This window comes from Scyliorhinus torazame, chromosome 11, assembly GCF_047496885.1.
Source record: "Scyliorhinus torazame isolate Kashiwa2021f chromosome 11, sScyTor2.1, whole genome shotgun sequence".
NCBI lineage: Eukaryota > Metazoa > Chordata > Chondrichthyes > Carcharhiniformes > Scyliorhinidae > Scyliorhinus > Scyliorhinus torazame.
In genome coordinates, this window is record NC_092717.1 from 24,905,717 (window position 1) to 24,977,805 (window position 72,089).

Genomic DNA, 72,089 nt, shown 5'->3' on the forward strand with positions numbered 1-72,089 from the left:
ATTGGTGCTTATTGCCAGGGACATGGAATATCATATCATAGAATTTACAGTGCAGAAGGAGGCCATTCGGCCCATCGGGTCTGCACCGGCTCCCTGAAAGAGCACCCCAACCGCACACCTCCACCCTATCCCCATAACCCAGTAACCCCACCCAACACTAAGGGCAATTTTGGACACTAAGGGCAATTTAGCATGGCCAACCTACCTAACCTGCACATCTTTTGACTGTGGGAGGAAACCGGAGAACCCGGAGGAAACCCACGCACACACGGGGAGGATGTTCAGACTCCGCACAGGCAGTGACCCAAGCAGGAATCGAACTTGGGACCCTGGAGCTGTGAAGCAATTGTGCTAACCACCATGCTACCGACACTGCAGCTGTAAAGGGCCTTGGTGAGACCACAGCTGGAGAACTGTGTACAGTTTTGGTCTGCTTATTTGAAATGGTGATAACTGTATTAGAAGCAGTTCGGAGAAGGCTAACTCAACTCATTTCTGGGTTGAAGGGCTTATCTAATGAAGAAAGGTTGAGCAGTTTGGGCCTTCTACCCTTTGGAGTTTGGAAGAATGAGAGGTGATCGTGTTGAAATATTTAAGATCCCGAGGGAACTGAATAGGGTGGACACCAGGAGGTTATTTCCTCTTGCCGGGGAGACTAAAACTTAGGGACACATTTTAAAAGTAAGAAGCTTCCTTTGAAGGTGGAGATGGGAACATTTTCTCTCAGTGGAATTCTCTTCCCCAGGGACCAGTAGAGGCTGGGTCATTGAATTTATTCAGGGCTGAGTTAGATAGATTTTCGATAGACAAGGGAGTCTAAGGTTATGCGAGGGCAGTCAGGAAAATTGAGGTTTTTGGGGAAAATATTTTAATTACATTTTTATCATTTTAAACCCCAAAATACAAAAAGTACAAAAATTACAAACAGCTACATTAAGCCAATTAATAAGAACAATAGCCAAACAAGCCCACCCCTCACCCCTTACTCCCCCCACCCTCCAACAGCTAACAGTGACCAATTCCTTAAAGTACAATATGAACGGTTGCCATCTATGGTAGAACCCTTAATTGACCTCCTTACGGTATATTTGACCTTCTCCATTAAGTCACCTATTCACGCTGAGGCGCCAGGTGGCACCACCGGTCTCCAACTCAGGAGGATTTGCCTCCAAGCAACCAGCGAAGCAAATGCCAAGGCATCAGCCCCCGCAGATCCGGCAGGCCCGATGCTCTGAATATAGCCACTAAAGTGTAGGGCTGCAACTCAATGTTCAGGATTGCCAATATGATGCTGAAGAAAGAATCCTAGAAACACACAAGCTTGGGACAGGACCAGGACATGAGCGTGTGGTTCGCAGACCCGCTCGAACAGCGCTCGCACCAATCCTCAACCCACACAAGGAAACGACTCATTCCGGCCTTGGTGAGGTGCGCTCTAAACACTCCCCTTCAGCTGGATCAGGCTCAGCCTCGTTCACCCCACGGAGGGATTCACTCCACACCTCCGACTCCAGCGTGGGTCCCAGCTCCTCCTCCCATTTGGCCTTCACCCCCTCCACCGAGACCAACTCTTCACCCAAAATCCGACCATATATGCCGGACAAACTACCCTCTTCCCACCCCGAGCAGGAAAGAAGCCTGTTCACTACGGTTGAAGATGGTGCCACCGGAAATGTTGGGAACGTCCGCCGAACAAAATTTCAAACCTGGAAGTACCGAAACGTGTCCGAGCTCAAGAGCCCGACTTTCTCTTTCAGCTCCTCCAGGCTGAAAATCGCCCCTCAAAAAATAATCACTCAGCCTCTCCACCCCTTTCCCCTTCCACCCACCAATTGTGGCATCCAACTTTGCCGGTTCAAGCAGGTGATTCATACAAATAGAGGCCCGCCTTGATGCTGACCCCAGTTTGAAATACTGATGGAGTCGTCTCCATATTTTTAAAGTGGAGGGAGCCACTGGGCTTGAAGAGTACTTTGGCGGAACAAAAGGCAGAGATGCCGTCACCAACGCCCCCAAACTGGACCTTCTGCAAGACCCAGACTCCATCCGCATCCAGGGAGACCCCGGGTCTGCACACCACCCCAACACCTTCTCTACGTTGGCAACCCAGTAATAAACCATCAACTTTGGCAGTGCAGTGCCCCCCCCTCAACTGTCTATCCCTCTGTAGGATCCCCCTCCAAATCCTCTGGGTTGTACCTGCCTCCGTAAAACCTGATATAAGCTCCTCAATCCTTTGATAAAATGACTTGGGTAAAAACATCGGAAGGCACTGAAATTAGAATACGAACTTCGGTAAGATGCTCATTTTGATGGTTGAACCCGGCCAACCAATGGTTGTCCCACTTTTGCCGGGAAGCCTTAACCCCACCCGCTAGGCTGGTAAAATTTAATTTACATAGCCGCGCCCAAACCCTCGCCACCTGGACCCCTAAATACTGAAAGCTAGCCCCTGCCAGGCGGAAAGATAGCACCCCCCAGACCAGCTCCCCTCCCCGAGGTGCCAACCACAAAGTACTCACTCTACCCTAAATTTAACTCGTATCCCAAGAAGGAGCAAAAGTTCTTCAATTTATGCATTATGCCCCCAATCACTGGCCCCAGATCCCTCACGAATAGCAAAAGGTCATCCGCATACAATGTGCTCCAGCCCACCTCTAACAATTCCTCTCCACTTATTTGGGGCCCTTAGGGCAATAGCCAGTGGCTCAATCACCAGCACGAACAAGAGGGGAGACATAGGACACCCCTGCCTGGGCCCCCTATGTAGCCGAAATAACCCCGAGAAATACCCAAGAACTCTTTACCCTGGTGTTGGTACACACGCTGGTGGAAGGAGCCACATACAACAACCACACCCACAACACTGTTACATTGAATAAAGTTAGTTTGATTTTATACTTGTGTTGTCCTATGTTTGCGTCATCAATAAAGACATCTGAGTAAAACGTTTGATTAATACACTGATCGAAGTATCTGGGATTTTACAGGTACAACAACATAAACTCAAGGCCCAGTCCGAACTTCTCCAAGATCCCTTATTCTCTGCCCAGCGACACGATTATCTCCAGTTCAGGTCTGGCCGTTGGCGTGGGAACCACACTGAGCATGTTGGTTACATCTTTCAGCCCTTCACATATCCTTTCTGGTCCACTCCAACTACCTCCGGGAGACTGGGTGGAACCTCAGCACCATGATCTTTGCATCTACATTGTCTTTGCATCTACATTGAGCAGTGAAATCGAGTGATATGACCCAGACTCTTTTTTTTATTTGTTCACGGGATGTGGGTGTCGCAGGCTGGGCCAGCATTTATTGCCCATCCCTAATTGCCCTTGAGGCAGCTAAGAGTCAACCGCATTGCTGCGGGTCTGGAGTCACATGTAGGCCAGACCAGGTTAGGGTGGCAGATTTCCTTCCCTATAGGATATCAGTGAAGCAGGTGGGATTTGACAACAATGGGCAATGGTTTCATGGTCATCTTTTTAATTCCGGCTTTTTATTGAATTCAAATTTCACCATCTGCAGTATTCGAACCCGGGTCCCCAAAGCATTACCCTGGGTTTGGTTTATTAGTCCAGTCACAATCCCACCTCACCACCGCCTCTCTGTGGGATGCTTATCCTGTTTCAAGAGAAGGGAGACGGATGCCTGCCTCAATATCTCAGGGAGAGAACCCCACTCTGGGGAATCATTAAACATCCCAATAAATAACAGAACAAACTGACCTGCAAACTTTTGTAAAATTCTACCGGGAACCCATCCAGCCCTGGCATCCTGCCCGTCTGCAACTTTCCGAAGGCTTCTCCAGTCCCAAGACACCTCCAGCTCTTCCCGCAATTCCTCCCCCACCTTGGGAAACCCCAGGCCCTCTAAAACCTCTGCCATTCTCCACTCACCCCCTGGTGGCTCCGACCTCGAAAGCTCTCATAAAAGGCTTGAAATGCCCCACTCATCTTGTCTGGGGGCGAGATCACCCTGGCTCTCTGAATCCCTAACCTGAATGATCTCTCCAGCAGGCCCCTGTTGCCTTAGCTGGTGAGTCAAGAGGTGGCTGGCCTTCTTCCCATACTCATGCAGCACCCCCTTCAAATGCCTCTGCTAGCGCACCACCCTCTCCATAGACAGCAGGTCGAACTGCATTTGCAGCTGTATCCTGTGTGCTGATAGTTCCAGAGTTGGGTCGCTCGCATACCCATGGACCATTCCCAGGATTTCATCCACTAACGTCCGGCGCTTCTTCTTGTCCGACCAATCCAAGTGTACCTTGCCCGATATGGTCTCCCCTCTAATCACCCCCTTCAACGTCTCCCACAGAGTAGAGGGCGAGACCATCACATTCTCGTTAAACTCCACATATTCCCTTCTGGCCGCAGAAACCTTACTGCAGAACCCAATGTCTGATAAAAGCCCTACATCCAACCTCCAACCAATGCGCTGCGTCCGACCCGCCTCTAACATCAGATTCACCAAGTGCGGAGCATGATCAGAAATAACCATTGTTGAATATTCTGCCTTTTTCACCACGGGGACAAGTGACCTACCCATGACAAAAATATCTATCCTCGAGTGCACCTTGTGCACCAGGGGAAATACCCAAGAACTCTTTACCCTGCCTGAAAATGGGCACTTTTGTTGATTAGAATCGCCACGCCTCCAGGCCCTGAATTCAAAGACTGAACGAAACACCTGGCCAGCACCACCCAGGCCTTCCGCAGCCAGGTCTGGTCCCACACCCACATTGGCCCCCATACCCTTTAAATGGGAGAACATTCTTGCCCTTTTCACAGGCCTCCCCCAGGCCCTGCGCATTCCAGGTGGCTAACCTTCTCGGGGGTCTCTCACCCCGCTCCTCACCCTCGACTCAGCCATTACCACCGTGATAAATCATCCCCTCCTTACACATTTCGGGGTCCCAGGTCCCCTGAAGACAGCCACCGGCCCCATCCCAAGGACTGAGACAAAGAAAATCCTCTGTCACCGTTAGCTCTCCCCTTCCCCAACACCTCCCCCACCCAGTATATCCCCCCTCCCCCCAATCTTGCAGACTACCTGTCGCCTCAGACAACCCCTTCCACCCACCAAACAAACAACTTGACCCATTGTGCCTCACCAAAACTGGCCCAATGAATCGTAGTCCCTCTCCCCACTCCACTCCCAGTCACTAGCTGCTCCTGCTTGCTACTGAGGTAGCCCCACCCAGGGTCTCCATCCAAAAAGCCAACAAAAACAACAGCCGAATCCCTCCTAGCCCGCTCTCCCCACCCAAGTGCCCAAATCCTTGCTATGCTCCTCTTCTCCTACCCGTAGCCTATCAAACATCTCTTTTACAACCCCAACATCCAAGAAAAAATAGGAAGAAGAAATATTAACACATTGTAATTAAATATCATCAACCCCTCCGGCCCGTGTCTCATAGACAAAGTGCCCTTCGGCCCTCCTTAGACCGGTCCCAGGCCCTTCTCTCTAATGAAGGCCTCTGCCAGCTCCGGTGTTTCAAAGAAAAGATCTTTTGAGTCCATCGTGCCAGGTACACCACCTCGAATCGCGCTCCTTTGCTGTAGAATACCACCTTCACCTCGTTGAAGGCTGCACGCCTCTTCGCCAGCTCGGTCCCAATGTCCTGGTAGACCTGCACTGTGTACCCGTCCCAGTCAATGTTGCAGTTCTTCTTTGCTCATTCCAGGACCGGCACCTTCCTCGGGAAACAATGAAAGCGGCAGCCCCAGCATCCTGAGGTTCAACCGCCTTGACCTGTTCTCCAGATCATCCACTTTTGCCCTCAGGGTCTTGTTATCCTCCGCCAAGAGCAGCAACTCCACTTCCAATGAGGCAAACTTTCCATAGGCTGCAACAAGGCCTCCTCTATGTCTTACAAGGTCTTACCCAGCTGCTCTCGGATTCGGCCCAATGCCTCCCCAATAATGGCTTTAAAGGATTCCTTCAACTCTTTACCTTGCCACTCAAAATGCCTGTCCATCTGCTTCCCAAATCTTTCCAATTCCTGCGGCATCACCACAGCTAGCGTGTTTACTGTAATGGGCGTGACCACCTCCGCCATCTTCTCTCCTTCAGATTCCTTCATCGGACTACCAACCTGGGTTTTCTTCCCAGTAGGCTTTTTTGTTGAAACCTTTGACAAACCTCCATCGAGTAAATGTTCCCTAGATCAACCAACCGAGTCTGGACATAAAAATCCTCAGAAAGAATGGGTAAAAGGGATAAAAAGACAAAGACCCTGGCGGGAGCCACCTTTCGTGCGATTTGCTCTCACATGACATCATTGGACGTCCCCCAGGAAAATGGGGCTGAGGCCATAATCAGATGAGCCATGATCTTGTCGAATGGTGGAGCAGATTCGAAGGGCCAAATGGCCTACTCTTGCTCATAAGTCCTGTGTTCCTATGTCCGGTGTTCAGCAGAGAAGAAATTGTCTACCCGATTGACCTGGGGAGGTGAAGTTGGTTTTGATGATAGTCTGGATTGGGAAATAGCAAATTGTCCCCCTCTTTTACACAGCACTGATACTGATGTTTTTCCGTCATCCTCAATGGAAAATAAAATAGGATGCGGTTTAAAACAGATGGCCGATTTGCCATCTCCCATTTCACGAGGACTAATTTTTATCCCCCTTATTCTGAGTCGCCGGACAAAATGACGGGTGGCACGGTGGCACAGTGGTTAGCACTCACTGCGCCAGGGACCCAGGTCAGATTCCGACCTTGGGTGACTGCGTGTGAAGTTTGCGCATTCTCCCCGTATCTGCGTGGGTTTCCTCCGGGTGCTCCGATTTCCTCCCGCAGTCCAAAAATGTGCAGGTTAGCTGGATCGGCCAGCTAAATTGCCCCATAGTGTCCAAAGGTTAGGTGGGGTTATGGGGATGGGGCGGAGGGGGAAGGGTGGGCCTAGGCAGGGTGCTCTTTCGGAGGGTCAGTACTGACTCGATAGGCCGAATGGCCTCCATCTCCATTGCATGGATTCTAATTCTAGGGTCGGAATCACGCCAATTTGAGACACCCTGTTGGTAGACATTGCAAATTAAATTTCTGACCAATTCATCCTTGTTCATCTGGTTGCTTCCCCCTACCTGTCATCATTCCACCCCTCCATTACTGCCATCGATTTCTCCAATACAATCTGGGGTGGCGGCTCTGAAGTTATACACGCCGCCCATACACATTTTTATAACAGCAAACATGGAGCTGCACTGACTGCCGATGTCCATGCACCTGAGCAATTTCCAGTCTCGCCAACAACTATGCGAGTGTACTGGAGCTGCATAAAAACAGAGCAGCTCCACGTCAAATCAATACCAGGCCGGCCACTGAACCTAGTTCTGTGCCAGAGTCTTCTCAGTATCCTGGCTGTGGAGTTCTTCGTGATACTTGTTATCAGGATGGAGGTTGTTGTGTTCACAAGACCACAGAAGATCAGTTTATTAACAAAGCTAACATTTATTTACACTACTTATTAAAGCTCGACCACTTCTTATTAAACAATAGTCTAGTAATCTACAATCTACACACACTAGTCTTTACACTCGATCTATAACTGTATTCTGATCGCTCTCACTACTTCTATGCTCTTCCCTCCAGCCTTCTCCCAGAAGTCTGTGAGTCAGTGCGTCGTCTAGTTCTGCATCTAGCACCATCTAGTGGTTAATTATGATATGACATTAACCCTTTGAGTTCTGAACATTTCCCATAATGTCACACTGGCCGAGCGGCTTCCTTCATTCAGCACAACCAGAAATGCATTGGCGTGCTTAGTGCAAACTGCTTGCCGACAAAAAAAAAATGGTGACTGCACTTTAAAAGTAATTCATGGATGTGCACCACTCTGGGACGTCCTGAGGAAATGATACAATGCACTATGAATGAAAGATCTATCCTTCCTCCTTTCCCTTCCACATAAACAGATGAGCCCAGGCGTCCATCGAGGAGTAAGCAGAAAGTTACATTTTTCACCCAATGATTATGAATGGATGGTGAACCAAACACTACTGCTTTTTAACAGAAGTGTGTTGTGTCAGGTAATATTTGCTGAGCACTCGTTATTCATGCACATTGTACATGTGACTTTGTTGTTCTTTACACTTAGACTCCTGGCTCCACACACTATACTGAAAGTAATGCAAATGTTAACACCACAGCATTACAGATAACCAAGCACCAGGAATTATCAAGTATTACTGGAAGTTAATCAAATGGCTACACATTTAAAAGACAATTTTATGTAAAAACATGTAAACGCTTTATGCATATGCCTTCTCGAATGTTTTTTTCTCCTATTTTCTTTCCTTTTCTGTTTATATTCCTGCTTTAGTTTTGGTCGTTTATATTGACTACAATCGATTCTTTGTCTCTTTTAAAGAATTGAGACACTCAATGTGCTTCGACTTTGCTCCTTCCACTGTTCATTTGTAGATGAAAAGGGTGCAGAAATAATGTAAGGCGCATCCAAAAGCAGGTACCAGGTTGGCAGAGTAATTGCTTTGCATATCAACCTGGGGCCCAAGCCACGATTAACATTGTGTCCCATTTGAATGGAAATTGCGATCGCCCAGCAGGCAATCTTCTGCAGCTCGCTGATCGAACATGATCAGAGAATCATAGAATCATAGAATTTACAGTGCGGAAGGAGACCATTCGGCCCATCGAGTCTGCACCGGCCCTTGGAAAGAGCACCCTACCTAAGCCCACACCTCCACCCTGTCCCCGTAACCCAGTAACCCCACCCAACATTTTTGGACACTAAGGGCAATTTAGCATGGCCAATCCACCTAACCTGCACATCTTTGAACTGTGGGAGAGAATTGGAGCACCCAGAAGAAACCCACGCAGACACGGGGAGAACGTGCAGACTCCGCACAGAGAGTGACCCAAGCCGGGAATTGAACCTGGGACCCTGGAGCTGTTAAGCAACGGTACTAACCACTGTGCTACCGTGCCCCCATGCCTCCAGTTGGGAAGTGATCTAGGCTGTAGTAAGTGGGTTCAAGAGTATCTGCCAAGAAGGGAGCGAGAGGCTTGGTTTCCAACTTTATTGATGTGCTAATTGGGGTAAAGTGAGATTAACATTGTTGGTTCATGGGGTGTGGGCGTCGCTGGTTAGGTCAGCATTCATTGCCCATCCCTAATTGCCCTTGAGAAGGTGGTGGTGAGCTGCATTGTTGCACTGCTGCAGTCCACGTGGTGTAGATACACACACGGTGCTGTTAGGGAAGGAGTTCCAGCATTTTGACCCAGCGACAGTGGAGGAACGGCGAAATATTTCCAAGTCAGGATGGTGAGTGGCTTCTAATGATGATGACAATGATAAGCATAGTCCTCGAGGTGGATACCTTGGGGGGAAGCGATGAGTCCCACCTCCGACTGGAATGTGCCTTTGCATCACAGACCTGGGAAGAAGCACAATAGTTTTTGTCAGGGTTATCCCGAGCAGTTCCATAATGTAGGACTCTGTGCTCGATAGGCTGTTCCAAGGAACCAACTTCAAGATAAACACCAACTACTGCTGGAGGAGAATCAACTTGATGAAAGGCGCTCTTTGCTCTGTGAGGTACCCTCAATAACGACGCTTAGAGTGTAAACGGTAAAGAAGGCTTTAATAGACTAAGAACTATGCTAGAGCCGAGACATGTGCTAACTGCTGCACAGCCCACAAGGCAGCCCCTTTTATACGGCTCACAGATGGGCGGAGTCCCCAGGGTTCAAAGCCCGGTCTTAAAGGGGACATGACCTTACATGATGACAAGGCAGTAACCGTTCATCACATTCACCCCCTGTTTAAAAAAAGAGTCCGGCGGGGGTGAAATGCCATCATAGGTCCATCCATCTCGGTGGCCGGATCGTCCTCATCGACCTCCTCAGTTAGGGCGGTGGTGCGGCGGGCACGGACGTCCCGGTGGAGGGTACATCCGGGAGCACAGCGGTCGGAGCTTCGGTCCGGGTCGGGGCAGGGTAACTATGCAGGGCCGGGGGTAGCGGTGCCGGCGCCAGCGGGGTAGTAAAGGGGGGGCGTGCGGGAGGTGCTTACCAACGGGGGGTAGGGCCGGAAGGGGGTGTGCTGTAGGGGGCGCCGGGTCCTGCAGGGGAGCGGCGTGAGAAGGGGCGTCTGTAGTGGAGGATCCAGCGGGTGCCAGATCCCGAAGGGAAACCATATCTTGCCTGCCGTCGGGGTACTCAACGTAGGCATTAGTGGGGTTGGCGTGGAGCAGTCGGACCTTTTCAACCAGGGGGTCCGTTTTATGGCTCCTCGTGTGCCTCCGGAGAAGAACAGGACCAGGAGCCATCAGCCAAGGTGGAAGCAAGACCCCGGAGGTAGACTTCCTGGGGAAGATAAACAACCGGTTGTGAGGGGTCTCATTTGTGGCCGTGCAGAGGAGTGACCTAATGGAGTGTAGGGCATCGGGTAGGACCTCCTGCCAGCGGGTAGTTGGGAGACTTCTCGACCGCAGGGCCAGAAGGACAGCCTTCCACACTGTCGCGTTCTCCCTCTCCACTTGCCCGTTTCCCCGCGGGTTATAACTGGTCGTTCTGCTAGAGGCGATGCCTTTGCTGAGCAGATACTGACGTAATTCATCGCTCATAAACCAAACAGAGTGAAGATGCTGTGCAGTGCCTTAATCACGGTGGCTGAGGTCATGTCGGGGCAGGGAATGGGAAACGGGAGAACTCATCGATGACGGTGAGGAAATAGGCATAACGATTGGTGGACGGGAGGGGCCCCTTGAAGTCCACGCTCAGTCGCTCAAAGGGACCCGAGGCCTTCACGAGCCGAACCTTGTCTGGCCGGTAGAAGTGCGGTTTGCACTCCGCACAGACCTGGCAGGCCCTGACCATGGCCTTCACCTCCTTGGTCGAGTAAAGTAGGTTGCGGGACTTGGTAAAATGGACGAGCCGGGTAACTCCCAGGTGGCAGAGGTCATTGTGGATGGCTTGCAGGCGGTCGTCCTGCGCGTTGGCACATGTGCCGCGGGACAGGGCATCTGGGGGCTCGTTGAGGTCCCCTGGACGATACTTGATATTGTACGTGTAGGTGGAGAGTTCGATACTCCACCTCAAAATGTTATCATTTTTTATTTTGCCCCGTTGCGTGTTATCGAACATATAGGCGACTGACCGTTGGTATGTGACGAGGGTAAACCTCCTACCGGCGAGGTAATGTCTCCAGCGCCGCACAGCCTCCACAATGGCTTGTGCCTCCTTTTCGACTGCAGAGTGTCGAACCTCGGAGGCAGTGAGGGTTCGGGAGAAGAACGCTTCTGGTCTGCCTTCCTGATTGAGGGTAGCAGCCAGGGCGATGTCTGATGCATCGCTCTCTACCTGGAAAGGAATGGTTTCGTCCACCGCGTGCATAGCGGCCTTGATGATGTCGGCCTTGATGCGGTTGAAGGCCAATTGAGCCTCAGCCGAGAGGGGAAAAATGGTGGTCTTTATGAGTGGGCGGGCTTTGTCCGCATACTTGGGGACCCACTGGCGTAATAAGAGAAAAGCCCCAAGCACCGTTTGAGGGCCTTGAGGCTGCAGGGGAGAGGGAGTTCCTTAAGGGGGCGCATGCGGTCGGGGTCGGGACCTAGGACCCCGTCTTCCACGACATAGCCGAGGACGGCTAGCCGGGTGGTGGGGAAAATGCATTTTTCCTCGTTATAGGTCAGGTTAAGGGCTCGGGCGGTCTGGAGGAACTTTGAGGTTAGCGTCATGGTCCTACTGGTCACGGCCGCAGATGGTGACATTGTCCAAGTACGGGTATGTAGCCCGCAAACCGTACTGGTCCACCATTTGGTCCATCGCCCTTTGAAAGACGGAGACCCCATTTGTGACACTGAAGGGGACCCTGAGGAAGTGGAAGAGCCGGCCGGCTGCTTCGAAGGCAGTATAGGGGCGGTCTTTTGGTCGGATGGGGAGCTGGTGGTAGGCGGATTTGAGGTCGACCGTGGAAAAGACTCGGTATTGGGCGATCCGATTTACCATTTCCGCGATACGAGGAAGGGGTTACGCATCAAGCTGCGTGAATCGGTTTATGGTCTGGCTATAATCCACGACCATCCGTTTCTTCTCCCCGGACCGGACTACGACCACTTGCGCTCTCCAAGGGCTGTTGCTAGCCTCGGTGACCCCCTCTCCCAGTAAACGCTGGACCTCTGACTTGATAAAAGTCATATCTTGGGCACTGTAGCGCTGGTTCCTGGTGGCAACTGGCTTACAGTCGGGAGTGAGGTTCGCAAATAGAGAGGGGGGTGCGACTTTCAGTGTCGCAAGGCAGCATACCGTGAGGGGGGGGGCAAGGGTCCTCTGAACTTCAGTGTCAGGCTTCGGTGGCTGCACTGGAAATCCAGTCCGAGCAGCAGGGGGGCAATGAGGTGAGGGAGGATATAATATTTGAAATGGCTGTATTTGGCGCCCTGGATCGAGAGATCCGCAATACAGTACCCCTTGATCTGTACCGAGTGGGACCCAGATGCGAGGGCTATGGTTTGGGATGCGAGATGGGTGCGTAGGGAGCTGCGCCTTACCGTTTCAGGATGGATAAAGCTCTCCGTGCTCCCGGAGTCGAAGAGGCATGCAGTGTCGCGCCCGTTGACCTGGACCTGCATCATGGAGTTCTGCAGGTGTTTTGGCCGAGTTTGGTCGAGGTTGATCGCTCCCACTCACGGGTAGTCGGAGTCCTCAGCCGAGTCAGACTCGTAAAATGGCCGCTGCCGTCGGTTGCACGTGTCGGGTCGAGAAGATGGCCGCCGACAAGATGACCGCTCCCATGATTCGCACGAGGCTGATGATGCGTCAGAAGGGGGCGTGTCGGGTCGGTGCGCAGCCGCATTGTGAGGCCTGCGGGCCTGACAGCCTGATTTTCCGGCCGGCTGTTCTTTGTTTTTCTGGCCCCTGGGTCTGGCCAGGCAGACCCTCGCAAAATGCCCCTTCTTCCCGCAGTCGCTGCAGATCGCGGAGCGGGCTGGGCAGCGTGGGCGTGGATGTTGGCCCTGTTCGCAGAAGTAGCACGGTGTGCCCCCATGGTGAGCGGGTCACCGCGTGGCGCAGGCCTGTAATACGGCTGAGTCTGAGGAAGTCCGGGGGGGGCTCGCAGAGTCCGCGGGGTACGTACCCAAGTTATGTCGGGCCACCTCCAGCGAGGAGGCGAGCGTTAGCGTGTCCTGGAGGTTTTTTGCCCCGTTTTCGAGCAGCCGCTGCCGGATGTAGGTCGAGCGGATGCCGGACACGAAAGCGTCTCTGATGTGCAGGTTCATATGGACTTCCCCTGTCACATCCTGATGGTCACAGTCCCTAGCAACCGCGGAGAGTTTCTCGACGAATTCGTCTAGCGATTGCCCCGAGCGCTGCCGACAGGTAGAGAGCAGATGCCTGGCGTGTACCTCGTTGATGGGTTTGACAAACCGCTTGCGGAGTAACTCAACTGCCTCGTCATAAGTCGTCGCCTTTTCGAGCGTGGCATAGATTCTGTGACTCACTCGGGCATGGAGTAGGCTCAGCTTGTGTGGCCCCAGGATGGGAATCTCTGCGGAGTCCAGGTAGGCCTCGAAGCACTGCAGCCAGTATTGAAAAATTTCCCTTGCCTCTGGTGTCCGTGCTTCCAGGTTGAGCTTCTCTGGTTTTAGGCCTGCGTCCATCCTGATTCAGTTTAGTCTATTAAATTGAGGTACCCTCAATAACGACGCTTAGAGTGTAAACGGTAAAGAAGGCTTTAATAGACTAAGAACTATGCTAGAGCCGAGACATGTGCTAACTGCTGCACAGCCCACAAGGCAGCCCCTTATATACGGCTCACAGATGGGCGGAGCCAGAGGTGGAGTCCCCAGGGTTCCAAGCCCGGTCTTAAAGGGGACATCACCTTACATGATGACAAGGCAGTAACCGTTCATCACACTCTGTTTGAAAATTGCTGGTCTTCCAGTGCAATGTTGATGGCCGCGTGGTGCAGGCTGGCACATTCCAAGGTCTCGGACTATGCGCTTTTCAAACTTTTTCTACTTTCAGAAACAGGCCAACCTTTGGGACCCATGCCGGCTGACCGACCTTCGCGACACAAGCAAAATGACCTTCGCAACCTTTGTCACAATTGACAAAACCATACTGATGCACGATCAATGACCACTAAAGCGAGGTTGTAGTCCAACTGAACGCTTTAATAAGCTAGATGTTTCCCCCAGCAGCTCAGATACAGAATGAAGGCTGCTGGGGCGTCACAGGTTCTTATACCCCGCCTAGCAGGGCGGAGCTACCACACATCCTAACCAATAGAAAGCATACAGTTTCCACCAATTGTGCTTCAACCTATCAGGTACCGTAATACCTATAATACCACACATACCTCAAGAAATCATCTGTGTACTTCTTTGTCCCGAGTTAAGTTTCATTTTTCAGCCGTTAACCAGAGGCCCTGGAGCTCGAACACTAGCACTGCTCTGTCCTGCCCTGGACTCTCCTGAGCAGCTCTCCAGCATGTTCTGTTGTGGGAAACTGCCCATTTGAATCTCTGACCATCACTTACTTTTCAGAAAATCATTGCTCATTGCAGTTCACTTGCCTTGCTTGCCAGCAGCAACAAAATCGAAGCAAATCTGCTCCCTGCTTTGATGCCAAAAGCAGGCCTGGAGGGCACTTCACGTCAATTCTATGTGCAGGGTGTGTGAGCTGCTCTCTGCTGCTGCTTCTGGCTGGAAGACTCCACGCAGCCTAATGAATTTCCATTTAAAAGACGACAGCGGCCGCAATTCTCGATGTAAAAGCCGGTAACAGCTGTTGGGCGCTTCTCCTGGGATCGGGTAGTGACCCTGACTTTGAAAAACCCTGTGCTGAGGGATGCACTAAAGCTTGGGGCAGCCATCACTGAGACGCAATGGGGAATGGTTACTGTCTAAGGCTCTCCCTCCATATTAATTCACAGGACTGGTTCCAGGGGGGAGGAATTTCAGCTATGAAATTGGGTTGGAGAAGTTAAGACTGTTTCCCTTGGAGAAAAGAAGGCTGAGAGGAGGTCAAATCTAATTGGGATGTCCAAAACCTTGAGGGGACTGGAAGGAGAAACTGTTCCCACTCGTGAAAGGATCGCGAACGCGAGAGCACAGATTGAAAGTAACGACTAAAACAAGCAAAAGTGATATGAGGAGAGGCTTTTTCACGCAGCGAGTGGTTAGAATTTACAGTGCAGAAGGAGGCCATTCAGCCCATTAAGTCTTCACCGGCCCTTGGAAAGAACACCCTACCTAAGCCCACACCTCCTCCCTATCCCACACCTCCACCCGTAACCCCACCTAAGTTGTTTTGGACACTAGATGCAATTTAGCATGGCCAATCCACCTAACCTGCACATCTTTGGACTGTGGGAGGAAACCGGAGCACCCGGAGGAAACCCACGCACACACGGGGAGAACGTGCAGACTCCGCACAGACAGTGACCCAAGCCGGGAATTGAACCTGGGACCCTGGAGCTGTGAAGCAACTGTGCTGACCACTGTGCTACCGTGCCTGCCCGCACGGTTAGCGTCTGCAATGCACTGCCTGACAGTGCAGTGGAGGCAGGATCAACTTAAACGTTCAAAAGAGAATTAGACTGTTACCTGAACAGGAAGAATGTGCCGGGTTTAAGGGAGAAGGCAGGAAACAGAACGAGGTGAGTTGCTCATTCAGGGAAACAGTTGAGACATAATGTGCCATATGGTCTCCTTCTGGACTGTTACAATTCTGTGATTCTGCATACTGAAGGGGTGGAAACCGTGGAAAAACCCTTGGGCTGTATAGTTACCATGAATGAATACTACAAAAAGAAGCTGTAACTGTAATTGTAGTGCGGTATCTCAGAGTGCCACATACTGTATTGAGACAAACAGATCTGTTTGACACTTTTTGCAAAGTGAACTAGGATTGTCATACAATATACTTCAATAACATTTACCGACAATTCATTTTTGGAGGAAAAAAATGAATGATTTCTGTCTTTCAGGATGATGTTTCCTCTTGTCACGTTAGAGATAGCGAAACAATGTGAACTTATTTCTAAAATCCAATTGGACATTTTACAAGTCAGATATGGTGAGGTGGATGCAGTTGGCATTAATATTCTGGGATCCTTGCCAGCATGTGATCTACATGGAAAAGGAGTCTAACACTTGTATTAAGCCTGACAACAAAAAACAAAGGCTGAGGTAAAGTTCCTGTTTTTTTGGTTACCAGGTTAGCACGTCCAGGACTAATTTTCATATTCCCTGAATGTCAGTCAAATTCTAAACTGGCTCAATCTCATTTACATCCGAGTCCAGAATGCCTCGTGGGTGTGAAATATTATTGGTTCGCACAGAAATCAGAGATAACTTTGCAAACAGAAACATAAGTTAATGTTATTGGAAACAAAGGTTTGCCTGAAAGTAAATAGGGTTGTGGTGGCCATAGGGTTAAATGAAATATTCCATTTGTTTTCCTTTCTCAGATCGAATAATACAAGTGATAACTGGGCTCCGCTTTCGTATTGACCCCTTAAGCTCATTTGTCAAAGTGCATTAGTCTCCAGATTGTTCAAACCATTATCCTCACATTTAGAACAATAAAAACATAATTCTGGAAGCCTCATGGCTTTTTTCCTTGGAAGAAAGCAATGAAAACATAGGTGTAAGCTCTGGGTGTGGGAGAATGATAGTTCCAAGCCTCAGCAAATCTTTCTCCCCCTCCAAGATCCCTTGTTATCCAAAGCAGGGCCTTGTTCTTCCTGCAGCCCTTGTATATCTGCTCCATGCAAACTTTCCAATGAATAAACCGTATTATTTTCGGCGAGAGATAGATCACTTTGCACCACAAGAAATTAAGCCTAGAGGCACGTTGGCTCAGTGGTTGGCACTGCTGCCACTCAGCACCAGGGACCCGGGTTCCATTCCGGCCTTGGGTGATTGTGTGAAGTTTGCAGTTTCTCCTTGTGTCTGCGTGGGTTTCCTCCAGGTGCTCCGGTTTCCTCCCACCGTCCAAAGATGTGTAGGTTTGGTGGATAAATTGCCCCTTGGTATCCAATGGTTCGGTGGGGTTACACGGATAGGGCAGGGGAGTGGGCCTAGGTGAGGTGCGCTTTCGGAGGGTCGGTGCAGACTTGATGGGCCGAATGGGCAACTTTTGCACTGAGGCCCACCCCCCCACCCCCCCCCCCCCCTCCCACCCCCCCACCCCCAACCACCACCAACCCACCCCCCAGTAGCTTGTTTTCTGGCTGTGGAGGCTGCTGGCGGGATCTTCCAGTCCCCCCGACATCTATAGTGTTTTGCGTGGCTCGCCTGTTCCCCCCCATTGGGAAACCCGCTGTGTTGGTGTGGGGGGGGGGGGGGGGGCACCAACTGCGGGACTGGAAGATCCGACCGGCTGGAAGGGCTGGAAAATCCCACCCTTTGAAGCGATCCGATGGCTTATAAACGTGTCTCTTGAAACGGATACAAAAAACTTTGAGGAGGCAGCCTGGAATGCAACCGAATGACATGTGACAGAAAACGGTGGTGGGGGGGGGAGCTGGCCAAAAATGACTGATTGTGTTTGTTCTGCTTGGTGATAACCGTGGGTCAGCTAGTAGCAATTTAACTTCTGAGTCAGAGACCTGTCCGCTCTGTAGTGGTATTCAGATATCCACATACATGATCAATGTATGTAAATGTAGTAGTCATTTCAACACTTGATGTTTCACAGTCAGATACTATAAGAACTGGATTCCCGCTCTTTTTAGTAAGTTAGAGAGTGTGATCCAGAACAGTGAACAAGACATAGAATAGCTAGAGTGAGAGAAGTTAGAACTAGTTTATTATAATTGTGCATAGTTATATAGTTATCTATATTGTACTTTATTTATTTAGAGTTAGTTTAGTATTGAGTAAAAGGACTCACAGTTTATTATTTTATTACTCATTAAATAGTTAATCTTTCAACAGGAAGACTATTGGTCATTTTATCATCCTGATGGATTCAAGAGTATTATATATATTTCAGATAAGTCATTATTTAAAATATAACGCACTCAAGTTCTACCTAAGAGCAAAACTCAAAATTGACACTCCAGCGCAATCCTGAGGGAATGCTGCACTGTCAGAGCTGCCAAATTTGGCTTTAAAACGAGGCCTCGTCTGCCCACCCAGGTGTATATAAAAAAATCCTGTAACACTATTTCGGAGAAGAGCAATGGAGTTATCCCAGGTATCCTGCCCAACATTTATCTGTCAATCAACATCACAAAAACATTTGGGGCGGGATTTAGTGGGCCCAATTGCCACGGATGCAAATCCCGTCATGGCCACGAAATATCACGAGGGGCCAAAAGCAGGATTTGCGGCGGCGCGATTTCCAATCGCAATGTTCCCAGGCCCTCTCTGATGACGTGATCAGGTGTACGCCCACGAAGGGTGTTACGTGTTAAAAACTAATGGAGCGGCTGTTTAGGAGTCTTAAGTGTAAAGGCCTGACAGCAATGAGATCTCGGGATGACCCAGCCTGAGTAAGAAAGGTGTCTATTAGCCTAGCCTATCTCTGAGGCAGAAAGTAATTGTGTCCTCTCACATTCCTGAGACTCAAATTAATTGGCCGTCATGAGTTCAACCTTAACAATCGCAGCTGTTCACATTCTCAGTCAGGGAGAGGGGTGAGAACTCATGGTTCGAGGATAAACACTTGTGTGGGTGCTCGGGATCAAGAGGGGCGGTGCCCGTGTAAGGGCCGGACCCCAGTGACTGCCATTGAGGATCCAGTACCCCTCAAGGTGGACAGAATCGTCCAGTTGGCTCCGCCCATGAGAGATGGGCGACCATTGAAACCTCCTGTCAGAACCTCTAGAGTTTAGGGAGGAGGCAAACAGACAGGAGGCCAGAGGTGACCCTGAAGGGGTGAGGATATTGACCGGGGCCGGTCAAGCAGCAGAGATGGAAGGGCGCCTGGGATGTGAGTGAGTGGTAACCGCTGGATAAGCTGTCAGGCTGGCTGCTTCCAGGACCGGCTGCACATTGAGTGGCTGGAGGTACTGAGGGTAAACAGCTGCGATACCAACCTGGCTCTCTCTTTCTCTCTCTCTCTTTCTCTCTCTCTCTCTCTCTCTCATTTTACACAGCTTACAGATCAGAGGGGAGCCAGTAGAGTTGCAATTCTTCTAATTGCAGAGCTGGAGGAGCACAGACACCAGCAGCACCGAGTAACAGCGCCCAGGGAACACCCAGGGCCAGGAGACCAGGGAGGGCCACAGGGCAGGCCTCTCGCCAGAAAACTCTCATAACAAGTGCACTGGAAGAACCCTGTGGGCAGATGCTTAATGAACGAAACACTGGAAATAAAAACTGATAGGATTAAAGACCCTCCTATCCTGTGGAACTTTGCAACCCTAGTGTAAAGGTTTGAGTGAGCAACACAACATGAAAGCCTGCATCCGCACTTTCACAATTACTACAATATCTAAACACAAGCCCTTTGAACTATATGCTTCTTTTGTGGCTTCATTGGCGTAAAGCCAATAAAGGTATTACAGAATACCGTAGAGGCCTACAATTTAACGTGGAAGGGATGTTTCCACGAGTAGGAGAAATTAGAACCCAAGGGCACAGCCTCAGGCTGAAGGGACAATCCTTTAAAACTGAGATGAGGAGGAATTTCTCCAGCCAGAGGGTGGTGAATCTGTGGAATTCTTGCCGCAGAAGCCTGTGGAGGCCAAATCACTGAGTGTCTTTCAGATAGAGATAGGTAGGTTCTTGATTAATATAGGAATCGGGGGTTATGGGGAGAAGGCAGGAGAATGGGGATGACAAACATATCAGCCATGATCAAATGGCAGAGCAGACTCGATGGGCCGAATGGCCTAATTCTGTTCCTATGTCTTACGGTCTAAGCCTGGGACCTATGTATAAAGTAAGTATGTATAAAATAAGTAAAGGGACAATGTACACAAAACAGGTCAGCCCGCTTCTCATCAGAAAGAACCATCAGATTTAAAAATAAAAATGCCCTTTACTTGACTTGCGACTATTAATTATCAGGGCCATTGGTTTACGGTGACCAAGTAATTCAAATTCTATTTTTATTACAGGAGATTATGTGATTTTCACGAGTGCTTTGCAGATTGAATGCTGCAATTCTGTCCATTTTATTTCTGTGTAGGATGTAAACCGGTGGCCTTGTTAATTAGACGTTAGGTCGGGGCTCCTGGCTCCTGGAGTTGTTAGGTGTGTGGTTTATGACTCCCCTAAGCTCCCGGCTCAGCTCTGGGAGATCTCCCTTCCTGCCTTGTGAGACACTCCACTCTATCTTTCTCTGGGAGCCCGGTTCTATTCACAGGGTCTATTGAGAGCAGCTCGTGGATAGAGAGAATGCAGAACTCAATCACAAAGGACAGTGAAAGTTAAGGCAATAAATGTTGACATTAAACAGGGTCGAAGGAACATCTTTTCACCTGTTGCAATTTTCCACTTAGCTCGGTGAAGATTATTTTCTGCGGACGAGGACAACATCAGATATTGTTACGCCGCCCTGGGCGAGTGTAGTCAATTCCAGCCCCACTTGACCCGGAGTCACAACACAATTGAAGTAGCCAATAATTCTCATCAAAATACCCAAAGTCTTTGGCCTTTGGCTGTACAATAATTACAGTCACCAGGATTGTAAATGTAAACACAATATTATTTATTTAGAACAAGAGCTACAATGAAATATGCAGCAAATACAACTGGTTAACTATTGCTGAATTCCTAATCCCCCACTTTAACCGGCCCCCACCCTCTACATACATACACACAAGACAGACAAACACAGAGGTGTGGAAAAGAGTAAAAATCAGAAGTATAAGAAAAAAGTGTCTTTGGGCACAATCAAATCAAATGGGAACCATGTCCCACTGCGAGCACTTTTAACTGCGTGGTTCCCGGTGCTTGCAGCGCTGAGAACGACAATGCTATCTAATGTGGCTCCGATTAAAGACGGGGCCTCAGCGGGAAACGAGCAGCTAAGGTCGCACTTAGTCCCATTTCCTGGACTGAGGAGCCCTGCTCGCTGAGACTCCACACTGCAGGGAGAGATTGGGACGCCATTTTTAGATGCCGTCCCGATCTTTCAAGCCCCCGTGCTTCCCCCTGAACCTGCACTCCCCCCCCCCCCCCCCCAAGCCCTATCTCACTGATCCTCAGGCCCCCTCACCCCCCCCCCCAGACACACACATGGCATCCCTTGGTGGTGCCAGCCTGGCACCATGGCATTGCCCCTGCTGGCTCACAGTGCAACCTGGGCACCTTGGCAGTACCAGACTGGCACTCAGATGGCACTTTCAAGGTTGAAGTTCCAATTTTGGGGGTTTAACGTTGATGTCAAAGGCCTCCACCTCTTAGAAGATAAAGTTAAAGAAATCAGAGCGGTTCCTGCACCGAGAAATGTTGCAGAATTTAAATTATTTCTGGGAATGGTCAATTATTATGGACAATTTATACCAAATCTAGCAGTTACATTAATGCCCTTACACCATCTCCTTAGTAAATATCAGCGCTGGCACTGGAAAGATTTGCAACGACAGGCCTTCGAACAGGTCAAGCTCGCTTTACAATCGTCCAATTTACTAGTTCACTTTGACCCAGAAAAATGCATAACCTTAACGTGCGATGCTTTACCCTATGGGATGGGGGCCACCCTATCATGTAAGATGGCAGACAACAGCAAATGACCAATCGCGTTCGCTTCCCGGATGTTAACTGATGCAGAAAGAAGATGTTTGCAAATTGAGAAAGAGGGCTTGGCGGTGGTGTACGGGGTGAAAAAGATCCACCAATGTGTTTGTGGCCACCGTTTTACCAGCATCAATGATCACACGCCATTATTGGGGTCGCTCGGCGAAGATAAGCCAATTCCGCCCATTGCTTCAGCTGGGGTGCAGAGGTGGGCTCTACTTTTTGCTGCCGAGACTTACATTTTTCAAAGTTGCCCAGGGACTCAGATTTCCAGTGCTGATGCTCTGAGCCGACTCCCGCTCCCTCAGAATGTGGCTCCGCCCCTGCTTTCAATTTCTTGGATACCCTTCCCGTATCCTTGAATCACATGAGGAATTGGATTCAGAGGGACACGGTCCTGCCTAAAGTTAAGCAGATGGTTTTGGGCGGCTGGAATGATGATAACTCGGAGCAGTTCGGACCCCACCAACTGAGGAAAGACAAACTCAGTTACGCCGGCGGGGTTTTGCTTTGGGGGCCCCAGGTGATGGCACCAACCTCAACAAGAGAGCCGCTCTTATAAGAATTGCATAGAGCGCATCCTGGACAAAACCAAAATGAAGATGTTGGCCCAGAGCTATATCTGGTGGCCGGGCATTGTCAAGGACATTATAAACTTGGTATGCCATTGTGACTTTTGCCAATCACAACAGAGCCTGCCGCGCGCGGTGCAATTGCATTCCTGGTAATGGCCGGGCAGACCTTGGACAAGATTGTACATAGATTTTGCCCGTCCTTTCCTCGGGGATATTTTCTTAGTAATGGTGGATGCACGCCCATTCTAAAGTGGTTAGACGTGCAAGAAATTTGTACAACAACTTCGGCAGCCACCATCGAAAGATTGAGACAAATTTTCGTGATGCGTGGCCTCACAGAAGTGATCATTCCCGACACTAGCACCTCCATTATAGAGGAAGAATTCCAGCATTTTGTGTCGACCAACAGCATCCGGCACATCCGCACAGCTCCCTTTCATCCGGCCTCGAATGGCCCAGCAGAAAGAGCAGTGCACACCTTCAAATCAACAATGAATAAGCAGCTAGATAGGCCATTCCGACTCATGCTAGCCAATTTCCTCCTCTCCAACAATACTACCCCCCACATTACCACCGGGGTAACATCAGCGAAACTGTTGATGGGGTGACATCTCCGAACCTGCCTGGAGCTGGTATTCCCCAATTTCTGGGGGGGAGGGGGGTAGGCGAGGCAAGCTACGCAAAAGAAACTCCATGGCTCGACCAAAGGTAACAGATCTTTCAAAGCAGCTGATCTAGTTTGCGTCAGAAACTTCAGGGTTGGACCAACATAGTTCCCTGGGAGAATTGTGGCAAGGTCAGGGCCTGTAACTTACTTGGTGGACCTACAAGGGAGAGAAGTGAGAAAGATCGGGGACCACATAGGAAGGAGAAAGGCTCCCGCCCCTACTGCAGGACAAGCCGATCCAGTGGTTATTGCCAATGTTTCTTCATCAGAGCCAGAAATGAGGCAACTGGTGGTTTCAGAAGTGGTCCCTCTTGCTACTTCAGGAGGGAGATGGAGAGGGTGTCTGCACCAACGCACCCGCTGAGACCTTTAAACAATCATCTGTTGCTAACGACAACGCTACCTCAGTAGTGGAAGAACCTGTCAGAGAACTGAGGCGTTCCACCAGACTTCGGAAGTCGCCTGATAGACTGACCTTATGAAGGACTATACAAGTGCTTTTCAAAGTGGGGTCGCGACCGTGTGGGTGGGTCACAGGATGTTGGAAATGGGTCACCAAAAATGATCCTCAGCCTGTGTCACTGTTTAGATTCCCATTCCCACCTATTTGTGACTGCAGAACATGTTAAATATCTTCATTTCAGTGCATGCTGTACCAGGAAACAGTATTTAGAAGGTCAACATTTTTTCAAAATATCGTGTTCCATAATTATGAGTCACGAAGGCCGGCCATTTGGTAAAAGTGGGTGGCCAGGAAAGAAGCTTGAAAAACACTGGAATATGGCACCTCGCCCCCTCTTTTGTGTTGTTTCCCTCGTTGTAAACAGTGACTTATTATTTCTGTTATGTGTATGATATTGAGAGGCTTGAGGGGGGAGGGATGTGGTAGCGTGGTCCCTTTAAGGGGCAATCGTTTGCGGGTTACTCATCTGGGACCTATGGCTTGGGAGTGAGCAAACCTCACCCAATGGGAAGAACGGAGCGGGCCGGCCCCAGGAGCAAGGGACCAGCAGCGTGGGCCCAGGAATCAATGAGTAAAGACCTGTATTGTAGTTGCTATGCCTGTACATAGTTTAACCTCATTGTCGTTCGAAAAAATCACTTAGTGATTTAGCCGCCTCCTTGTTGGTACCTCGCGCAAGTACAGCCTTTGACCACATCTCCAGGTATTTCTGCAATTAAGCAGAAACCTAAATAGAAGATTACATAAATGCTTTCTTCAGGTGAAGAGACTAGAGAACAAGGAAATAGAGTAATCACAGTTGAGTGGGAGGAAGACGAGTGATTGATTTGAAAGAATTTGGGCTATCTGCACCCTATGAAGGAACAAACAGTTTATCTCACTACCTCACACATTGCGCCGGCATTTAAACACACGGAGAGCAGATTAGTCATACATTAAAATTTCCCCTGCACTGACCTAACCTCACAAGGGTGAGTGATCCCTATCGCAAATCCCAGTGAATCAGCATGGGATACTCAGCAGCCCTCCCTTCTGGCGTCCCTGCACGAAAGCAGCCAATTAATATTGAATTATGCGAGGTAGGAACTGAGGACAGGTGCGTAACTAGGGGTCTAATGTAAACTAGTAGCTGCCAAAAGGATGAGACTTTCATTTAATCTGCTTGGTCTGAACTCAGGACAAAAGTTACCTCGCCTCGAAATTTGTACAATCATTTGGGGATGTGCAGAGTCAAAAATTTAAAAAACACAAATTCACAAGACTTGTCCACTCTTCTAGAGCCTTGGCCATTTTTAGGAATATTCGAACATGTTTGGGTCACACTCCAACCGTAAGAGAAATGTTCAACCAACAGATATGAACTTGCGACCTCAGAATGCAAAACCAACAGCCTTCCTGCTTTGGTCGAAGGTAGTTTCCTGATGTCGTGTGCCTACCTAAACTTTTAAAAAGTAGAAAGCACACAAAATGTTATTGTTGAGAAGTTTTTTCCCTCAGAACATTTTGCCTATTCTTAGAATGGAACCACAGTACAATGAATTGAGCTATAATCCTCGGGAAGGCAGATCCGAATGTCAAAACCCCTACAGATGGAATTTATAAAGTGTAATAATGCAGTCATTGATGGAAAAAGATTCATTTCTACATAAACCAGTCAGCCGGATTAAGCTGCAACAAATCAAGAGGAAGTTGTACTGCTTATAGCCTAGATTTAACAGGAAGTTCAAGTACAATGAAATGAAATAAATATGAAGTGTTAACTTTAGACATTTTGGACATGAGCAGCCTTCTTTAGTCGTGACCATGAGGTCAGTGCAGGAAGAGGTTTTGCAGAGAGGGGAGGGGCGGGATGTGGGGGAGGTGGAGTGGTCATTCCTGAAATATTGTCCGAATATGGAAACACAATCCAGGGCCGGCAATCCTGCGAGAAAGTTTGAGGCCGGGGTGTCTGTCCGGCCATCTCTGATTAGACTAATGCAGGATGTTTCAGCACATGACCTCTGCCCCCAATGGCCTCACCCTCACACTCTTATCACTGGTTGCCTGACACATCCACTTTTGGGGCACGCAGGTCCTTTCCCTAATTGGAAAGCGTGTGGATGTTCCTCGACTTGTCAGTCAAACAGGCTTTATTTTCTCATCTCCAAAATGTTTACAAACAAAGATGGTGATTCTCCGGCCGCATTGCGCCAGGCACACACACCCCTATGTCGGGGGTTAGCGGGAGAGCCCCTAAACTGGGTTCGGGCCAGGCGCCGAACTGCAAATCAGGTTGATACTGCCAAGGTGTGGGGCCTGAAGAGGGGCAGGGCTGCATGATGAAGGGCATGAAGATGGATAGGGCATCTGGCAGCCCCATAGTGGGGTGGCACACACCTTGGGGAGTGTGGGGCATTCGTACCAGCGATTGGGGGGAGGGGGGGGGGGGCCTGCCGGCAAGAAGTGGGGTGGGGGGGGTCTAAAGAGAGATCCATTTGGGGAGCCCCGTGCCCAGATGCCGGTGACACTAGAGGGGGCGGGAGGGGTGGGAGACGGGATTGATGCCGGTGAGGATGGTGGGAGGGAGGGGGGCAGTGAAGTCCTGATGTCGGCGATATTTGCGGGGGGGGGAGCTTGACTGTCACTTGGAGATCGGACCACCCCTTAAAAACATCGCCCTAATCGGTGGGGCCGGGCTTGCCGGTATATTTAGGCCCCACCCCTCTCAGCGCCGGTGCAAACCTCGCCCCCTCCCAAAAAAATTCTAAGTGTGGGTGGATCGTAATCTGGATCGTGCCCAACAACCCAACGGGAATCGCAGTTCATTTACCCCCGGAGACCACAGAAATGTTTTGGGAGTATTCCACCTAAAATGTTTCAAGAAAATGGATGAAAAAGGCCTTTCTTTAACGCTGCTGTTATTTTTCTCTTATGTGGCTTGGAACAGTACTTGGAGATTAAGCTTTAATTCCTGGCTACCCCAGGTCAATCCAGGAGGGTTGGCATCCCTGGCCCCTTGTGCCACTTTGAGTAGCCAACCTGTGCAAGGCAATAGTGAATCCCAGCAATCTGCGCAGCCAATGCGTTAGTCAAAAACTGCTTCTTTTCAAGCTTGTGTTTTGGAAGTGAGCTGCAAGCTGTCCCTGTATAGGGCCCTGAGAGTGTGGCCTCAGTGTTTGATATTGAGTTCCTCTGGGTTGGAGCGTGTGGACTATGCACACTGCCCCGTCACGCAATGCAATTACATTGGTGTTGCAGCTCGACCCGTGTTTCGATCTGTTCCAAAATCATGGTGGCTTGTATGTCATCAGGGACAGAAAATCACTGAGTGCTTCCTCATCTCGTGTCCAGGTCTCTCGTGGACTATTTGGCAGAGATGATTTGGCCATGATTAGAGAGCAACTCCACTAATGCTTCTATCATCTTGCTGCCAGGCAGCAGGTGAGCGCCCCCCAACCCCCAACTTTGACGGCCATGGCTCAGGAAAACATTTATTCTCTGTCGCCCTGGTCTTTCCCCAGTATGACTCTCATCTTTGCCCCCTTAGGTCAAAGGGTTGCAGATTTGCACAGATATGGAAGAAGCTGGTTTAGCTATGCAGTTCCTGATCTGGCTGGACCACATTAAGTCCGATTGGGCTATACTCTCCGTCTCTCACTATTCCAGGAGCATTTTAAAATGCAAAGAATGCAGCCAGCTTCCTTTCTGCACTGTCAAATATTGGTTTCAAATCTCTCTCCCATGCCCCCTCGGCTCTTGCCTTTAACAACGAGTGCGAGGAGCTCATGAAATTCTTTGTCACTAAGGTTCAGGCCATCTCATTAACTGTGTCTGCTGTTTTGTTCCCTTTTCTTAGCCCAATAAACCAGGCTTCCCTTTAGCTGTCCCTATCCCTAACTCTGAACTCCCACCTATCTTCAGTTTTTCTGCTATCTCCTTTCAGGCCTCTCCAAGCTCATGTCCCTGAGATACACTTTCTGCTCTCTCAGCCACATTCCCACTGCTCTGCAGGCCAATCAGCCGAGCTTCCTAATCCCCCATGTTAGCTGATATTGGATCCAGTTTCCTTTTCTCTGGTACATTCCTCATCCCCTTTCAGGTTTACCATTAAAAAAAACCTTGGCCGTTCTGTCCTTGCAAACTACCGGCCCATCTTCAACCTCCCTTTCCTTCCCAAAGTCCATAAACATGTTGTCGCCTCCCAATCCTGTGCCCATATTTCCCGCAACTCAACGTTCAAACCTCATCAATAAGGTTTCCACTACAGCACTGAAATGGTCAAAAGCGCTGAGGACCTGGGTTCGATCCCGGCTCTGGGTCACTGTCCGTATGGAGTTTGTGGGGTGAACCACTGTATTAGGGGGTGTAAGGTAGGACCTGCACTACAGGTTTGCCGGTAGCCCCTGCCGGCTGGCTCCGCCCACTAAGAACTGTATAAATATGCATGACCTCCAGTGCCCTGCCATTTCGCCAGCTGCAGCAGGAGGCCATGCATCTGACTGTAATAAAGCCACAGTTGTACCCAATTTTAGTCTTTGTGCAATTGATCGTGCATCAATTTATTAGTCAGATTTTCCACAGAATGGATATCAGAATTAAGCCCGATCGCCTGCAACTGGATCTGCACTCGCCCGATGCCAGAAAAGACTTTACTCACTGGCTAGCATGTTTTGAGGCCTACATCAACGCTGCGGACCCCGCGCCAACGGAGGCTCAGAAGATAAACGTGCTGTACTCCAGACTGAGCTCCAGCATGTTCCCGTTGATCCAAGATGCCACGAATTACACAAAAGCAATGGAACTCCTTGAGGAACACTACGCCCAGAAGGCGAACACGCTCTTCGCCAGGCATGTACTCGTCACCCGCTCGCAACTACCTGGTGAGTCCATCGAAGACTTCTGGCGGGCCCTAATTGCGCTCGTCCGGGACTGTGACTGTCAGGCCGTCACAGCCGCCGAACACGCGAATCTCCTCATGCGCGATGCTTTTGTGACGGGGATTGCGTCGGACCGCATCCGAGAACGATTACTGGAAGGGGCCACGCTCGAACTGGCGGAGACGAAAACCTTTGCGCTCTCCATGACGGTCGCATCCCGTAATGTGCAATCGTACCCCTCCCGCCGCGCTGCCCACCCTTCTACTCCTTCCGACCCCTCCTGGACCCCACCGATTACCTCCTCAGCCGGGGCCCTGCCTTCCCAATACGCCTGCGCCGCACGTCGATCCGCGAACCCCGGGGGACCCCGCTGCTACTTCTGCGGTCAGCAGAAGCACCCCCGCCAACACTACCCGGCCCGCACTGCCATTTGTAAAGCCGGCAGTAAGAAGGGCCACTTCGTGGCTGTGTGCCAGGCCCGCGTAGTCGCCGCGATCGCGCCCGCTATCACCCCCTCCCCCACGCCAAACGCACAATGGGAGCTGCCATCTTCTCCTCCCGGGGCCATGAGCGGCCAATGGGCGCCGCCATCTTGTCCCGACCCCGCGATGTGCGCACCATGGGTGCCGCCATCTTGTCCCGACCCCGCAATGTGCGCACCATGGGCGCCACCATCTTGTCCCCCACAGGGTCTCCGGACATCCCGACATAGGAACCGCACATGCTTGCCACTCGAAGCATCTGACGGCTACCCGCAGCTCGCTTCGATGACGCTGGACCAATCTCGCCCGCACAACCTGGCCACCGCGTCGACGACGGTGAAAATCAATGGCTGCGCGACCTCGTGCCTGCTGGGCTCTGGGAGCACTGAAAGCTTCGTACACCCAGACATGGTAAGGCGCTGCTCCCTCGCGGTCCACCCTGTGAATCAAAGGATCTCCCTAGCCTCCGGATCCCACTCCATCTTGATCCGAGGCTTCTGTACAGTCACCCTCATTGTCCAGGGTGTAGAATTTAGTAACTTCCGCCTCTATGTCGTTCCTAATCTCTGCGCTGCACTCCTGTTGGGCCTGGACTTCCAGTGCAACCTCCAGAGCCTCACCCTCAAATTCGGCGGGCCCTTACACCCCTTACCATTTGCGGCCTCGCGACACTCAAGGTCGATCAAGGTCGGATGGGGTCCCTTTTTGCCAATCTAACTGCGGATTGCAAGCCCGTTGCCACTAGGAGCAGACTGTACAGCACCCAGGACAAGACCTTCATCAGGTCCGAAGTCCAGCGGCTGCTTAAGGAGGGTATTATCGAGGCCAGCAACAGCCCCTGGAGAGCCCAAGTGGTAGTGGTTAAAACTGGGGCGAAACACAGGATGGTTGTGGACTACAGTCAGACCATCAATTGGTACACGCAGCTCGACGCCTACCCCCTCCCACGCATATCTGATATGGTCAATCAGATTGCACAGTACCGGGTCTTCTCAACAATTGACCTGAAATCCGCCTACCACCAGCTCCCCATCCAGAAGTCGAACCGGCCATACACGGCCTTCGAGGCGGACGGTCGCCTCTACCACTTCCTTAGGGTCCCTTTCGGCATCACAAATGGGGTCTCGGTCTTCCAAAGCGAGGTGGACCGAATGGTCGACCAGTACGGTTTGCGGGCCACCTTTCCGTATTTAGATAATGTCATCATCTGCCGCCATGACCAGCAGGACCTCGATGCCAACCTCGATAAATTCCTCCGCACTGCCACTCTTCTCAAGCTGACCTATAACAAAGAGAAGTGTGTGTTCAGCATGACCCGGTTAGCCATTCTCGGCTATGTAGTCCAAAACGGACTTCTCGGGCCCGACCCCGACCGCATGCACCCCCTCATGGAGCTTCCCCTCCCCCATTGCCCCAAGGCCCTCAAACGCTGCCTGGGGTTCTTTTCCTACTACGCCCAGTGGGTCCCAAGCTATGCGGACAAGGCCCGCCCACTCATTCAGTCCACCCAATTCCCTCTCGCGGCCGAGGCACAACACGCTTTTGCCCGCATCAGAGCAGATATCGCCAAGGCCGGGAAGCGCGCAGTGGACAAGTCACCGCCTTTCCAAGTAGAAAACGACGCTTAAGGCGTCGCCCTTGCCGCCACTCTAAACCAGCCAGGCAGACCCGTGGCATTCTTTTACCGCACCCTTCATGCCTCTGAAATCCGACACTCATCCGTCGAAAAGGAGGCCCAAGCTATCGCTGAAGCTGTGCGGCATTGGAGGCATTACCTGGCCGGTAAGAGATTCACTTTCCTTACGGACCAACGGTCGGTAGCCTTCATGTTCAACAACACACAGCGGGGCAAGGTCAAAAATGATAAAATCTTGTGGTGGAGAATCGAGCTCTCCACCTCTAATTACGAGATTTGGTATCACCCCGGTAAACTCAACGAGCCCCCAGACACCCTCTCCCGAGGTACATGTGCCAGCGCACAAATGGGCCTACTCCGGTCCCTCCACGACAGCCTTTGTCACCCGGGGGTCACTCGATTGTACCATCTGGTCAAAGCTCGCAATCTACCCTACTCCGTCGAGGAAGTAAGGACAGTCACCAGGGACTGCCAGGTCTGTGCGGAGTGCAAGCCTGGTGAAGGCTTCCCGCCCCTTTGAACGCCTCAATGTGGATTTCAAAGGACCCCTCCCCTCCACCGACCATAACACGTACATTCTCAGTGTGGTCGATGAGTACTCCAGATTCCCCTTCGCCATCCCATGCCCCGATATACCACCGTCATCAAGGCCCTCAGCACCATCTTCGCTCTGTTCGGTTTCCCCGCCTACATCCACAGTGACAGGGCATCCTCATTCATGGGCGATGAGCTGCGTCAGTTCCTGCTCAGCAGGGGTATAGCCTCCAGCAGGACGACCAGCTACAACCCCCGGGGAAACGGACCGGTAGAAAGGGAGAATGGGACAGTTTGGAGGGACGTCCAGCTGGCCCTACGGTCCAGGAATCTCCCAGCCTCTCGCTGGCAGGAGGTCCTCCCTGACGCTCTGCACTCCATCCGGTCACTATTGTGCACCGCCACTAATAACACACCCCATGAACGTGTTTTTACCTTCCCCAGGAAGTCCACATCCGGGGTGTCGCTCCCGACTTGGCTCGCAGCTCCAAGACCGGTCCTTCCCCGTAGGCACGTCCGACTCCACAAGGCGGACCCCTTGGTGGACAGGGATCACCTGCTCCACAACAACCCTCAATATGCCTACGTTGAGTACCCCGACGGCCGCCAAGATACTGTCTCACTCAGGGACCTGGCACTGTCGGGTTCCACTCCAACCCCATCCCCCCCCCCACCCATGCGCCCCCCCCGCCCTTCCCCCCCGCGCCGCCAACATTGACCCCACCAGGCCACCCCCCCCCCCCCTTTTCCGCACAAGAGGACGAAGAGGACGAAGAGGACTTTGGCACGCTCCCGGAGTTCCCCGATGACTGGCCAGCATCAGCACCGCCACCACCGCCATCTGTGCCACCTCCACCACCGCCAGCACCGGCCGCGCCGCCACCGTTACACCGCTCCCAACGAAACCGGACCGGCTGAACCTTTGACGGACTCCGGACCGTCAACATGGACGTTTTCTTTTTTTTAACCACTGTACATAATTGCACTATTTGTATATAGTTTCACGTCACCCTCGCCGGACTCATTTTTAATAGGGAGTGAATGTGGTGAACCACTGTATTAGGGGATGTAAGGTGGGACCTGCACTACACGTTCGCCGGTAGCCCCTGCCGGCTGGCTCCGCCCACTAAGAACTGTATAAATATGCATGACCTCCAGTGCCCTACCATTTCGCCAGCTGCAGCAGGAGGCCACGCATCCGACTGTAATAAAGCCACAGTTGTACCCAACTTTAGTCTTTGTGCAATTGATCGTGCATCAGTTTGCACATTCTCCCCGTATCTGCGAGCGTCTCAGCCCCACAATCCAAATATGTGCAGGGTAGGTGGATATTCCATGCTAAATTGCCCCTTAATTGGAAAAAAAAATAATTGGGTACTCTAAATTTTAAAAATAACATTTAAATGGTCTTAACCAAAGCCACAAATGGCATCCAGTGCAGCATCGACATAATGCCCTGTACCACCTCATCCTTCTCAAAACATCTGCACCAGTTGACAAGGTTGATCAGAGTATTCTGCTCCAACATCTCTCCTTCGTTGTGCAGCTGAATGCAACAGTCCTCACCTGATTCCATTCTTATCTCCGACAATGGTTTCTTTTCTCTGTCGGATCTTCTAAGGATCAATGTCTGGTCCGCTCCTGTTTCTCAGGTAGGTTTTTCCCCTCCCCAACCTCATCCAAAAACACAACATCATCTTCCACATATCTACTATCGATAGTCAGCTCAACCTCATGACCTTCCCAAGCTGCTCAGTGACGTCTCGTATTGGATGAACAGAAATGCCCAGCAATTAAATATTGGAAAGTCTAAAACCATTGTCTTTGGTCCATGCCACCAACTCAAATTTAGGGCTGAGTTCAGGAGGGACTTCTTCACCCAAAGGGTCGTGAATCTGTGGAATTCCCTGCCCAGTGAAGCAGTTGAGGCTAACTTATTGAATGTTTTTGAGGCAAAGATAGATAGGTTTTTGAACAGTAAAGGAATTAAGGGTTACGGTGAGCGGGCGAGTAAGTGGAGCTGAGTCCACAAAAAGATCAGCAATGAACTTATTGAATGGCGGAGCAGGCTCGAGGGGGCAGAAGGTTTACTCCTGCTCCTAGTTCTTAGGTTCTCTTGTTCTATTACCAACTCTCTAATACCACCCTCCTTCCCTCCTGGCCACGATCTCAGGTCAAACCAGATTGTTTGCAACCATGACCCTAAGCTGAGTTTCCGACCCTGTAGCTCTGCATTTCCAATATCATAATGTAGCCTCTCTCTCTCCGTGACTCTGTCTATTTCCATCAACACTTAAAGTCAAATGGATTGGGTTGTGGTGGGCAAAAAGCTTAGAATTATTCAGAAACCAATTGAATACTGTGATGTGGTGTATAATGTTTTTCATTCTATGCAGAAGAGATAAGGGTAGATGAGATGTGATAAGTTTTCTTCCCTTAAAGCTAATCAGTGTACAGTCCCGGTTGCATTTATGTGTATGTGTGTCTGGTTTACTTAAAATCAGGAAGATTGGCTAGTTACCCTCTGAGTAATCCAAGAAGTTAATCCTTCTGCACTGCTAATGGCAAAATGGCTGAGTCTGTAGGACAAGGAAGAATTTGGAAATAGTGACCATAATACGCCTTGAGAGGAAGAAGGGAGGGGCAGAAAACCAAGGTTTTAAGAAAGTCAAAAGTCAAATGGCTAAAAAATAAATTAATCAAAATAAATTGAGCGGTACTATTAATAGATAAGCTTACAGAGAAGACAGAGGCAAAACATCCAAAGATCGATTTGATGTGATACAAGTCTCTAAAATGCAGAGGTTCCACTTTTGCAGGTCAGCGACTAAGGTCAATAAATGAAGTAAAATACAACATCAGGCTCAAAGAAAAGGCTTACGTGCAATGAAATGTGGAAACCAAGAGGGCTGGAGAGCAACAAAAGAATGAAATGCAAGGAATAGTGGCGTGCAAAAAAAAACTTGCAAAGTTAACAGCAAAAGTTATTATAAATATGATAAGAGTGTCTCCATCTAAAATGGCCACCTGCAAAGGACCATGGGAATTGTGCAGAGAAGCCAGATCTGACCGAAACTTGCAACCGTTAAAAGTCAATCACCATTTCCCCCAGGACAATAGAGTTTGAATCAAGAAGCTACAACAGTAGCAGACTAACCGGCGCCACTTCCCCTTATTTGGAAAGGCCTACGTGCTTGGAACAATGACAGCTAGGACCCGCCCAGCCACCGAAGTACCCTTAATTGGCCAGTATCAATGAGGGTGATTGAAACCCTATCGATCCATTGGAGCTGGAGATAGGACCACCCAAAAGGGCGCGGAAGAGAAGAAGGATAAGAAGCCCTGCACACTAGGGTTCGGCCTCTTTTGGACCGGCCTGTGTGTGACCAATTGCAGCGTATCAACCAGCCAAGTTCAAGGACCCGCGATCGCTACCTGAAGGACGAGCCCAGCCGAGACGAACCTGAAGACTTCCAACGGACCCACGTGGACACAGATAAAGGCCTTATCTCCCGCACAGAGCCGGTCACTCCGAAGTTAAGGAAAGGTCATCTTCGTCATTAGGTTTAGTTTAGTGCGTAGCCGCGTGAATCATTGCATATAAAACAAGTGTGTTTGTTAATAAACTGTCTTTTGGACTAACATACTGGTTGTGTGGTCATTCGGTCAATATAAGAAACAGCTTGTCGTTCACATAGAAATAAAGAATTCAACACGAAAAAGAGGATGGCAAAGGGGAATGTAGGCACATTAAAAAGATAGGTTTAGGTAAAATGATAATAGATGATGTGGAAATGGCAATTGTGCTTTTCATGGGATAGTTCGAGTGGGAAGAGTGCCATATTGAATATGAATGGCAACATCAACCCGAAGTAGCTAAGAAACAGGAGCAGGTGTAAGCCATTTGGTCTCTCCAGCATGCTTTCCTATTTCATAGGATCATAGCTCCACTTTCCTGACAGCCCCCAATAATCCTTGCCTTCCATGTACATCAAAATCTGTCCATCTCAGTCTTGAATATATTCAAAGATCCAGCCTCCACTAATTGGGGAAGAGGATTCCAAAGATTAATGACCCAGTAAGAGAAGTGATTCCTCTTCACCCCTGTCTTAAATGGGAGACCCCTTATTTTGAAACGTTGCCTCCTAATTCTAGACTCCTTCACATCTCCCCTCAGCATCTAACCTGTCAGAATCTGATATGTTTCAATAAGATCACCTCTCAGTCTTCCAAACTCTAAAGAGTATAGGCCCAACCTGCTCCACATTTCCCATCAAGCCAACCCCCTCATCAACCCCAGTCAACCTCCTCTGAACTGCTTCCATTGCAAGTATATCCCTGCTCAATTTCAACCAAAGCTCTACGCAGTACTCGAGGTGCAGCCTCACCAATTCCTTGTATATTTGTAACAAAACTTCCCATCATTTATAGTCCATTCTCCTTGCAATAAATAGAATAAATATTCAATTTGCCTTTCTAATTACTTGCTGTACCTGCATGCTACCTTCTGTGATTCATTTCCCTTTGCAGACTATTTTTGTCCTCCTTAGAACTTGCTTTCGTACCTGCCTTTGTATTTTCAGCAAATTTGGTTGAAATATAATCCGTTCTTTCATTCATGCCATTAATATAGGTGGTAAATAATTGATGTTCCAGCCCTGATTCCCATGGCACACCGTGCCAGTTGCAGTTTACCAAGTTGAAAATGACCTCTATCCATGCTAATATATCACCCCAACACCATGAGCTCTTATGCGGTATAGTAACCGTTTACATAACACCTTATCAAATGCCTTTATGGAAATCCAAATACACTACATCTACAGGTTCCCCTGCATCCACCCTACTTGTTACATCCTCAAAGATAAATTTGTCAAGCATGATTTCCCTTTGACAAAACCATGTTGACTCTTCCTGATTGTATCATGGTTTTCTAACTCTGCAGTTTCTACTTCCTAAATATTGGATTCCAGTATTTTCCCAATTTCAGATGTTAGGCTACCTGGCCTATCATCTTCTACTTTCTATCTCCCTCATTTCTTGAATAGAGGAGTTACGTTTGCAGTTTGTTAATTCACTGGGAAGAGGCTGGTTAGTTCAGTTGCCTAGCTGGCTACCATGTTGTTCAGAATAACACCAGCGCCACACGTTTGAGCCCTGTTCTAGCTTTATTATTTTATTAGTCATCCTTTGCTGGTTCCTAAAATTTCCCCTATCTTGTGGCCTATAACTAATTTTTCTAACATTGTACATCTTTACTTTCAATTTGAAACCATCATTAATGACCTTAGCTAACGAAGGATGGTACATCCTTCTCATAGAGCTTTTCTTCCTGAGTGGACCATATCTTTGTTAAGAGTAAGGACATTTTTCTTTAAATGCTTGCCACTGCTTCTCTGCCATATTACCTTTTTAACTTATTTTCTCTGTTCTCTGTAGCCAACTCTGCTTTCATACTTTTAAAAGTTGCCTTCATTTAAATTTAAGACACAGGTTTGAGACCACAATTTCTCATCCTCAAACTGGATGTGGAATTCCATAATGTTATGATCACTCTTGCCAAGAGAATCCTTTATATCGATGAATCCTGTCTCATTACACATCACCCGGCCTAAAACAGTTTGTTCTCTGGTTAGTTCAAGAATGTATGCCAGCTCTCAAGTAAACTTATGGAGCCCTCAATCTAAAGCCAAAACCTCAGTCATAGAGTTTAAGTATATAGAAGACATTCGTGTGTGCGCTCAGTCAGAAACTGAATTCTACGTCTTTGCCAACTCCTATTCCAAAACATCCAAGAAAATGGGCCTTTCACTAAACACACAGAAAACTAAGGTCCTCTTTCACCCTGCTCCCACAGCGAAACAGCTCCCCCTGTCAGTTGAGATCAAAAATATGAACCATTTTCCATATCTTGAGATCCTCCTCTCGCTGTAGGCAGATGAAATTCATCATTGTCAGCTATCCTTTGGCCACCGGAGCAGAAGAATATTTGAGGACCAGGATCTCCAATCTGAGGCTAAGGTCACACTTTACCAGGTAGCACTGATCCCTATGCTCCTGGATGCTTCAAAGACTTGGACAATGTACAGCAAGATCCTCCAAATCCAGTGGCAGAAAAGACAGTTCAACAGCAGCATCTGCTTGTAAGCTAACTTGCCCAGGATCGATGTACGCATCACTCAAATGGGTGAGACATGTCGATCATATGCCTGGCACTAGTTCTAGGAGACATTCATAAGGTGCAAGTAACAGGGCCCACCGCTGTATTTGGGCAGAGGCAATGGGGGGATTGCTTGACCCTCTTTAAAAGTCCCAATAAGGGCTTGATGTCGGTCACTATCACAAAATGCTTACCAAAAAGGTACTGGTGAAATTTATTTACAGCAAACACAGCCACCAAACTCTCCTTCTCGATTTGAGAGTACTTCTGATTGGCGTCTGAGAGAGTCCTGGATACTTAGGTGATGGGTCTTTCTGTTCCATCTTTCCAGTGGTTCGTGAATTTCCTGCACTGACGAGCTTGAGACCCGTCTCGCCCCATTTCTTATGGGCAAAGCCCCTCCAGACCCGATCCCTGGCATGGGCAAACGAGGGCACATTGGCACTGTCAGCTGGCACCTTGGCAGTGCCCCTGCCAACCTTGCAGTGCCATCGGGACACCCTCGCAGTGCCAGGGTGTTACTGCCCGGATGCCCGAGTGACACAGCCAGGGTGCTAGGCCAGCAGTGCCAAGGTGCCCAAGAGGCAGGGAAGTGCCAGGATACCACCCTGCCCTGTCCCTGACCACCCGGGGGTTTCCAATAGCCTAAGAGACCTGCTCGGGTGCCATTATGGCTGGTCCACGTTTGAGTAGACCAGTCTTAAACGGCGCCCGGGCGTGGTCTCCTAGGCGCGGCTGCTGAATGCCGGGCCATGGGTGAATCCGGTGAACGCATGTTTAAATGAGCCTAATGGGTTCATTTAATATGCTGATCTGGATCTCGTCAAGCGAGATGCAGACCGCGACACGAGACATTATGAGTGTTGCGAATCTCGCGAGTTGCCTCTCGCAAGATCCAACGGCCTCGCCCCGACACCAAGTCAGGCGCAGCGGGGATGCTGAATTGCGTCCATTGTCTCTTCGTCTGGGAGTGGGCATAGCTGCATCGTACAAGCCTGTGCTGGCCTTGGTTTCTTTCCAGAGTGCCGATTCCTATAGCTTTGCCTTGTTTCTGTGCTTTTACAGAGCTTACGGTTTCCCACATCTGGCACCTGTGATGGGTTTATCCAGCATCGGTGCTGAGAGAACAGGAAGTTTGCACCATTCATTAAATTTGAATGGGGAGGCAGGTGGCGTAATGTCCTTTTCGCGGAGTGGCCCAACTCAGACAGCAATACCTGGATCTTCACGCTTACCTACACGCCTTCATTTGCCTGAGGTTGCTGCCTGATTTACATGTGAGCACCTTCAACCGTTATTTTCACAATGAATTGTGGCCCAAAATATTCATCCTGCTTTCAAAAATGAAAGCTGATGGTCAAGTGGGATTATATTTAGCTAGTTCATAAGAAACCATACTCCACCTATCTTTTTTATTGATAAGATGTATGAACTTTACACTTCAAACAGGTTAGTACTTTCCATACCAGTCAAATCGCAACACATGAAACCACAACATTAGCAGCTGACAAATTTGTTCTGCTACCAAAAAACCACAATCCAGTAAGCAACACAGGAACTAAATGACTTACAATCTCTAAATTATTAAGAGCAGTATCTGGTTTCTCCACCCAAATAAAACAGTTATACGAATTGCAATCTTTTCCTTCAAACGTCTCGAGCAGAAGGTTTCCTGTTACCCTCCTTAAAAGCATTCTCCTATCCTTGTTTCTGAGAATGTGAGAATGTGAAGATTGGTTTGAATTTTGCTTGATTTGTTCTCAGGTTGTTTGCACCATTGGCACGGCAGCTTTTATGGTTCATTCCTGACTGTACTGAAAGTTCCATATGACTGAACAGCTTGCTAGACCACCTCAAAGGACATTACTCCACCACACCCAAGGATAGTGAGAAGAGAATTTTGTGGGAATGTGGGTGCTTTCCAAATGCGATTCAATGTCCTTTTCCTCTGCTCAAGTATCTTCCCTTCTCCTTCCCTCTTTTTCTAAGTCAAGGGATGTCATTTTCACCTTCGTAGCTTTAGAGAATGGGTCATCCATCCATGAATGAACAATTTGCATCAATTTAACAGGCCCTGCTCCCTATGCTCCGGCGTCCCGTGATTCTCCGGTCCGCGCGACCGGGAAAAATGTGGGCATTGATCACTTGTGGTTTTTACCAGCGTGGCCCTGGCTTGGTGGTCCTCATGGTGGTCCATTGGGGCCTACTTGGCCCACTGCGAGGACCACCTCGCCAGGGCATCGCTGGTAGAGACCATCCGAGGGCTATCCCCAGCAATGCACTGCCTGCCCATGCCTCCCCTAACAGAACCCCCCTACGTATCCCCACAGGGACCCCTGTAATAGGGAGATCCCACAGGGAACCCGATAATAGGGAGATCCCCTCCAAGGACAGGGTGGGGGGGGGGAGGGCTCTGTGGGGGGGTCCCTTTCACCAGGAGGTCCCTGTGGGGGGCCTTTGAGTCAGGGCGTCCATATGTGGGGTCCCTTCATGAGAGGGTCCCTGTGGGGGGGTCCCTTTAGTCAGGGAGTCTCTGTGGGAGGCCCCTGTTGTCAGCGGGTACGTGTGAGGGGGTCCCTTTAGTTAGGGTGTCCCTGGGGGGATATCCCTATTGTAGGTGCCCTGGGGGGGTCTCCTATTACAGATCTCCCAGGAGGGGGGGCTCCCTATCGCTGGTGTACCTGGGGGGTGGGGTCTCCCCACTACAGGGATCCTGGAGGGGTGTCTCTTTATTACAGGGGTCCCTGGGCGGGGGTCTCCGTTTACTAGGGTCCCTAGGGGGGCTTTGTGGGGCGTTAAAGGGTCTGGTGGAGGAGGGGTGTGCAGGTGGTGCATTTTGGGCGAAGAGGCTGGTCCTCGGATGGTCTTTGGTCCAGCGCGAGGTCCACCATGACAAGCTCACAAATGCAGAGAGCACTTGCGATCCACACCTACGTGATTCCCGACCCTGGGGACTGGAGAATCACGGAGCGCCGGAGAACAGGGTACTGGGCCCGCTAAGTAGATGCAAATGGGCATTAAGAACTATTTACATTCATAGAATTTACAATGCAGAAGGAGGCCATTCGGCCCATCGAGTCTGCACCGGCTCTTGGAAAGAACACCCTACCCAAGCTCACCCCCCCACTCTACCCCCATAACCCAGTAACCCCACCCAACACTAAGGGCAATTTTGGACACTAAGGGCAATTTAGCATGGCCAATCCACCTAACCTGCACGTCTTTGGACTGTGGGAGGAAACCGGAGCACCCAGAGAAAACCCACGCAGACACGGGGAGAACGTGCAGACTCCGCACAGACAGTGGCCCAAGCCGGGAATCAAACCTGGGGTCCTGGAGCTGTGAAGCAATTGTGCTAACCACTGTGCTACCATGCTGCCCCATCCAGTTACATGCTCCCACTGGCACTGACCTCGATTTCAGAGACACACGCTGACACCCTGCGCCGATCCCGATTTCGCGATTGTCCGCTGCATCGTGGACGCAGATAGCTGCATCGGCCGACAGAGAATCCAGCCCGAGGTTTTAGGCAGGAGATGCGGGAGGAATGTGAGGAAGAATTGTTTTAATCAGTGAGTAGTAATGACCTGGGACTTGCTGTCCATGAAGGTGGTGGAAGCAGAGATGATGTGAAGGTGGTTATCCTTGGCCAGGACCCATTCCATGAAGCAAACTGGCCTCACAGGCCATGCTTAAGTATAAAGTGCCTGGTGCCATCTCCATCCAGTTTGGGAAACATATTAAAGGAGCTCCAATCAGACATTGACATCAAATAATTATTTCAGAAGGGAATTGGATGGGCATCTTGAAGGATATAAATTTATAGGGCCACGGGAATAGAGAGGGAGGGATGGGACTGACTGGATTCCTCCCTGGAGAGCCGGCATAGACTCTATGGGCCGAATGGCCTCTTTCTGTGCCATATAAGATTCCATAAGCTAACAGGAAGACGGGCTGAATTTTTACCTCGCCACGTTAGGACCAATATGGTACTGCACTCCCAGTGAGACCCAACTGTGATTCTCTTGCAGTCCAGCCTGAAAGTCACGGTTGGCAATGTTGGCAGTGCTTTCCAAGATAAAGCGTCAACTTATGGTGCAGGCCATAGAATCTTTTTTCTCTTCCATTCGTGAATCTTCCATGATTGATGATGCTTTTCAATAATTCCTTCATGAATGTGAAAGACCCATAGAGCCAGCACACTACAGGCAGAGTATTTGGTGTGAATAATGTGTAACTTGTACACTGGAAATGTGGAGTTGGGCCTATAGGAAGGCTCAATTTACTGCTAGATCAGGCCCTGACTCTGCATTTATGCAGCATACAGTTGTGGGTAGCAGCAATGCAATTTTTGGCACTCACAGTACAGGCTGAATGTCCTTTATCCAGAACCCTCTTGTATGTCAGACTTCAGATAATTTTCATTTTTAGATACCGTATAGAGGCCTAGGTCCACTCACATTACAATGGCTGAGGCCGAGGCTAGCTATGGTCTGAAGAAAATAATATGGCTGGAAAAGATGTACCACTGAATAATAAAGATTCTGTGCAGTCGGCGAGGTTCGTGTTGGCTTGGGTCCCAGAATTCCCATGCTAAAGGTCGATGAAGTGCAGAAAAAGAGCAATTTTTGCATGTGTTCATTTTTCAGATTAATAATAATAATAATAATAATAATAATAATAATCGCTTATCATCACAAGGAGGCTTCAATGAAGTTACTGTGAAAAGCCCCTAGTCGCCACATTCCGGCGCCTGCCCGGGGAGGCCGGTACAGGTATTGAACCGGCGCTGCTAACAGGTAAATGATGCACGACCTGTCCTGCTACAGGAGTGCCAGCATGTCACATCATTGGTTTCAGAGGCTTGTATCTCACTCAGTGCCTGTTGTGTCGGGTAGAGTCACAACGGGGTCCAGAAACATCTGTGCCGCTGAATTCCTGCAGGCCTTTCATCTCACCGACACATTAAAGTCGCAAAGATAGGCTCATTATGGTCAGGGCTTTCCTCGGAGAAGCACTTCAGCAAAAGTATGATGGCAAAGGGGCAGTAACCTTTAGGACGTTTCTGGCCTATAGATTTTGTGCACTTTCACTCTCGTTGCCAAGTCCCCATTTGAATCACACCCAACATTAGAGGTCCTTCCTAAAGGTTAAGGTGCGGGATTGTCTGTCAGCGGGACCCTCTGCTTTGCTGACAGCGTACCCACGCCCATGGGTTTCCCAACGGCGTGGGGTGGCCACAATGGGAAACCCCGGTGGCCGGCTGCGGGATCGGAGAATCCCGCTGCCGGCAGGGGCGCGCCGTGCCAGCGAAAATGGGGCTGGCAGGACGACGAATCCCGCCCAAGGTCTTTCTCTCCATGGGGAACTCATTCTTTTCCACTTTATTTTGAGTATATGTTCCCACCTATTCCAATGCTGTTTAGCTGTTGACCACTTTTGTTGCTTTTCTGTCTTCCCAGAAATAAACTTACGAGAGCATTTTAAACCTGAATGTCACTTTGTGTTTGTCTCTTCTTCACTAAGGTTAGCTCCTGGAGCCAAGGCATTCCCTCTGGGCAGGTTGTGGGTGTCTTGGGCGATTGCTTTGGAACTGCCCTTGTTATACTGCCCGTTTTTGTGGCCCGGTCTGTTCCTGTGTGTGGAAACTAGTTTTTCCCACGGATGTCATGCCAGAAGCAGCATGGTACAGCGCAAAGACCTGGGGCGCGATCTCACGGAAGAATCAGGGACTTGTATGTCATATCCCAACCTACAGCCCACAAGTGCATCTGTGAAGTCACGGATGCCCTGTTTGCCCGGGCAGCAGGCTATATAAACTTTGACCTGGATCAAGTCCATCAAGATGCCCCAACAGCAGGATTTTCCGCCATTATCGGGATGCCCCAGGTCCAGGGGGTAATAGGTGGCAAACAGGCAGCCTTGCACGCATCGGGCGGCCCTTCATTAGCAGGAAGGGGTTCCACTCCCTGAACGTTCAACTTGTTTGCGACAACCACCTCAAGATGTGTACCTGCCTCCCCCTCCGTCCCCGTCCCCCCCCGTCCCCCAGTCTGACAGGAGGCAGGGTCCTCAGGGTTTAGGGCGGGTCCCTGCACATGGGCTGCTGCCTCGAGCCTGAGTCGATGCTGCTGCCATCGCCTTCTCCAGCGTCTGACGCCTGGCCTGCCACCAGCACCCCAGCTACCGCTGCTGCAGGGTCCACAATCACATCCATAATGTGATATCCGTAAGGAATTGGAGAGGGTGGGAGACCGACAATCTGTTAGGGCTTCCATCCCAGGATCCTCAGGTTCCCCAAGCTTCCCCCACTATTCTCTGTCATCACTCAGGGTGCCGTCCATCAAGCGGTTGTGTTGAGGGACCCCACCCTGCACACGCACCCCCTGGGCACAGGATCCCAGATCCCGGACCCCTGCCAGGAACATTAATTGGACTAGGTGCAGGTTCCCTCCCCGATCCACACACCTACCCTTTGGCCACGGGGATGTCTCCAGTGCTGAGGACCAGTGTTTGGGTGTTTGAATGTTGATGGCTGCCTCTGTGATGTTGACGCCTGCAGTGTTCAGGCAAAGTGTCCAGACTTCACAATCTGCGACATGGCCCATCTACCCACGGGAATCCACCTGGGAGCTGTGAAGTGCTCATGTAACTAACCATACCTATTCTCCATTAGCGATAGCCTTCAGCTGTGCAGCCAGAGGCTACTCCCGGTCAGAGGAAGTTAAAGTGACCTGCACCATATTACCACGTACAGGGCTCTATCCAGGGGGTGTTCAGTGGGACGGACAGGCAGCAGCTGAAGTTGCTCCGGGTATGGGTATACACTATCTGGGTGGGTGGCATGTTGGACTCGTGGGCGTTGAGCCCCTTACCCCCAGCCAGAGGCAAGCCCCCATCGATGGCGGCCAACTCCCCCAACCGGGTCCCCCACCCCAGGGGTCCCCCCACCTGCCCCGAGTACTGGGCCTTATTCTCTGGACCAGTCAATCCATCTATTTCGCCCATGGAAAACCTTACTGACATGAGAGAGCCCTGTGCTTATCCTGTCCAACTTCCCCCAAAGCACAGGCCATACTGATGTTTCCCAGGGGGCACAGAACAGGGTTCAGTATGTAAATGTGCCCATAGTAGCACAGTACTGAAGGTTAATGCTTGACACTCCAGCAGTGACCATGGCTGCTTTGTTTTGAGTAAATCCATGGAGCCATCATTATTTCAAGATTATTTGGGGATGGTTATTGGGGATCAAAACTATTATCTGCAGCAGTGGCTGACCAACCCATTCAGACACGTAACAATAAGACAAGGACCAGCAAAGTATAGTATGTTATTCTCTAATTCTGAATAACACTTTATTCAAAGGGTTTGTTCGGCTTCCAGAGCTCAACTAGATGTAAAACAGTCAAGAGGTATCACCAGTGAAACTAAGGTAAATGGCCTATGCTGAGCTATCCCTGTGTGCTGCTGCTCACTAGCTCTGTGCTTCTAAAAGAGGCGGATCCTGCCTTGGGTTCGACCCTTTACACCCGTCTCTGATGCTCCCTCTAGTGATGCTGTGGCTGTCACATCTGTGCTGCAGTCCCTGGTGTATGTGCAGATGTATGTACAGATGTACAGATCACTACACCCTTTTGACTTGATATGTTTTCAGACTGGCCTCACGAAAACTGTGCATAACAAGTGGTGAGAATAAGCAAAGCTGCACACTGAGAAAATGATAAAGTAACACAGAAACAATTATGAGTCCATTGTGAGAAATGTTCATATTTGTCTTGCGGGTGTGTTGAAGCGTCGTTACAAATCTAGCCGGTCGGGTGCCTTACGGCTTCTGCTGGAGCACCTTAACGGTGGTGGTGGGGATGACGGTTTGATGTCCTCAAGAGTACTGTCTGGCGTTGTGGCGAGGAGCCAATGGACTTGGTCAAGTCCAGTGTGGGAAACACCGGCGTTGTAGGCCGAAGCATTAACAGATCCTGCCAGTTACGGCGAAAGAGTACTCCCGCCAACTTGACAATGTAGGACCGCAGTGCCTCCTGCCTGATCACAGTGGCTGGCTCAGACCATCCGCCTTCTGGGTCCCTGATCCTGACGATGTCGCCCATGTTCAGTGGCTTGAGTGGGATCACATGTTGATCGCAGTGTTGTTTTTGTTTGGACCGTAGTACCCGCATTTTGTCGAGTACCAGAGCGTTATCGGGGTCCCGGAATTGAATCGCCGGGAGGGTTTTCCGGATGTCCCTGCCGAAGAGCATCTGGTTGCCTCTGTCAAGACCAATTCTCCAGGCTCTGAGTACTTGGTAAAATACAGAACATGCAGGTGAGGAGGAACAAGTCCATCTCAACCTGTCCCTCCTCACTCATGTACTGTGGTTCGTCCAGCACTGCTTTCTGCAATTTACAGATTTAACTGCCTTCGCGTGGATTTACCTGCACTACCACTCACCACTGCCAGAGGGGTTGATGTAACCTGATATGAAGTACTTGGACGAAACTGGACAATGGGTTCAGGTTCTTCCACTTGCGGAGTTAGAGGAGCAGAAGAGGAAAGTATTTCGGAATGGTGGCAGGAAAAGAACACACTTTGAAACAGATCTTTACATGATTGACAGATTACAATAATATGTAACACTGCAGTGTGCCCCTGTGGTTAAATGAGCGAATGAGTAAGAACTAAGCTAAAGAATGAAAAGCAAAGAATTATACTAGCCATGAGCTTGGGATGAAGTCTCTGATCAAACCTCCCTTCCTCCCTGTCATAATATCCACTCATATATATAATGAGATGCAGACAGGCAGTGATTGACACACAGGGGGCGTCATTCTCCGACCCCCCCGCCGGGTTGGAGAATCGCCGGGGGCTACCGTGAATCCCGCCTCCGCCGGTTGCCGAAGTCTCCGGCACCGGATATTCGGCGGGGGCGGGAATCGGGCCGTGCCAGTTGGCGGGCCCCCCCCCCCGCTGGATTCTCCGGCCCGGATGGGCCGAATTCCCGCCGATAAATTGCCTGTCCTGCCGGCGTGGATTAAACCACCTTTTGAACGGCGGGACAAGGCGGCGTGGGCGGGCTCCGGGGTCCTGGGGGGGGGCGCGGGGCGATGGTGCCCCCACGGTGGCCTGGTCCGCGATCGGGGCCCACCGATCCGCGGGCGGGCCTGTGCCGTGGGGGCACTCTTTCCCTTCCGCCTCCGCCACGGTCTCCACCATGGCGGAGGCGGAAGAGACTCCCTCCACTGCGCATGCGTGGGAAACTGTCAGCGGCCGCTGACGCTCCCACGCATGCGCCGCCCCGAGATGTCATTTCCGCGCCAGCTGGCGGGGCAACAAAGGCTGTTTCCGCCAGCTGGCAGGGCGGAAATTCCTCCGGCGTCGGCCTAGCCCCTCAATGTTGGGGCTTAGCCCCCAAAGATGCGGAGCATTCCGCACCTTTGGGGTGGCGCGATGCCCGTCTGATTGGTGCCGTTTTGGGCGCCAGTCGGCGGACATCGCGCCGTTTCGGGAGAATTTCGCCCAGGATAACCAATGAACACACACGACACAGAACAACCAATCACCAGACAGGACAACACCACTATAAAGCCCACAGGGCATTAAGGCTCTCTCTCACAGGACACAGCTACTGAGATAGTTAGAGTGCACAAGCCAGTGAGCACCATCTCCATGTGGTAGAGAGCTAGTCTGGTCAAGCCAGTAGGACATTATCAGTTAAATTAATAGAGTGTCAACCCACAGCAGATTATGTACAGCAATCAGCACGTTCAATAAAACAGTGTTGGACCATCTCCTGTGTCGGAAGCCTGTTTCTAGTTTCACTGCATCCAGTTGCAGTCAACGTTGAACCAACTCACTCAACACATCACTCCCTGCCTGTCTAATTTCCAGAGCCTCCTGTACATAATGAGTCAAGGGTTAGATTAGGCCAGTCCCTGAAGTCTACATGCCCTGTGACTAATGTGTAATCTTTGCGCACAAGCAATTAGAAAAGGGCCGCATAGTGGAATAAGGATGTGCCTGGACGAGTGGCCACTCTGTGTTAACAATATTCTTGACGTTTGTTAGTGTTTGCCACACAGGGCACAGGGAAACACTATGGCAGCAATAAGAATAAGAACAAAGAACAAAGAAATGTACAGCACAGGAACAGGCCCTTCGGCCCTCCAAGCCCGTGCCGACCATACTGCCCGACTAAGCTACAATCTTCTACCCTTCCTGGGTCCGTATCCTTCTATTCCCATCCTATTCATATATTTGTCAAGATGCCCCTTAAATGTCCCTATCGTCCCTGCCTCCACTACCTCCTCCGGTAGTGAGTTCCAGGCACCCACTACCCTCTGCGTAAAAAACTTGCCTCGTACATCTACTCTAAACTTTGCCCCTCTCACCTTAAACCTATGCCCCCTAGTAATTGACCCCTCTACCCTGGGGAAAAGCCTCTGACTATCCAATTGGATGTGCCGTGCAATTGGAAAGCACCCCGACCCGTTAGTGGTATCCGCGGGAGAATCGATGGCTCAGCCAAATGACTTTCGGCGGGACCCGGCGGTGGGCAGGGACAGAATATGCCACCTATTGTTCAGCAGATCAGATGGGCAACCTTCCAGAGGCCTGCAGGCTGCCCCTCAGTTCTGAAACAGGGACATCCTACCCTATCCAGGACATGCTGCCGCACTATATCCAGACTACAATAGACAGAAGCAATTTGATACCGATGACCTGCTTCAACTTTCCTTTGCGCTGCTGGGGGGACCAGGAGACAATTCACCTTCAAATCCCACACAGGCCTTTGAGGGGAGAATTGAGGAAGCATTTCTCCGGGCGGTGTGGCACAAATGTCCAACACAGGCCCATCACTCCCAGCATTTCACTGCGTTGTAATGTCAACTCATTGTGAGTCTGATGCATTCAGGTCCTTAGTGTTCTACCCGTAGCTCCCTGTAACTGGCTGATATCTTGGCGGATATTTCAAATGAACCCTTCAACGCCACAGGCGTGCCCCTGGCCACTTAGTGCCAAGTGGTTGCATGAATGATGGTGTACGACCATGTGACAATTTGCCTCTAAGCATCAGAGGGATCAACAATCACACCTAATGAGCTGGGATGACCACCTCCCCTGCTGGAATGCAAGTTAACAGCATGGCTGGTTTAGCACAGTGGGCTAAACAGCTGGCTTATAATGCGGAACAATGCCAGCAGCGCGGGTTCAATTCCCGTCCCGGCCTCCCCGAATGTGGCGACTAGGGGCTTTTCACAGTAACTTCATTGAAGCCTACTTGTGACAATAAGCTATTATTATTATTACTTGTCTCTTGAACATACACAGCATTTGAGGTTTTATGCAAAGAATCAGACTTATCTCCTTAACTAGCAAGCCTATCTCTTCCTTACTTCCCTCTCTGTAGTGGAGGACACTATAGATTGCTAAAAAATCTGGGTCAGATGAGAGCCAGCTGGTTTGTATGTGTAGCGAGTGTGATGGTGGTTTAAGAATCAGACAGCAAGAGACCTGCATAGATTCATAATCCTCTTTATTAAAAGTGAGCACAGCACACTGTCAAAACTGAGATAAGCTGCAAGTAGGCTTATATTAATACTGCAATGAAGTTACTGTGAAAATCCCCTGGTCGCCACATTCCGGCACCTGTTCAGTTACACTGAGGGAGAATTCAGAATGTCCAACTCACCTAACAGCACGTCTTTTGGGACTTGTGGGAGGAAACCGGAGCACCCGGAGGAAACCCGCGCAGACACGGGGGGAATGTGCAGACTCCGCACAGACAGTGACCCAAGGCGGGAATCGCTCCCGGAACCCTGCGCTGTGAAGCAACAGTGCTAACCACTGTTCTACTGTGCCGCCCATTATGGATCCAGCAACTAAATCATCACCAAACTATTGCAGCAGCATTCCTTCTTATATTCAGTTGTGAACTGCAAATGTGTCGCAGTTAGTGTGTATTGTTAGAATGCGGCTGAGATCAGAGATTTCCCAACGTAAAGAGCCATCTGATGCTGATCCAGCCTCGACTGAGACTTTCCACTCGCCACTGCTTTCCTGGCGATATCCCGGGTCCAGTTGCTTTGTTGAGTTCCCCACATGAGAACATCAAATAAACATTCTCGCAGCTTGTCAGATTCTGGGCCAGGGCAACGTCAGAGGATAACAAACCCATTGAGCCGAAAACTGTGGCATGAAACTAAACATTGCGCAACGGTTCAGCTGTTTAAACCTGCTTGCTCTGTGCAAACACAAGGCAAATCCATCCAAAAACAACCCATTTATCACTGCCTGTAAAGTGGTATTAAACATGACTTGCTGAGAGGCAGGTATGGTTGTGTAAATCTGACCCTGGACCAATAAAGGATTGCCTTTTGGGCATTGCAAAACATGCAGCAGAAATAATGACTGAATCACGCATTGTGCTTTATCGGTGTCTAAGAAGTTCAGTAATGGTTCTCTGCTACCCCCACCCTAAAAACCTGAGTCAGATTCCTTGATCCCAGTGTAGCCATCCGGGATGGCCACTTCCAACTCGGTACAGAGAAACTCGCAAAGCCTGGCGGTTAAAATGGACAAGCCAAGAATCAGGCAGGCTCAGGGCCTGAAATGCATATTTGCCAGCAAAAGTCCAGACGGGATCGAAACTCCACTCCATTAACATGTTAATCAGGCCGATTAGCATTTGATGGCCCATCTTCCCCAAAACAAAGGACTGGTACTCAAGCAACCGGGACAGTCCCAGACATTTCGGCGGCACTCCCTGTTCAAGGGAAACGCAAACAACGGGGTCAGTGGCCGTTTGGAACACGGCCAGCCATCGAGATCCCCGCCCACTTATTGGCTAAGGAATTGAACGGAGTGATCAGGGATCACCCAATTAGTATGGCCCAAATCGAAGGACCGCACCCAAAAGAGCGAAAACCCCCTGAGTATAAGAAGAAGAGTTTGCCATATGTTCGCTCTCTTTTGGCCTTTATACCCCGGTCACGGTCATCACCAATCATAGCAACACCAGAAGCAAGTCCAAGTTAAACGCCCGCTAGCAGACGGATGAGCCCAGCTGAGCAGTTGTTACTCCTTTGAACCCGAGAGATCCAGAATTGGATAGCGGCCACTGTTCCTCTGACCTAAGCCGGGTGCCCGATGTTAAGCACAGGTTGTCTTAGTAATAGGTGTAGTTAACTAGTAGTGTTTATGTTGCATGACTAATTGTGTGTAAATAAAGTACCCTTGACCTTGGACTGACTAACTGGTGTTTGGCTCTTTGATCGATAACCGGTTGAAACTTGTGGTGGTATCATTCGATACCTGGCGACTCTAAGCATTCGGACATAGATAGCACAGAAAGAAAGGCAAATTCACTGATTGCCCTAATTGGAACAGAGCCACAGAAAAGACCAAGTATAAAAGAAAGGCAACACCAGTAACCCCCGAATGCTCATTCGCATCCTCATACTTCACTTGGGAGCCTCAGGGCTAAAAGATTGATTCTTGGTGCATTACAATTTCATGAGTGTTATCTCTGAATGGCCATTTTGCAAATGCATCCCCAGAAAGCGAGGGCAAGAGTTTAGCCTATTCAAAGCCCACCCATTAGCACCGAGTTAAAAACAGCCTGAGTGTATTATACCATGAGGGCATCACCCAAAGGTATGTTCAGTCGATATACACCTGGATAATAGTCCAGAGCAGGAACATGGGCTGGTATTTGCCTTCTGAAGCCATTTTGGTCCTTTCAGATCATTTGACACTGTCTTCATGCCATACATCCAGGGGAGAATTCTGATGAACTTGCAGCAGAACTGGGTGTGTTTGTACATGTTGGCAAAGGTGAGGCAACGTGATTACTGTGTGCCACTGATAAAGGACTGGATCTATTGTTTCAATTCTTCTGTTTTATATAATGGAGAACTGGGCTTCTCAGCTTGATTATAAATTTTGAAATATCTCATTCTGAAAAATAAAAAGCTCTCGATATTTTTACTTACTGGGGCAGATTTTGACTTTTGGTCAGCTGAGAGTGATTGTAGGTTCAGTCTGAACAGAGAGTGTGCCAGAGCTCTCCAATCAGGTGGAATTCATATTGGGAAGGTTGGAAAAACTCATGGAGCAAGTGGAGACGGTAGGCGCGATCTACCGGCAACGCGCCGCGGCGCAACACGGCCGGTAAATGGCGGGAGACCCCATTCCCGAGATCTACCCGGCTTGCTACGCCTCACGAGATCTAACGCGATCTCGCGAGACATCGCGATGTGAAGCCTGCCCCACATTTTGGCAAATCTGCATGTTAGAGCGGGACAGCTAGTCTCAGTCTAATGTGCAGTTCCCTGAAGTAACCAAGACACTGCGATCTATCCCCTTCCCCTTGGAGACCTCGGCGAGCGCAGTTTAGTGCTGGTCTCCACAAACGGGGACCAGACAGAATGGCATTCGTGGCGGTCTCTCAAGGGGTTGGAAGCACCCAGGTGCTTGCCCTCTGGGCAGGGTGACACCCTGACACTATTGGTGCCATGTGAGAACCCAGAACGGCCAGCCTGACACCCTGACAGCGCCACCTGGGTGATGGCGTGGCACTGCCCAAGTGACACTGCCAAGCTGGCATTTTGCACACAGTGGTGATTGGGCCAGGGGTGCGCTGTATTGGTACGGTGGTGCTGGTGGGGGGGGGGGGGGGGCAGGAGGAGGGAGGGGGCGCAAAACCCCTAACAGTGGGTTGGGGCTTGGGGGAGGTTCGGGGGTCGCATCGGGGGCTCGAGAGATTGGATTAAAAATGGCGTCCCGATCTCTCTGCACTGAGGAGTTCCAGCCAGCGGAGCTCAGAGCTCCTCGATGTAGAAAACGGGGCTGAGTGCGGCCCCGGGCGCAAGTTCCCTGCAGAGGCCCCGTATCTAACTGGATGAACATTAGATAGCGCTGCGAGCACCGGGAAACACGCGGCTCAACACGCTCGCTGTTTGACTCTGTTCCCATTTGGTTAGATCGGGCCCAGAGGGACAGACTCTCTCTGAAGGACCATGGGACAGAGCATCAACCTGTGTGAATTAGTGAATTAGTGTTTGGCGAAGTGTGCTCATCCAGTGGTATCTGGCACCTGTGAACTGCCAGCTTATTTGTTGTGTTTTATTGTAACATTAACATACTGAACGTACTGAGCGTAACATTCTGTGGGACAAGGCAGCTGGAGTATTTCTTTTTAAACGCGGTCAGTCCGTCCAGGCGCCCTCATTTGCAGCTGGTGTACTTGGTGACCGCTTTGGTGCCCTCGGAGACGGCGTGCTTGGCCAGCTCGCCGGGCAGCAGGAGGCAGACTAGGTCTAGGTGGTCTAGGTCTCCCGGGAGGAGATGGTCTGCCGCTTGTTGTAGCGCATGAGGCGGGAGGACTCGCATGCGATGCGCTCGAAGATGTCGTTCATGAACGAGTTAATGACACTCATGGCCGAGGAGAGATGGAGTAAGAGGCAAGGATCTCTGTTCATGAACACGGCATATGGTAGCACAGTGGTTAGCACAGCTGCGTTACAGCTCCAGAGTTCCAGGTTCGATTCCCGGCTTGGGTGACTGTCTGTGTGGAGTTTGCACTTTCTCCCCGTGTCTGCGTGGGTTTCCTCCGGATGCTCCGGTTTCCTCCCATAGTCTAAAGATGTGCAGGTTAGGTGAATTGGCCATGATAAATTGCCCATCGTGTCGAAAAAAAAATGTTAGCTGGGGCAATTGTGTTACGGGAATAGGGTGGAGGTGTGGGCTTAAGTAGGGTGCACCTGCCAAGGGCTGGTTCAGACTCGATGGGCCGAATGGCCTCCTTCTGCACTGTACATTCTATGCTTCTATGATTTCCAATGTCTCTCACAGCTACAAAAAACATTCTTACATAATTTATTTCAACTGCTGTTGAATATGTTCCACACAAGCCTCTTTGTATCCTATTTCACCTGACCCTATCTGAGTATCCTTCTATTCTTTCTCTCTCCTGTACCTCGTAGACCCGCTAGGCCGAGACTTAAAGCCTGGCTGGCTCTGGAGGACTGAAGAGAAAGAGGATTGGTGACCATTGGGTCTTCTCATTCAGAAGGGCAATTGATCAGTAGATCTAATACTCCAGAGCTTGGTTGGTTAGCCCCGGTGTGTGTGTGTGTGTGGGGAGGGGGGGGGCTGGAGAGGGGGGGGGGAATGCATGGGTTGGGAGGAGGTGGGGGTGGCATTAGTGTGGGTGGAAAGCAGAGTAACTGGTTGACTTGGTGGTGCCTCCTGCCTGCCTGCCTCCATGATCGGACATGGGGATGAAACCTGGGGCTGGTATAGGAATATACCTCCATGCCTCATTCCTGATGGAAACCTTTCTAGATCCCTATCTCTGTATCCACTGAACAGTTCAATTACCCACCAGGCCAGTGGGAGAATTTCTATTCTGCTGTTAACAATGTGATCGCAACACGTTTCCATTCTGAAAATCCTTTAAGATCCTTCCTCCGTCGTTCCAACACAGTTTTAGCTCATAATTAGGCCAGGACCCAGGTACTGTGAGTCACAAACTCAGTTGAGACCAGGGACATACTGATCCAGCCAGTATGTGAGATGCAATAAGAAAGGACATTGGCTCACTGGGTGACATGAGGCCAACTGGTCTCCAGAAGGGCACACATTGGAGGAGACAGAAAAGGCCCTGTCACATAGAGGCCAAAGTAAGCTTCAAATTGGGTGTCAGGCTGAGGCACATTAGCTCACCCATCCCCCCACTCACCTCAGGGAACAAGTGGGTACTCGAGTTTGTGGTCGCATGGTGCCAGCGATATGCCTGTACTGGTAGGATTGACCACTGCACAGTCACTGTGAAGCCAAAGTCCCATACTCACATTGAGGATAACCCTCCAGTGTACGGTACTCCCACTCTGCAAAATGGGTGAGATTCAGAACAGATTGAGCAGTTCGGACTGGACATCCATGAGGCGCTGTGGGCCTTCAACAGGAGCAAAATTGTAGTCAACCATAATCTGTAACCACATGGCCCAGTATTCTCCTCACTCCACCATTACCATCAAGCCAGGCGATCGAACTTGTTCAATGAAGAGTGCAGGAGGGCATGCCAGGAACAGCACCAGGCATACCTAAAAATGATGTGTCAATCTGGTGAAGCTACAACACAGGGCTACTTGCATGACAAACAGCAAAAGCAACCTGCAATTGACAGAGATAAATGATTCGACTTCTAACGGAACAGAGCAACCTCTGCAGTCCTGTCACATGCAGTCGTGCATTGTTGTTGTTCCAGTTCTCACACCTCGTGGTGGACAAGGCAGACTTTCATCTGTTTCCATAGCAAGATTTTTCCTGGAACAGGTTGCTAGTCTGTCGCCTGGGGCTTATAGCCTGAGGGGTGCAAGCCCGCAGCAATCATAGCTGACCAGGAATCTCTTCCACTCTTACCACCAGCCATTGGCGTGCTGGAAGGATTTGCAGGTTGACACATTCAACCTCTTTAGCCTTGTTATGAACGCTCCTTCCCTGGCCATCAAGTCCTGGGATGGGACTCAAACTCCGAGCTTCTGGCTTAGAAACAGGGGAGCTGCCCAGTGCACCATAAGACCACCCCGGTCATGAATGGTGGTGAACAATTAAATGCTTAACCAGAGGAGGAAGTTCAACAAATATCCCCATCCTCAATGATGGGGGAGCTCAGCTCTCAGTGCAAAAAAACAAAAGCAACAATCTTCAGCCAGATGTCTTAAGCTGATGATCCAACCCAGCATCACAGATGTTCGTCTTTAGTAAATTTGGTTCACTCCACCTGATATCCATAAACGGCTGAAGGCACTGGACAGCAAAGGCTATGGGCCTTGACAATATTCCAGCAGTAGTGCTAAAGACCTGTGCTCCAGAACTTGCCACGCCCCTGGCTAAGCTATTCCAGTACAGCTACAACACTGACATCTACCCGCCAATGCGGAAAGTTGTCCAGGTGCATCCTGTACACAAAAAGCAGGTCAAATCCAGCCCGTCTAATTACCGCCCTATCAGCCTGCTCGCCATCATCAGCAAAGTGGTCGAAGGGGTCATCAACAATGCTAGCAGGCAGCACTTGCTTAGCAATAACCTGCCCACTGACGCTCAGTTTGCGTTCCGTCAGTCACTCAGCTCCTGACCTCATTACAGCCTTGGTTCAAATGTGGACAAAAGAGCTGAACCCCAGAGGTGAGCTGGGAGCCACTGCCCTTGGCGTTAAGGTAGCATTTGATCGTGTGTGGCATCAAGGAGGCCTGGAAAATCTGGAGTCAATGGGATTCAGGCAGTTGGCTTGCCCCTATTGGAGTCATAATGCACAAAGGAAGATGATTGCGGTTGTTGGAGGCCAGTCACCTCAGCCCCAGTTCATCACTGCAGGAGTTCTTCAGAGTAGTGCGCTAGGCTCAACCACCTTCAGATCTTTATCAATGACCTTCCCGTCATCATAAGATCAGATGTGCGGATTTTTGCTGATGATTATGTGATATTCAGCACCATTCAATACTCCTCAGATACTGAAACAAATGGGCGGCACGGTGGCACAGTGGTTAGCACTGCTACCTCACGACACCAGGGACCTAGGTTCAATTCCGACCTTGGGTGACTGTTTGTGTACATTACTTTCTCCCCGTGTCTGCGTGGGTTTCCTCCGGGTGCTCCGGTTTCCCCCCACAGTCCAAAGATGTGCAGGTTAGGTGGATCGGCCGTGCTAATATTGCCCAAATGTTAGGTGGGGCTACGGGGATAGGAGTGAGAGATTGGGCTTAGGTAGGGTGCTCTATCGGAGCAAGGGCCGGTGCAGATTCAATGGACTCCTTCTATGATTCTACGAATTTGTCACTATACCGCTAAACCTGGACAATTTCCTGGCTTGCTCAGATGAGACACAAGTAACATTCACGTCACACAAGTGACAGGCAATGACCATCTCCAACAAGAGAGATTCCAACCATCTCACCCTGACAAAGAACAAAGAACAATACAGCACAGGAATGGGCCCTTCGGCCCTCCAAGCCTGTGCAGATCATGATGCTTGTCACAACTAAAACCTTCTGCACTTCCGGGGTCTGTATCCCTCCATTCCCATCCTATTCATGTGTTCATCAAATTGGGTGGCACGGTGTCGCAGTGGTTCGCACTGCTGTCTCATGGCGCCGACGACCCGGGTTCGATCCCACCTCCGGGTCACCATCCGTGTGGAATGTGCACATCCTCCCCGTGTGTGCTTGGGTCTCACTCCACAACCCAAAAAGATATGCAGGGTAGGTGAATTTGCCACGCTAAATTCCCCCTTAATTGGAAGAAAAGAATTGGGTACTCTAAATTTATTTTTAAAAATGTATTGATCAAGATGCCTCTTAACTGTCGCTATCGTATCTGCTTCCACCACCTTCCCCAGCAATGTGTTCCAGGCACTCACCACCCTCTGTGTAAAAGCTTGCCTCACACATCTCCGCTAAACTTTCCCCCGCGCACTTTAAACCTACGTCTCTTAGTAATTGACTTTTCCACCCTCTGAAAAGGCATCTGACTATCCACTCTGTCCATACCTCTCATAATTTTGTAAACCTCTATCAAGTTGCCCCTCAACCTCCGTCGTTCCAGTAAAAACAATCCAAATTTATCCAACCTCTCCTCATCACTAATACCCTCTAGACCAGCCAACATCCTGGTATACTCCTCTGTATCTTCTCCAAAGCATCCACATCCTTCTGGTTGTGTGGCGACTAGAATGGTACACAATATTCCAAATGTGGCCTAACTAAGGTTCTGTACCGCTGCAGCATAACTTGCTAATGTTTATACTCAATACCCCGACCGATGAAGGCAAACATTCCATGTGCCTTTTGACTACCTTTTCTATCTGCATTACCACTGATCTGTGGACCTGTACACCCTGTCTATACTCCTGAGGATTTACTGTATAATTCCAACCTGTACTAGATCTTCCAAAATGCATTACCTGACATTTGTCTGGATAAACTTCATCTGCCATCTCTCCTTCCAAGTCTCCAACTGATCTATATCCTGTATCCTCTGACAATCCTCTTCACTATCTGCAACTCCGCTAATCTTTGTGTCACCCGCAAACGTACCAATCAGACCAGCTACATTTTCCTCCAAACTATTTATAAACACTGCCAGTAACAAAGGTCTCAGCACTGATCATATGGAACACCACTGGTCACAACCTTCCATTCAGAAAAGCACCCTTCCACTGCTACCCACTGTCTTCTATGACCGAACCAGTTGCCTATCCATCTTGCCAGCTCATATCTGACCCCATGTGACTTCACCTTTTGTACCAATCTGCTATGAGGGACCTTGTCAAAGGCTTTACTGAAGTCCATATAGACAACATCCACTGTCATTTTCTCAAAAGACTCGATCAAGTTAATGACACGCGACCTTCCCTTCACAAAACCACGCTGCTTATCGCTAATAAATCCATTTGTTTCCAAGTATGAGTAAATCTTGTCTCTAAGAAACTTTTCCAATAATTGCCCCACCACTGACATAAGGCTCACCGGCCTACAATTTCCTGGATTATTCCTGCTACCCTTCTTAAACTAAGGAACAACATTGGCTATTCTCCAGTCCTCTGGGACCTCATCTGTAGCCAATGAGGATCCCTTGCCTCTTTAAGTATACTGGAGTAGATCCCATCAGGCCCTCGGGACTTATCTACCTTAATGATTTTTAAAACGGCCAAAGCCTCCTCCTTATTGATATCAACATGCCCCAGAATATCGACACACCCTTTCCTCGACTCATCATCCACCATGTCCTTCTCTTTGGTGAATACTGATGCAAAGTATTCATTTAGTACCTCGCCATTTCCTCTGGCTCCACGCATAGATTCCCTCCTCTGTCCTTGAGTGGGCCAACCCTTTCCCTGGCTAACATCTTGCTCTTTATATACGTGTAAAATGCCTCAGGATTCTCCTTAATCCTGTTTGCCAAGAACTTTTCATGACCCCTTTTCGCCCTCCTAACTCAATGGCATTACCACCACTGAATCCGCCACGATCAACATCCTGGGGGTTACCATTGAGCAGAAATAGAACCAGCAATCAAAATAGTTTGGCTACAAGGCCAGAGGCTGGGAAATTTGCTATGAGTAACTCACCTCCTGACTCCCCAAAGTCTGTCCACAATCTGCAAGGCACAAGTCAGGAGTGTGATGGAATGCTCTCCAGTTGCCTGGATGAGCATAGCTCCAACAAATCAAGGAGTTCAACACCATCCAGGACAAAACAACCCACTTGATTGAAATCCCACCCACCACCTTCCACATTCACTCCCTCCGCCATCAACGCATAATGGCAGCATCTACAAAACGCAATGCAGCACATTACCGAGGCTCCTTCGGCAGCACATTCCAACTTGTGAGCTCTACCACCTCGAAGGACAGGGGCAGCAGATGTTGGTAGGTCAAAGTAGGTCAGTGTGTGCACAGCGGTGATAGGAGAATGGGAGTTGCTGTGAGTTAAGACACAGGCAGTAGAGTTTTAGATGATCTCAGGGTTAAAGGGAGGGAGACCAGCTGGAAATTGCGTTGGAATAGGCGGGTTTAGAGATAATGGGGGTAGTGGGTGCACCAAGACAGGGGTGAAGTTGGGCAGATGCGACTGAGGTGAAACTAGGCAATCTTGGTGACGGCATGAAGATAAGTGTATGAATATCTAAGAACGAGGGCAGCACGGGTGGCGCAATGGGTTAGCCCTGCTGTCTCACGGTGCCGAGGTCCCAGGTTCGAATCCCAGCTCTGGGTCACTGTCTGTGTGGAGTTTGCACATTCTCCCCGTGTTTGCGTAGGTTTCACCCCCACAATCCAAAGATGTGCAGGGTAGGTGGATTGGCCACGCTAAATTGCCCTTTAATTGGAAAAAATGAATTGGGTACTCTCAATTTTAAAAATAAAATGAATAGCTAAGAGCATAACATCACCAAATGTACATTGAAAACGTTGACGACTGTTTCTTAAGCCCGAGCTGGCAGATGTGTTTTGTGTGTCTGGATCAGGAATTGAGGGGGAGATGCGCTGTATGACTCACGGGTGGTAAATTTGGATGGACAGGATTTCAGCCAGGGCGTGTTAGACTCCACAAGCTGAAATCCAAATACATCTCTCTGCCGCCTAAATCTTCAGTCCCGAAGCGCCATGTCACAAAGTTCATGTATTGCAAATTTGGAACATATACTCAGCCTTTCGGCCTCTTATTAGCTACAGTCTCCCAAAGTCTCTCTTTATTTTGCTTGACTGTTTCCCGCCTTACTTCTTCCTTGCTCCATACATTTCCTTCCGATTTCCGTCAAATTAAATTTCGGGATCATTTGGTTCCTCGGGGAGGGTTCACTCCAGACCCGGTCGCAGTTTTATGAGCCGCAGGCAGTGGCGGGACCAATGAATTTCCAGTGGTGATGGAGAAAGAGCTGAAAACTCAAGAAACATTGGCTACTTCCAGGCAGAGGATCCTTCACAAAGAGGGCTTGTGTTTCTTTAGCACACATGAGGAAGGCTGAATGGGAAACCTCTTCGTGCATTCTTTTCTCTGGGTATATTTCTCGGTGAAATTGAAAATTCCTATGAGCGACGGAGGAGGAATGGGCAAGACCGCGATGAGTGGGGAAGGAAATGATTGAAGTGGCAGCCCGAAAGGCGGGTCACTGCTGCATGTTACATTTGCCACTTCCTTTTATTAATAATAATAATCATCATCTTTATTATTGTCACAAGCAGGTTTACATTAACACTGCAATGAAGTTACTGTGAAAAGCCCCTAGTCACCACACTCCGGTGCCTGTTCGGGTACACCGAGGGAGAATTCAGAATGTCCAATTCACCTAACAAGCACGTCTTTCGGGATTTGTGGGAGGAAACCGGAGCACCCGGAGGAAACCCACGCAGACGTGGGGAGAACGTGCAGACTCCGCACAGACAGTGACCCAAGCCGGGAATCGAATCCGGGTCCCTGGCGCTGTGAAGCAACAGTGCTAACCACTGAGCTACCGTGCTGCCCACCTCCCACCAGTCTCCTAAATTAGTTCCTGGCAAAGGCCGGCTTACCAACGTGTCAGGTGCCCGAAGATCAAAGTGTGACGTGCAGTGACCTGGTCAAATTCAGGAGGTGCGTCTTGGTCTGACTTTGAGCTTTCAATTAATTTTTGCAGCCAGTTGAATTAGTCGGTGTCAAAATCAATTCTCTTGTTTGCATATTCCAGGGAAATCACATTTCATAAAGCATTTTTTATAAACATGTGAAGCAACTGTGCTACCCACTGTGCTAACGTGTCGCCCTGACACAGCGGTATCACGGTTATCTTGGAGTTTATAGTTTTATTAATGCATTTATATTTTTGGCCAAAAGCAGTAACAATTTGGGTACGTATCCCCTGAGTTAAAAACGTTCTCCTCGCAGTAGCCACCAGTGCGTGCCATCTCTCCCAAGTAAAATCTTTCCTTTCCAAAGTTTCTCTCCTCCCCTCACGGAGGCTTTTGCTCCTGCTGCGGGGCTGCTTCACACGCAATGGGGCCTCACTGCAATGGCTGTTTTCAGAAACAATGGTAGAAAGAAATTGTGAGGGGAAGGAATAAGACCTCCATTTATATAGTGCCTTACACAACATTGGGATGTCCCAAAGCACCTTTGAAGCATAGTATTGTTGTAATGTAGCAAACATGTCTGCCTCTTGACACACAGCAAGATCCCACAAACAGCGCTGATTGGACCATCTGATTTTATTAGGTGTTGTTTTCCGGGACAAATGTTGCCCAGGAGACTGGCCGGAATAGCTCCTCTTGTTTTTCCCTGAATGTTGCAATGGGAGATTTTCTGTTTACCAGATAAGGCCTTGCTTTAAAGGCTCAACCAAAGTAATACAATGGTCCCCTCAACAATGTAGCACTCCCTCAGTACTGCGCTGAATTTTGAAGTCACAACCATTTGGCTCAAATGCAAGATTCGCAGCTAGCAGGAAGCTATTGCACCGTGAGGTAGAACACAGCTGGGCCTGGCCCGCTCTTCCATGACACCTACAGAGCTGTGTCGACAGGGATCAGAAGCACCGGCATCTCGGTTGCTCTTTCCCCCTTTCCTCATCGCATGCGGAAGGCAGTTGTATAATCCCAACTGCAATCTCAGCACACAATGGGAATCAAAGGTGGGATCGCCTGGGTTGCATGGCACGGTGCTTAACCTACCGGGCAATCGAGGAGCGCCTTAAACATGTTTAACCTCTATAATTCATGCTGTAAATTTTACGTTGAGATTCGAAACCTTTCCCGGTCAGGGGGAGGGGGAGGGGGGGGGGGGGGGGCCGGCAAGTATCACCTGATTTTCTCAGGGTCCAGTTTCCAGGCCATTTGGTTTAAATACCGTCGACGCTTTTCCATCCCTGAGACCAATTATGGGGATGGGAAGAGACAATGCGCTAAGCCAGAAAGTGTGTTAACAAGTTGTGTCATATTGAATTGAAAGCCACAAAATGGATCTGGGTACGATGTAGCGACACTCCAAACCCTCGGCCTGGTTGTCAGCAAAGTGACCTTTGGTGGCCGCCTGATTATCCCTTTTTTTTTCTTTCCCATCCACGGAATTCCTCGCACAGTTTGAGTTGCCGGCTCCCAAAGAACATGTCCCTTCAGTATCGGAGTGAGTGCTTGCATTCCATTCAGGCTTTGTCTTGCTAATGTAGTCGAGGCGCATAAAGCTCCCAAAAGTCTTTTCTGCTTCAGTCTCGGCGAGGGACTGATTGGAGACAGTGGGAGTAGTAACGGATTATAATGGGGTCTTGGGGAACTCCTCTTGTGAAGGGCACTGGGGTCAGCAGCAGCACTACACTAACAGTGCGTACGTTCTTGTTTGGGCCTGACAATGGGAAAAAGCTCAAGACAGGGAGCACAATCAGATGAAAGCATTCTCTGAAGCCATTAAACAGTGAGGAAATGATGACCATGAATTGTGACAGACACAGAATTAATAGCCGTGAGGTGGATGCCGTTGTCAATGATGCTTCAGCACCGCCGACATTATTTGGTTGGTAACAATTTCCATTTGGAAGCCCTTTAAAGAATTATTGTACAAAGCCCCATTTAAATCGCATTTACATCCAAATGAAAGGGACGCACTTTGCTCAGTTCTGCCATTAAAGGAAACAATGTCTGTGCCCCAGGCGCGGATGGCGAGTTCACATACGTGGGAGAGGAGACACAAACTGTTTTCAGATGGAGATAACACCGAGGGCCCTAGAATTTCCTCAAAATGGGTTATACCTCTTGTTGCCCATGTCAAATAAAAATAAAATTGCATTGGCCTGTGGCCTCAGAGGGAGTTACACGTGGGTTCCTTGGGTTTGTGCATTTGTCCCATTGGTACAACCATCGGTGTAAAAACTGTGTCAAACCAATGTGGACAGTGTAAACTATCTGTCTAGCCTCGCGAGACGGTTCAACCTGTACCCTTCAGTTTAACAGATTTTGAGGAACAGATAAGTTAGAGGAACTGAGCTGGCTCTTTCACTTCCCCCTCCAACAGCGAATAATGTGTCACTTTGGAATATAGAACGTATACATAGAACGGCGCCGGGTCGGAGAATCCCGGGGGGGGGGGGGGGGCGCGAGAACAGTGCCCCGACACCCCGACGCTAGCCTCCCTATTCTCCGGCGGCGTTTTTCGGGTGCCAGCAGGATCGCCGCCACGCCGTTCGGGGGCCATTGACAGCGCCCCCTCCCCCGGCGATTCTCCCGGCCCCGATGGTCGACGGGTTTTGCCCACCCGCCGGCGTGAATTACTCACCTCATACATGGCGGGACCTGGAAAGTAAGTGTGCGGTGCCGTCCTGCTGGGGGGGAGAGGGGGGAGGGGGGGGGGGGGGGATGGTGGGGCGGGGTTGCGGGGATGGAGAAGGGCTCAGATTGCTCCTGACAGCCTGGGGATTTGATCCCAGTGTTCCGACCGAGGTGAATTGCGGATTTGCCTCCTTGTCCAACCCATGGTGGAGGTCGTAAGAGTGTGTGGGACCTGCCTCGGGACAGAGGAGTAAATGAAGAATATTGCCCGGCCTCTAACTCCAGAGACAGCTTCACAAAACGCTGAGGGCATGAAATTATGGAGTGTGGCGGGGTGGGGATTTCAGCCTCGATCCCATTCTACATTTGGCTCTCCGCGTTTACTGTGCTCCTTCGGTCTCTGTTTTGAGTGGGGAAGTAATTTCAGATCACGACCTTGCTGCTTCGCCGAGAGGGCAGGCTGCTGTGAACACAGACCTACGGCGGAGTTTTACGCCCCTTCCCGCAGGTGCGGTTTTCGAGTCCCGCCAAAGTCAATGGACGTTTGAATGGCTCGCCACATTTCCCAATCTTCGTGACAGTGCCGTAAAATTCTGCCCCTCGATGTCCTTTTAAAATCAAACAAATTAGAGCTGGCACTTCCCAAAAGTGATTAATTTATCCGCATGATTCATGACAGGAAATGGCTTTTGGAGGCTTGTCCTCCACCAGGATGACACCCTGGCAGTGTAAGTATGTTGGAGGAACATGGGAGGAGGTAGCATTCCCCTTCCATTGGAATAACATTAAAAGAAAGCTGGAAATCTGGCTGAGTGCTACCTCTCCATCAGTGGGATTTTTCATACCCCCTGTGGTGTGAGGGCGGTGGCAGAGGTAGCCTTCCATTGGCTGGTGGCAAGATCGCCCTGTCCCGCCGTTGCCTATGACTATTTCCATGGCTTGCACCCTCCACCACCGGGAAGCCTGTGCTGGGACTTTGGTGAAGCAATCTGAACAGTTCCCTCTGGCCCAGTATTGTTTTTCATTCAACTGTGGGCGGCACATGGGCACAGTAGGTGGCACTGCTGCCTCACAGTGCCAGGGACCCGGGCTCAATTCCGGCCTCAGGTCACTGTCGTGTTAAGTGTTCCGAGATACAAACAAACCAACACGGTTGTAGATGGTACAACTCTGTTTTATTATTCTGTACAATAACAACTGTTAACTTCTGGCTGTGGTTCGTACTTCACCAGCTAACCTGTGGACCCAGCCCTAGCACTATCTTAGAGAGACACTCAGCACATGGTGTATATCTGAGTTGCACGCTGTGAGCTCTGTGCCCTGAGCTATGTCCTGCTGGAATGAGCGGGAGCTGTGGTGTTCCCCGTTTTATAGTGTGTGTGCTCTCACTGGTGATTGGCTGTGATGTTGCGTGTGTGCTGATTGGTCCATCTACCTGTCCATCAGTGTGTGTGTGTGATTGCACCATGATATGTTTATATGGATATCATGACATCCCCCCTTTTCACAAGAATATGTGCCTACATGGTAATAAATATTGGTGTATACTGAGTGCGGCTGAGTATGTGTGTGCAATATCTACAACATGTACATGAGGCTAAACTATATACATAGGAAGGTATCAGGTGCAACAGAGCAACGAGGCTGTACCACAAACAGAACAAGTGCAATCATCAAATACCGAAAGAGAACTCCTGGAACGACAAAAAGAGAAACACATTAACATTGTTGCACAACAATTCAGTGAGTCCAATGTGCAAACAGGCTCATAAGTCCAGCCTAGTAGGTGGGCGACGAATTCGGGTTGACAGTTAGGGTGGCACACCACTCATCGCCCGGATTAACGCTGTGCACTGGCATCGGCTGGTGGGTCCTACTTGGGGACATCCGATTTCTGTCTATTACCGCAACACAAAAGGGTTCCGGGTCATCAGTATCATCGGTCTGTACGTCGTCAGGGTATGACTCGGTGTATGGGGGCTGAATGGCCCGTACGTACTTGCGAGGCTGGCGGAATTGTGGAGCGTTGGCAGGTTGAGCTGCTCGACAGCAGCATAGTGGCCCATCTTGCCACAGCGGAGGCATTGTCGAGTTTTGGCTGGACATTGCCGCTTTAAGTGAGCGCTGCCGCACGTCGTGACATCATGGCATTCATTGCGCCACCGCGCAGTTCGGTCCTGCGTAGAGCGCACCTGCGCGTCACGTCCCTCTGCGTCGACGCCCCCTCTTTTGGCGCGTACAAGCCTCGGACAGCGTGCAAAATGGCCGCCCTCGTCTGGGCCGCAGGCTGGGAGGAACTCGATCGACTGGACCCGCTCGGCCTCGTAGGACCCCTGTTGTGCCGATTCGGCCGCCTGGAATTGGGAGTACCGGCTGGTCGCGTTTTCATGGAGGACGCAGGTTTCGATGGCGGTGGCTAGGGTGAGGCTCTTTATTTTGAGGAGCTGCTGGCTAGAGTGTCCGAGGTGACCCCAAAAACTATCAGGTCCCGAATCATGGAATCGGAGGTGGCCTCATAGCCGCAGGAATGCGCGAGGACACGGAGGTGTGTCAAAAAAGATTGAAAAGGCTCATCCTTACCCTGCAGGCGCTGCTGGAAGAGGTACCTCTCGAAGCTCTCATTCACTTCGACTCTGAAGTGTTGCTCAAGTTTTAGAAGGACCGTCTTGTACTTCGTCTTGTCCTCGCCTTCCACGAATGCCAGGGAGTTGTAGATGTGGATGGCCTGTTGCCCTGCCGTGGAGAGGAGGAGGGCGATCTTCCTGGTGTCCGATGCGTTCTCCCTGTCTGTGGCTTCTAGGAAGAGCTGGAAGCGCTGTTTAAACAGCTTCCAGTTGACGCCGAGATTTCCAATGATTTGGAGCGGCTGCGGCGGGCTGATGGTGTCCATGGCACAGGATGGCGGATCTCTGAAGAGGTGCAGGTAGGTCTCACAGTTGCTGGCGAGTTTCCAATCCTGGTATCATATCGTGTTGGGTGTTCCGATATACAAACGAACCAACACAGTTGTAGATGGTACAACTCTGTTTTATTTTTCTGTACAATAACAACTGTTAACTTCTGGCTGTGGTTCGTACTTCACCAGTTAACCTGTGGACCCAGCCCTAGCACTAACTTAGAGAGGCACTCAGCACATGGTGTATGTCTGAGTGGCACGCTGTGAGCTCTGTGCTCTGAGCTATCTCCTGGTGGAATCCCCGGGAACTGTGGTGTTCCCTGTTTTATAGTGCGTGTGCTCTCACTGGTGATTGGCTGTGATGTTGCGTGTGTGTTGATTGGTCCGTCTACCTGTCCATCAGTGTGTGTGTGTGATTGCACCATGATATGTTAATATGGATATTATGACAGTCATTGCAGTTTGCATGTTCTCCCCCAATCTGCGTGGGTTTCCTCCGGGCGTTCCGGTTTCCCTCCATAGTCTAAAAATGCGCAGATTAAGTGGATTGGCCATGCTAATATTATCCCTTCATGTCCGAAAGGTTAGTTGGGGTCACATTGTGGGGTGTTGTATCGCCTTCTCCACATGCACGACATTAGACGGTGGCATATCGGCAATGTGAACCACGACAGCTGGTGAAATTTGAATTCAACAGATCTGGAACTGAAAGCTACCATTCAGCAAAGACGACCGATACTATCAGCAACTGTCATAAAAACTCACCTGGTTCACCAATGCCCTTCAGGGAAGGGCGGCACTGTAGCACAGTGTTTAGCACTGTTGCTTCACAGCTCCAAGGTTCCAGGTTCGATTCCCGGCTTGGGTCACTGTCTGTGCGGAGTCTGCACGTTCTCTCCGTGTCTGCGTGGGTTTCCTCCGGGTGCTCCAGTTTCCTCCCACAATCCAAAGATGTGCAGGTTAGGTGGATTGGCCATGCTAAATTGCCCCTAGTGTCCAAAAGGATTACGTGGGGTTACTGGGTCACGGGGATAAGGTGGAGATGTGGGCTTAAGTAGAGTGCTCTTTCCAAGGGCCGGTGCAGACTCAATGGGCCGAATGGCTTCCTTCTGCCCTGTAAATTCTATGATTCTATGAAATCTGTCTTCCTTATCTGGTCTGGCCTACGTGTGACTCCAGACCCACAGTAATGAGGCTGACACTTAGCTGCCCTCTGAAATGGCCGAGCAAGTCACTGAGTTCAAACAAAGAATAAAGAACAAAGAAAAGTACAGCACAGGAACAGGCCCTTCGGCCCTCCAAGCCTGCGCCGACCATGCTACCCGTTTAAACTACAATCTTCTACACTTCCGAGGTCCGTATCGCTCTATTCCCATCCTATTCATGTATTTGTCAAGATGCCGCTTAAACGTCACTGTCGTCCCTGCTTCCACCACCTCCTCCGGCAGCGAGTTCCAGGCACCCACTACCCTCTGTGTAAAAAACCTACCTCGTACATCTCCTCTAAACCTTGCGCCTCGCGCCTTAAACCTATGCCCCCCAGTAATTGACCCCTCTACCCCGGGGAAAAGCTTCTGACTATCCACCCTGTCTATGCCCCTCATAATTTTGTAGACCTCTATCAGGTCGCCCCTCAACCTCCTTCGTTCCAGTGAGAACAAACCGAGTTTATTCAACCACAAACCGAGTTTATTCAACCGGCAACCGAGTTCAGGGGTAATTAGGGATGGGCAATAGATACCAGCCTTGCCAGCAATGAGGATGAAAGAATAAAGAAATTGGCAATAAAGCATTTTGGGAAATGACGAGGTTGTGAATATTGCTCTATAAGTTCATTTATTTTTGAATACAAATTTATAAAAATATGTTTATTCTTTCGATAGCTCCTGTCACAAGTAGAACTAATTTCTCTGCAGAGAATGAACATCTTTGAAGGATCAGGAGAGGGTTGTCGAAAATTAAATGAGAAAAAGGGAGAAAAGTGATCTCCTGAAAACAGTTTCTGAAAGTTAACAGGTCTGTAGCCCTTCAAGGTAAACAGAGGAAGATGCATTACCAATTTGCAATGCAATAAAATCACGAATCAGAAAGGTTATCGGAGCAGTAAACTCATAAAAGATGACAATTGGGACATTACAACTGCTGATGTTTCATGTGAACACACCAATGAGAATGTACTCATTGTCTTCCGTTCAGGGAGCTGGCCAATTCAAACAAAATCCAACTGTCTTGCAGCCAGGGGCTGGGCTCTTTGTACATAGCTGCCTACGATTTAGGCAATGTGTAAGTCCGCAGGAATGATGAATGGGAATATTTCCCAGGAACTCCTTCAGGAAAGAGCAGTTGTTGCAGGTCTTGCTGGAAGTGAATTAGCTTGGCACATCCCGGCTCACTTTGTTCCTCAGGTTTCACCCTGAAATATACTCACTTTGCAGCCTGTGGACTTTCCATTGGCAGGAGGTGTGACTATTACTGCTGAGATACAGCGACAATATCACTCTGAAATGCGACCTAAAGGAAGGATAGTTAAAAGCTTAATTAGTGGGAGCCCGACTTATCATCTGTTTGAGAGTAACTCATTCACATGTAGCTATTTTGTTTTCAAGTCCTGTTTCTCTCCCCCCCCCCCCCACCCCCCTCGAATGGTACTTGGGGAAGGGGCTAGCTTTGACTCTTGCGAGACACTTTCTTCTTGCAGAGAAGATGCAACGATGCGATTGCCCCTGCGCACACTGTATTGCCGACAGCACAACCTTCGCACTCTCTTGGCAAAGAAAGTTCTAAAGAAGCAGACAAAAATAAAAGGGAATTGAAACAAGCTGGAGACAAATTCTGTGGCAAAGCAGAGGTCAAGATGGACAGACCAATTTTTTATAAGGGTGCAGCTCGATTGTTACCACTGATGATACCAATGCAAATTAAGGCATATACAAGGGATTGCCCAACAGACCAGTTAGTAACAAAAACATCTTGGGCGCAATTTAATGGAAAAGGTGTCATTCTGGGCGCGATTGGCTGGGTGTTTCCCAGCAGCTACATTGGCAGGATCACGGTGTGCAGTTAACGGCACTTAATGCCAAGAATTGGCTCCCATGAGCTTCACCCCAGTATTGGCTGTCTCACTATCCTATTCACAAGATACATGCCTCGGCAATTCTGCGCTAACAAGGGGAAGCTGCTTTTAAATGCTCCCTCACCACTCACTTCCAGCCAACACACAAGCATGGCACCACGCAGACCTGCTCCCCGCTTTGGCAATGCTGGCCTGGCCTGGCTTCTGGACGCAGTGATGCAAGGTTGTGCCAACCACCACAAAGTGGGAGACCCTCTGGGGGTGTGCTACAGGGCACCACCAGAGCAGCCCTGGCACCGGAACCATATTTTCAGCAGTCCGATGCACCGCTCAATGACGGCACAGGTGGTAGCATGGGCCTCGTTATATCGGGTCTCCACCTCGGTCTCCGGCCTCCATTCTGGTGTCATCAGCCATGACCTCAGTGGGTACCCCTTATTTCCCAGGAGCCAACCCATCATCTGTCCTTGAAAACACCGGGGATCTCCGAGTGTCCCAGGGTGAAGCTGTCATGAACGCTCCCCAGGAAGCGTGCACACACGTGCATGATCCGGAGCTGGTGGTTGCACATGAGTTGAATATTCAGGGAGTGGAACCCCTTCCTGTTAATGAAGGTCACTTCCTGGTGCCCAGATGCGTGCAAGGCAACATGCGTGCCATCAATTACCCCCGGGACCTGGGGCATCTCAGCAATGGCAGAGTATCCTGCAGCCCAGGCATCTTGGTGGGCTTGGTCCAGCTCAAATTGATATAGTCACCTGTCCAACCATACAGGACATCTGTGACCTCGCGGATGCACTTATGGGCTGTAAATTGAGAGATGCAGCACCAGTCCCTGCTCAAGCCCTGGAATAAACTGGTGGCATAAAAGTTCAGGGCTGCGGTGACCTTCAGGGCCACCAGGGTAGCTGACCTCCTCCTCCACGGAGTGCTAAATCCGCGAGGACATGGCACATGTTTTGCACTCTCCTTATTGAGATGGAGTCTCCTGTGGTACATGCTGTCCACATGTCCTCGAATGACTAACGATGCCTGTACTCCATTGGCCATTACTGGCGTCTCCCTCAGCTTCCTCCTTGGCTTGATGGGGGCCGAGACTGCAGGGTGTGCAGCGTTCCCCTGCACATGCTAAGCTCCTGAATGCTCCAACCCAGGGGCGAACTATGATGCCAAGCCCCCGACCAGGCCCATTCCCCCCTGGGGGTCCCCCACCCCTCCCCAACCACTGGGGCAGCAGCTCTAGTTTTCTGACAACATAACTGTCGTGGGCCGGATCTCGAAACAACAATGAGTCAGAATACAGGAGGGAGATAGAGAACTTAGTGGAGTTTCTGTCCTGGTCCACCCACGTCGATGCTATGACCAAGAAAGCACAACAGCTCCTACACTTTCTCAGGAAACGAAGGAAATTCGGCATGTCCACATTGACTCCGACTAACTTTTACAAATGCACCATAGAAAGCATCGTATCGGGCTGCATCACAGCCTGGTATGGCAACTGCTCGGCCCAAGACCGTAAGTAACTACAGAGAGTCATGAACACCGCCCAGTCCATCACACGAACCTGCCTCCCACATGGTTTATTCACTCTTCCAACTTCTTCCATCGGGCAGGAGATACAAAAGTTTGAGAACACGTCCTAACAGATTCAAAAACAGCTTCTTCCCCGCTGTTACCAGACTCCTAAACGACCCTCTTATAGACTGATCTGATCTCTTCACGCATCTTCTCTGCTGAGTAGTACTACACTCCTGTATGCTTCACCCGATGCCTGTGTTTATGTATTTACATTGTGTATTTTATGTTTGCCCTATTAAGTATTTTCTTTTCATGTACCGAACAACCTATCTGAACTGTACGCAGAACAATACTTTTCACGGTACCCCGCGATAATAAACAAATCCCAATCCAGTACCTTTGTGGTGTGTGTTGGAAAATGGCTGCTCACCTGCTCGGTCCCCTCAACAACCCTTGCGCCAGCTTCACGTTTTTAAAAAGGAGTACCAAACGACGCCGGTGTGATCTCTCGCTGGGGAGCCGGTTATTTCCCAGGAGGCCGTTACATAGGACTTCCATCTCGCCAATGAGATGGAGATTGGTGCTAATTGGGGTCAATGATCGTCTCGCTACATTTGAGCAGGATCCTGAAACCCACCTCCTGGAGCGGGCAGGTTAGATGGTAAACTGATTCCTGCCCAGCGCTGAGCCTGATTTTGGCCTCTCCTGCTATTTAACGGGAGGGCCAGATCTGCGCGGGCGCAATGCAGTTGTTACCTCGGACCCCTTGTATCTATACAGCACCTTTAATGTACTACGACATTCGGAGGCACTTCACAAGAGCATTATCAAACAGAATTTGACAGCCAGCCGCAGAAGGAGAGAGGGAGGTGACTCAGAACCTATCAAAGAAGTAGGTTTCTTATCATCCTCAAGGGGGAAAGAAAGTTTCAAAGAGGGAATTCCAGAGCTTCGGGTCTTGGCAGCTGAAGGCCCAGGCCCCAATGATGGAGCAATTAAATTTGGGGTTAAGCAAGAGGGCAGGATAGGAGAAACACAGATACCTCGGAAGATTGCAGGGTTGGAGGAGATTAGAGAGATAGGGAAGGGTGAGGCCCTGAAGGAATTTGAAAACCAGGATGCGAATTCCAAAATCGAAGTGCTGCTTAACCGGGAGCCAATGTGGGCCGCCAGTCACAGGGGCGATAGGTGTACGGGACCTGGAGTGAATTAGGACATGGTCGCAGGATTTTGGATGGCCTCAGGCGGTGGAAGGAGGGAGGCTGGGCAGATAGTCAGATAGCGAGGTAACAAAATCACAGATGAGGATATCACAGCGGGTGAGCTGAGGCGGGGGGGGGGGGGGGGGCGGCAGTCGAGTGATGTTAAGGAGATGGGAGTGGAGGTCTTAGTATGGTGTCAATGTTTGAGCAGGAGGTCATCTCAAGGTCATTGAAGCATGGTTGCAAAGAGCTTGCTTCAGCCTCATACAATTCCTGGGAGTGGGATGGAATCAGTGGCTTGGGAACGGAGTATGTGGCAGAGACCAGAGACAATGGGCTGGATTCTCCATTTGGGAGACAATGTCCGGAGGATCCGTGGCGTTTTACGTGGGAGAAAAATCCTCTGACCGATGAGGGACTAGCCCGGCCTCCACAACAAAAACGGCCAGAGAATGGTCGGGTAATGCCGTACAACATGGTGCCAGCCGTGTGCGGACCCGACCTGCCAGATAGTGCCCACCTGGACACCCCCTCACCACCCCCTGGCCACCCCTCACCAGTCCCCCCAGC